Here is a 67,015-nt window from a genome sequence, read left to right on the forward strand (position 1 = left end):
AGACACTATCTGCACTTTACAGCGATATACCTGAGGACTGAATCTGATGGTTGAGGGCTCCTGCGACTATAGGAGGGAAGAAGGAAATAGCACTGCACACCCCCGCTGTACCAGGTCTAGAGCCATGTGCCTTCCCATGAAAGTCTTCTTGGAACACAAGGCTTTGGGAAGCAAGGCACATTATCTCTAATTTCTAATAAGGACACTGAGATTAGTTAAATGACTTGTCCAGGAGCAGAGCCCTCTGGACAAGGGCTAAATCCACCTGGTTTTCCCAACAGGCAGAGTGCCGTTTTGATTAGAACTACTTCTGTTACATCCCTGTAACAGAAGTCATGATTACGTATACAGACTGCAGCAAGATTATATGAGTTCAACATAGGTATGGGACTAAACCAACTGTGTGCCTAGTATTTAGCATCTCTGTGTCTCGGTTTCCTCCTCTGTTAAAAACGGAGATAGGTATTGTGCCAAGTTCAAGTTCTTGTCAGATTAAGTGAGTTAATACAAGTAAAGCCCTCAAAATGACACCTAGAGTCATTATGCGTTTGAGCAGTTGGATTTCAACCATATTTGTTTCCTGTTGATTTCTGGACATATTTGCATTTGGACTGATATTTTCATTCTTATTCTTCCCAAAAAAACCCTATGGGACAATAGAGGAAAGTGATATTAGTAAGGTAATGCTTTTGAAATGATGATTGAAATGATTGGGGAGAACATGTGTGTGTTTGTTGATGGGATGGACAGAACAAGGAAACTTCTACCAGATGCCAGAAGATTCCTCTGGGCTTGGCAGAGGGAGACAAAAAGCAAAGAGACATTAGTGGAACCCAGACAAGGTGAATGGATATGGGAGGTCACATCCACACTGAGATGAGGGGTTGGTGCTCAGACATCCCCCTCTACACCTTTCACAGGAGCTCAGGCTGCCCAGGCTCCCCTGGGAGAGCAGAGTGCACAGTCAGCACTCAGGAGCAGTGATGCTCCCTGTCCAGCGACGGCCTCCTTTCCACAGCAGCAGACAGGGCCTGTGGGTGGTCAAGCAGAGCATCCTCATCCAGTACACAGTCTTGGCTCCTCATTACCCAGTTTCTTTCCTCTCACTCCCTCTCTTCCTATTCTTCTGACCCCCTCCTTCTTCTTTGACACCAAGATGACAGGAGCAGGAAGGACCACTGTCAAGCTTATTAGGCCCAGGTGAGTCTCCTGGCCCAGCCTCAGCCAACCACTCTTTTCCATCATTTAACAGTGGCACCAGACATGAATTCTTTCTTGTCTTCAGACATCAGAGAGAAAGAAATCATTACCAATCTGTTCTGAAAGCCAAGTAATCACCTTCAACACAAAGCAGAAACGCAAATCCCAGAGGAAATAACATTCCTGATTGCTATAACCTAATGAACACCAGAATTGAATCCACATGGAGATGCTTGCTCCTTTGCTCACAATGAGTGAGATTTTGCTATATTGAAGGAGCACTAAGAACAGCATTTAAAGGAAGAGATATGCAAGGAAAGGGAAATATTTCCATGCTGTCAGGAGTGTGTGAACATTCATTTGATTGTTCCATCCTGTGATCTGTTCATAGCAACTGTTGGATCATAGAGCTGTCCAGCCAACAAGTCTCTCCCATGAATTCTACACCCCCCTTCTTGGGCCTGTTGCCAAGAATAACAGATTGAACTTTAACTCCAAGTCTGAAAAGTTTCCCTTCACTGTCTAGAGTTCAACCCTAGTCTATTATCCTAAATGAACCGATAAAACCAGCCTTTGATGCTATCCTTTGAACAAGTTGTGTAAGCTAAAACTTGGTGAGGAAAAAAAAAGCCGCATCTGAAGGAAGTTTTGGAGCTAGCAGTGATCCTAATCCTTAATTTCAGACATAGCGCAAACATTTCACACCTTAGGGTTGCAATAACAAGACCCACAAAACTTCAAAAGCTCAGGCGGATATGTCTGAGTTCCTTCCTTCATCTCACACAAAAACCTAAACAGCACATGGTACCTTATTTTTCGTGAGAGCTGTGATTTACATTCATACATTCCATTTTCCCCTGAATCTGGAAATAATTTCCCCTGAATATGAATGTGAAGGCAGAAAAGGGGGGCAGGGTGGGAAGTGCCGTGTTCACACAGAACCTTGTTTATATCCCTGTCACTTTGGATATAGTTCTATCATAGGGTGTGTCTCTTTGTATTGCAATTATTTATTCAGATCTGTTTACCTGTCTGTTGCTTCCATGAACTATGAGCAGTGATGGATTACCAACCAGGAAAATGTGCTTGGCAGGAAGAAAGGCAGCAACAACGATAAAAAAAGATTACACAGAAATATCTGGATAATTGATGTTTATTTTAACAATATCATTGGAGTTCTGCTCCTCATCCTGCCCATATTGGGGAATAGGATGCCCAGGAAGAGGACAGAATATGGGTAGTGATTGAAGACACACTGCAGGAAAAAGGTATTTACTCTGTTAGACTTCTTTATACTTATTTTACTGTTTTGGGTTGTTTGGATTTGAATTGTATTCTGGATGGAGAGAGGCCATCAATGGATTTGTCTGTACTCTCTAAGAATTTCTAGAAGGGAGGAAACCACCAAAACTCATCCTGGGCAAAGATGGCCAAGGATGGTTCCCAAGCCAGAGAAGAGCCAGGCACAAAGCAAGAGGTCAGTATATTATTAAACAAATGAACGGATGGAAATTGGCATCCCTAGTTCTGAGCACATATGCAACTCCTTGGAAAGAGTTTAATCAATGTTTGTTGACCTACAACAATGTTTAAGCTTTCTCCTAGAAAAGGAATGGAGTGAACAACTAAAAAATTGAAATATGTATAGATGTATCAGATTAGTCATGTGCACACATGCACATACTCGCACACACACACTCTCAGCAAGATATAACCAGATCCTTCTGGAACCATGTAACCAGTATCTACTGCTTTTCTTTACACCAGTAAGATGTTTCTCCTCCATGTTCTGTGTTTGCTTGTGTAAGTTGTCTCTGATGGCTTGGCCAGATTGAAGAATCTGTAATCTTGGATAATTGAAGGTGCCTCCAAGTTGAATTAGCTCTGTTCCCTGAGGTGGTGAATGAATTGGGATGGGGTTAGAGTGGATTCAGTGGTAGCATATGGCTAAGCAGAGGGGAGGTCCTAAACAAGCAGGGACAAGCATCACAGAGAGATACCAGCAAACAATTGCCACTGAGCAGGTCCAGGAAGGGATGATGGACTCTCCTGATGGGCCAAAACAGCTTGGAAATGGGGGTCTGAAAGCAAGCGATATTTAGACACTTGGGAAAGTAGCTGAAGTCTCCTGTTAGTAAAGAGTAAAACTTTATCACCAGCTAAGATTCAAGGGGGCAGGAAGAGGATGGAATATGAGCAGGATGGGGAACAAGCAAGAGCCTAGTGGGCTCCTTTCCTCAAGGACCTAGAAGTGACACACTATGAATTTAGTCACAAGAGGATTCATAATCTTTTCTCAAAGCTAGAGCTTAAGATGGAAACTCTGTGCCATAAACCGAAGAGAAGACAAATCAGAAGCAAACTGATGCTGATGTCCAGCTGAAAGTCAATTCCCCTTCACAAATCACAACCTAAAATGCCCTTGGCCAGATGTGGAGATCTAGGGCCCTCAACATACCTTCATTTATTCACTTGTTCACTTAAACTTTCTGTGATTATCAACTCTGTGCCAGGCACTGGAATGAATGGAGATTAAGACAACATAGCACGGTAAGGGAAGTGATAAGAGGACAACTTCACAAGCTCTAGGCAGTCTCCCGGGAAACACAGGGCAAGGGGAGGGGCATCCAAAAGGAGGAGCTGAGAGATGCGGAAAGAAGGAAAAGGGCCAGGTCACCTCAGAGTTATATACTACATTTTCTCCATAAGTTAGGTTTCCCTTTGCACCTGATATTCAGTAACCTGTTCTTTAATAAAAGAGAACTTACCTATTATAAGTTGTCCTTTCACTAATTATACTGTTGATTCATATCAAATTTTAATGGGCATCATTAGGGTTAAACTAACACAGCTGAAATAATATCTGTGGTTTTGATCCCCAAGCAGTTTCTCCCCACCCATGCTCCATGGTACCCACCACCCCCTATGTGGACAAACTCAAAACCTAGGAGTCATCCTTGATTTCTCTCTTCGTCTCCTTGCTTCTGTTCCCAATAGCCAACCCATTAGCACACTCTATTCAAAGGCTACTTCAAAAATATATCCTGAATCCTTTTTCTTCCCTCCATCTCTATGGCCATTCCCTAGCAAAAGACACAAATATCTCTTACCTATACACTATAATAGCCTCCTACTTTTATTCTCAACTCTCCCTCCCACTCTCTGCCAGAATGATCACCTCATTACCTGCCAAAAGACATCCAGTGGTGACCTGTCCCCCTTCAAGTCCTAGCTTGTTCCTTACTTGTTCCTATGTTCTGGTCTGTAATCCCCATAAAGAATAGTGACCTGATTGAAAACTTTTATCTTGGCAGCTGTTAAATTCCGTGGCCAAAATGAAGGCTTTTTGACTCCAGATGTCTTCAGTATGTTAATTTGAAAAATATCTGTCTGCTAGACTTGCTGTGGGGAATACATTTACTGGGAACTCTGGTAGATTTCAACAGGACCCATCTGGTAGACCCAACCTGTTATTTTTTAAGAATCAGATATCTAAAGCCTCACTTTGGAACGAAAGAGAATTCTGGAGTTTGATGTTGCCTAACATTACAGGTAGAGATATGACTTGCAATTTTCTGATTAGTAAACAAGAGCAAATTGAATATATCCAAAGAATATATCCTGGTTGTATTCCTACAACCAGGCCATAGTACCATTAGAGAATACAGGTTAAATTCCATGTACTATCAAAAGTCTTTGGTAAAGAACGTTTCTTTCCTCTTGGAAACAATTCCTGCCTCCTTAAAGAGAATGTACTTCTGGCTGACAAATCTAATTTTGAGTATCCAAAGGAGTAATTGGCATTCTCTTGGACTAGAGGCTTCATATTCATAACCTAACTCACACAACCTCAGGAAAAGTTAGCCTTGATTTTTTTTTTTTTTGCAAAGAAACCAAGGCTGGAGGACATTGCAGGGGAGTGAAGGTAGAGCTTGTTTTGGAAGAAGAGTCTGTGCTAAGAGTCTGAGCCCTGTGCTAATTCCATTCCAACACATGCCCTCCAATTTCCTTGACCAATTAGGCTAGAAGAATTTAGCCTCACCTAACAGCTTTAGAGAATAAAACAATCCTTAGACTGTGAAGGAAGTGAAAGAGAAAAGAGAACAAAAAGTAAAAGGGTGGAGAGTATAATAAAGGAGAAAATTGGCACAAACCCTTATTATTATTTGAGGTGGAGTTTATTGGATTTCTAGCAAAATCCACTTTATCTTCTCAAGTCAATCAGATTGATAAACCCTCTGAAGATTTATACCATGCTGTCATTGTTTTTCTGACCCATCTGGTGACTGTGATCATGTTCAAACATTAAATGGGAGGAAAATAAATGTGCATTCTTTCTGGAACGGCACACACATATGTTCTCAGCCTGACAAGTCAGATTCAGCTGAAGAAGATACACACGCAAAAAATGGATCCGCTTAAATAGAAATGGGCTCAAATGGGTTCCCAAGCAGCTGCTTTATTTTGAGCAAAGCTGCATGTAATACTAGATGGGATTAAATATCTCTTTTTCTGATGAGGAGCCAGGCAAATGTTTCCTAGTTTCTAACTTTGTCCCCTTGTTGGATCCCAAAGAGGAACTAGGAGAGCTTTCCAAAGGATCTTCTGTTGAATATGTCACTCAAGATTCTCCCTTGCCAGACCTTTGGTAATTGGAGAAAAATGTCCTTAGGTGAATTGTTTGAGAATAAATCATTCCAAATCACAAAGAAACCGATTCCTTATTCAAGCCCTCTCAGACTTCCGGGAAATCCTTTTTGATTTATGTATTTTTTTAAGTTAGGTGCTGATCTTTATTGGCATGCTAAAAAAAGATTTTCTCTCTCTGACTGAAGGTACTAATTCGCTGAAGATAAATCCTCTTGTTTGCACAAGAGGGTTATGAGAATATTTTAATTTGACAGGCAAAGATTTGTCTAATAATTTCAGAAGGTGAAGTTGCTATTGTCAGTTAAAGAGCAAACAGTTTTGGTGTCCCATTTCACAGATAAGAAGCTCAGCCAGGCAGGTATAAAATGACTTTATTGGATAGTATATTCCAAGACTCTGAGACTAAGCCAGACAATAAGCCACCAAGTTCTTAAAAACTGCATTTCTTTCCTAAGGTGTGTTTTACAACTGTGTTCTTTTTAAGATTACTCTTTTGTTTCAATCCCCTTTCTGACCGGAAATGACCTGGTCTCTTATTTTATTTTTGTGCTTGTTTTTGATTTCACGAGGTAAAATCCACTTTATACTTGTGATCCAGGTTTTGATTTGTGACATTTTCTGAAACTTCCTGAGGATGGAAAATGCCTGAGAGGGAGCAGGTGGGTGCCTAACTGCGTATGGGGGCAGGTGCTAACACCCTGCTGCTTTGGGGGGAGCCAGAATGCCTGGTATGCCTCTCAGCCTCTCTTATCATTCTCTTCTCTGCTAATTCATGTAATCTCATAGCCTGTGCTGCCTTTGGAACTTGGAGCTCTTGTTCCAAGTCAGCTCGCCTGAGTTTGAAAAAAATCATACGAAAGGTTCTGGAAATTGGCCATTCATTGAATGAGAGAAGAAATATGAAAAACGACTTCATTATTCCATCAAATGTCAAGTGCCTAACATGTTCATCTGTGGAAGAGGCCCAGAGACTCCTTGAAATAAATTCTTTTACCTCCTGATGATGTTTTTAAAGGGTGCTCTTTGTGAACCAGCAGGTTCTAGGAATCCACCTTTCCCAAAGTGATTCTTTTCCCAAAGTGATTGCTGAAAAACAGCTATTTTAAGAGGTAGATCATTCTATTCAAGAAAATTCCATCTTGGATTGGAAATCAGGGATTTTTTGGTTGTTGCTCAGCTGGTTACAAACCCAACTAGTATCCATGAGGACTTGGGTTCAATTCCTGGCCTCACTCAGTGGGTTAAGGATCTGGCATCACGGTGAGCTCTGGTGTAGGTCATGGACGTGGCTTGGATCCTGAGTTATTGTGGCTGTGGCATAGACTGGCAGCTGCAGCTCTGATTCAGCCTCTAACCTGGGAACTTCCATATGCCACAGGTGCAGTCCTAAAAGGAAAAAGAAAAAAGAAAAAAGAGAAGAGCAAAGCAAAGCATGGTGAGAAATGAGGAGTTCATTTTAGACATTTTTGGCCACTATGACAATGTTTTTTCCAGCCTTATTGAGGTGCAATTGACATATAACATTGTGACGTACAATGTGATGATCTGATACATGCACATGTTATGAAACGATTACCCAGTAAGGTGAGTTAACATCTCATCATCTCACATGATCACCTTTGTGTATGTGTGGTGAGACCATGTCAGCCCCGCTCTCTTAGCAACTCTCAAGTATATCATACAGTGTTGGTAACTCTAGTCGCCCTGCTGAATATCCCATCCCCAGAACTTTTTATCTTATAATTTGAAGGTGGTGCCCTTTAGTCAACATCTCCTATTTCCTCCAGCCTCCAGCCCTTGACACCTGCTGTTTTTCTCTTTGTTTCTATGACATTGGCCTTTTTTTTTTTAATTTGGCATATGAATGAGATCAATTGCATTTGTTTTCTCTGTCTGACTTATTTCATTTAGCATAATGTCCCCAGGGTCTCCAGGGTCCACCCATGTTGTCATAAATGGCAGGATTTCCATCTGGTTATGGCTGAATGATAATATGTATATGTATATCACATTTTCTGTTTCCATTCATTCCCTATTGGATGCTTACATTGTTTTCATGTCTTGGCTATCGTAATAATGCTGCTTTGAACATGGGGGTGCAGATCTCCTCAGTATAGTGGTTTCATTTCCTTTGGCTACTTACCCAGAGGTGGGATTGCTGGGTCTTGTGATGGGTCTATTTTAAAATTTTTAATGACCCTCTATAGTGTTTTCCATAGTAGATGCACCAATTTCAAGTGACAATATTCCTTTAAGCCTTAAAATATTTGAAAATATCTTTGAGGGAGTTCCCACTGTGGCTTAGCAGGTTAAGAACCTGACATAGTTTCTGTGAGGATGTGGGTCTGATCCCTGGCCTCCCTCAGTGGATTAAGTATCCAACATCGCCACAAGCTACAGCAAAGATCACAGATGCAGCTTGAACCTAGTGTTGCTATCGTTGTGGCACAGACCTGCAGCTGCAGCTCCAATTCGACCCCTAGTCCAGAAACTTCCATGTATGGCAGGTGTGGCCATAAAAATAAAAAAATTTTAAAGAGAAAATATCTTCAAGCAGAGATTGATTTGGTGGCCTGGAAATAGATGTCTTATCTTTGTTTCAGCTAGCTTACCCTTTGTTTTATTACTGTGAGAAACACACAAGCTTGCCTTTTTTAAATGTGGCTTATTAACATGTCATCTATTCTAGTTATGTTTGTAAATGGCTTTAACTAAGCCTGGCTTCTTCAAAAACTTAGGTTGATGGGAATTTTGCTGCTTGGTTGGTTGATTGATTGGTTAACATCCATCTTGTCTGCACTGCACTTACTACAGATATTAGAAAAGATTCATTATTGAACAGGACCATGCTTTTATTTCTCACACCAGTGAGGTTTTGTTTGCTTATCAACTGGAATTTATCAGCTGATTTTAATTTACTTAGCTGTTATTTCTAACATAAATAAGGGCTTTTGAAAATTGTCATCCAGACATTTAACTGAGAAGAGAAATTAAACCAAGGAGAAAGGAAGATGAAGCTGACTTTCAGCTAAAGAAGTTAGGTTGACAGAGCATGTAAAGGAAAATAGGATTAGAAGACATAATTTGGGAGTTCCCATTGTGGCTTGGCAGGTTAACAACCTGACATCTCTGTGAAGACACAGGTTCGATCCCTAGGTTCACTCAGTTGGTTGGGGATCTGGTGTTGCCACAAGCTGCAGTGAAGGTCACAGATGTGACTCAGATCTGGTGTTGCCGTGGCTGTGGTGTAGGCCTACAGCTGCAGCTCCAATTCAACCTCTATCCTGGAATCTTCCATATGCTGTATGTGTGGCCATTAAAAAAAATTAATTAAAAAAAAAGCAAAAAGAGGGAGGAGGAGGGGTGAGGGAAAAGAAGAATAGGATGAAGAAGAAGGAGGAGGAGAAGGAGAAAAAAAAGAAGAGGAAGAAGAAGAAAGAGACATACTTGATTTTTCCTCGGGGGTGGAAGAAGAATGATGGGCTTCCCAAAGTCAGACCTGGAGGAGAAATTCTCATCTTTAAGGTTGTTAAGTGAGTCAAAACATGTCAAAACCAAAACTTGTGCAAGGTATGGGGGTCCAATAAGCCAAGGAGTCCTGGAATGGAGGATCCTAACCCAAGACGTAGGGCTCTAGGAAGCAAAGTGCAGGTTGAGTGTAGCAGGAAAAGTTCAGCCTCTTAAATGGAAGTCGCTTTATAAACTATGGTTGGTTTTGATGTGCAAATGGCTACACCAGGGATGGGAAGGTGAGCTGTGTGTCAAGGCTATGGATGGTATGGATTGCAAGTTCTATGTTTTGGAATTGCAGATCTCTGCCCACCTGTGGATCATAAAAAAAAAATTATTGGATAACAAAAGGCTCTTTTAATTTTCACGAAGCAATAAAATATAATAGCATAGATGGAACAAAATAGAATGGACTACACTGCACATTTGTCTGTGTATGTGTGTGTACCATTTTATTATGTAGTTTGTACTTCTTAGTGTATTTCAAGGTGAAAAAAAGTTTGAGGGAGTTCCCACTGTGCCACAGTGGGTTAAGAATTCTACTGCAGTGGCTCAGGTCGCTGGGAAGGTGCAGTGCAATGGGTTAAAGGATCCAGTGTTGTCACAGCTGCAGCTTAACTTCAATCCCTGACCCAGGAACTTCCATACGCTGCAGGTGCAGCCATAAGGAAAAAAAAGTTTAAGATAGAAAATAGTTTTCCAGACTGGCCCTCCCTAGCTGCCCTAATTCTAATCATGGCAGGCACTGGACAGGCAAATCTCAGATAAAGGTAGCTCTGCATCCCATGTCTTGGCTCAGTACTTTCTCAGCACCAGCCTCCCTCATGCATGGGACTAGAATTGGCCTGGTGGGTTTACCTAGTCAAGGTAAGCTCTTGGGACTCCACAGCCTCCATCTTCGGCTTTTCCTGAGACTCCATCACATGCAACAGGCTCTTCAACTCAATTTCTATCCTAATAGGCACTCCAAGTCCTAACTAGTTTTGAACCTCTGCTTTTAAAATCCAGAATGCAGGGTGAGAGCTCCAACAACCTGCCTGGTTATTATTTGGCACATCTTCCCAAGGATGCAAACTCTGCCATTTTACCCCACACCTGAACTGAAGTCCAGTGTTCACCCAAATCTTTCCTCTTGGACCAGTGTCTCTTCCGTAATTCAGATCATCACCAGCGCTAGAAACTCTGGTTAATAATGTCTCCAGGGCAGCTTCAACTCCTCTCTCAGCTGAATCATGATGACTCACATGGAGCGGAGCTCTGAGATCTATCTAGGGAAGGGGTTCTCCAAGTGTGGTCCCAGAGAGCAGCATCAGCAACACATATCAACTTGCTAGAAATGCAAACTTGGGGGCCCACCACACACCTACTGAATCAGAAACTCTGGGGATGAGGCCAGACAAGATGGGTTTTAGTAAGCCTTCCTAGTGACAACGGTGCACACTAGCCTGAGGACCACAGTTCTGGGGCAAAGGGAAACGTACTCAAAAATCTATTGACACCTGACAACAGACAAAACATCTTCTTTCTCTTGCCTCAAACAGATTGCCAGGGTGTCATGCTCAAGTGAAATGTGTCCATGTATTAACTCTTTAATACACTGTAACAGAAATATTGGCACTGCAATCTTTACTCTTTGTATTTTGTTTTTACTCAACTGATGCATGAGGACATTTAAGTAGACCTGATTGAATAAAAAACTGAGAAATAATGACAGAATTATTTTGAGGTTTGCAAGTTTCCAGCATACTAAAAAAGTTTCCACTTGTTAAATATCACTTGCTACATTTCCTTCTTCCAGCTGGGACTGTCAGCAAAAGAGATATGAGTCTCAGGAGGACTTTTTGTGCCTCTCATGAAAACAGAAGCCAGCGTTTGTTTGTTTTTTTTGTTTTGTTTTATGATTTCCCTTCTTTTTACTCAAAAGTTCAGATAAAACTCCAGACATTAGGCTCCTTATCCCAACTGTGCATTTTTTCGTTTGCCCATCGGGCATCACCTTAAAGCCCAGATCACTGCTCAACTTTACAGTAATTTACATGTAACCATCTTAAGAAGATAGTATGCCTGAGTGATAAACAAAATTTCTCAATATTTTTTGGTCAATGGTCCATTTATAAACTTCTTAGTAAAGAGACCACCCCTTCTGGTCATCAGCCTATTCCTTTGTTAACCCTTAGCCTTCCAAACCCAAGCACAGATGCGTACAGCAATTTTTACAAACTTACATGGATCTCCACCATCCCTAGACTAGAAACACTAATTCAGGCAGGAAATAGAAATTAAAAATCAATCAATACAAATAAACATGGAATTGGGGCTCATGTATACCATGTTCTACTTTAACCTATCAATGACAGGTAGCAGGCATCTATTTTTCTGGGCCGGCCAGCCTCCCTTCCTTGGGGAAGTGACCCATTCGCATTCTCCCATTCTATAGATGCCTCTTTAGACCCCATAGTGCAAGTGGAATAGATACCACCATCCTGTTGAAGAAGCGGCCATGACCCAGGCTAGGTTGCCCACAGAACTGAGCCCGTTTCTCTGAGGGCAGTGATCAAGACTGGGCTCCTGTCCCAAACCAAGGCAATCCTAATGGTCTCAGAACTCTCGTCACAAGAGGCAGCTGCTCTTTCTCTATAAGCATGAACACTGAAGGCCACATGCATCTGGAACATCTGGGGGCCACCGTGCCTCCTCCTGGGGAGAGGATGAGAGGAAAGCCAGGCAGAAGAAAGTACATCTAAGAGACCAGGAGCCATCTATGCCTAAGGTCAAGTGCATTTCTTGTTAGCTGTGTCAATTAGTTTTTCTTTTTACAAAACCTAGGTTGGGTTGGGTCTTCATCATTGACAATCAAGAGCCTGATACAGTTTGCTGAATATTCCTGTAACCTGGCTTTCTAATTTATTCAATAAATGGGGAAAAAAATCATTCTCAATGGCCTTTTTCCAGATCTATGTTTCTAGAACATATTCTATTCCCTAACTTGGGCAGACTCTTTTCTAACAGAGCATGCCACTTCATCTATTCCTGGACCCATTTTCTTTTATTTAAATGAAATCAAATTTATTGTGCCTAGGTTTTCTGTGAAGATTAATTAAGTCAAAATTTATGGATACTGTGAAGAGAAAAATCTTCCTTTCTGAACTGATATGAAAGTATTCACTGGTGCTCAGCCCCTGAAGTCTGCAAATACAGGCTGTGTGAGGTTCACTGCCTTCTTGCCATTGACCTTGTTTTATAACGGGTACATCAGCCCCTTATTTGGTTCTGGTGAGAATCCAAACAAAGAACAAAAGCAAAATGCCTTGATAATATTTGCTGACGTATTGTGAACAGTTATATCGTAAGAACCAAAGTATTGGCAGCCCTGATAAACCCCAATGAACACAAGAAAAGACTGAGTTGCTCTATAAACAGGGGGGGGTTGTATATAAATGTCACATGAAAGGCAGAAGGATTAAAGATTTATGCTGTGGGGTTGCCTGGAAAACATCACCCAAGCGCTATTGTTCCTTTGGCAGAAGATGTAGGGGCACTTACAGTTTATTTAATCTGGGCCTCTCTTTTTCCGAGAACTCTACACTGTCAAAATAGTTCTTTGTTCCTCGTGTATGTGTGTAGAATTTTATTTAAAAGAACTGGGGCCATTTTATTTCTTTTATTAAAAAAACACTAGAGGCAAATACGAGAAAATATTAACAATGCATATCTCTAGGTATTAGGAACACCAGTGTTTTTCATATATTTAAAGAAAAGGGGGGGTAGGTATTTGTAGAGGTCCTGTTGTGGCTCATGCTCAGCGGTTTAAGAATCTGACTAATGTCCATGAGGATGCAGGTTTGATCTCTGGCCATGCTCAGTGGACTAAGAATCTGGCATTGCCACAAGCTGCAGGGTAGGTTGCAGATGCAGCTTCCGTCTGGTGTGGCTGTGGCTGTGGTGTGTGGCCATTGGGAAAAAAACAAAAACAAAAAAAAAAAACTTGGGATCTACTGGTTATACCAAGTCATCACTCATAAATAGCAAAACTCCAGAAGGATTCATATATTTACATTCTGACTTAATACTAACTCTTAATGATAATTAAAAAGTTCTTATTAAGTGGCATTACTTTAACCTCAGAGATGAGAAGACACTTAATAAGCCACTTTTAGAAAAGAATACTTGAAAAGAGTTCAGAACATCAAAGCTGCCAAATTTGGAATCTACGCACAAAACTTGTTTGAGTAATACAGAGCAATAACCCAACCTACCATTTGTTTAAGCAGTTTCTTCAGCTTTCAGATGGGAATTCTGGACAGAGGCTGGGAGCGAGGGTGGGGAGGGGAGTGACGTGGGAGGGGGAAGGGAGGGTCAAAATTCTCACCAAGGAAGGCTGTGGAAGGCCAATAAAGGAAATTTACATGTAGAGGAAGGTGCCATATACATGTAAACTAAGATTATTTTGTGGAATAATTTGCATTTTTATTGCTTTAGTATTTGTCATTTCCATTATTGCTTTGCCACCAAATAATGCCAAGGAATGGGATGGGGGGGTGCATGCATGCAGCATTAATGCATGAACATTTCCTTAATCAGCTCTAATGTTATTAATACAATACCTACTCTAGGAATGCAATAATTATGCATCAAAAGGTATTTTTCTGATAAACTTTATTGGTCAATTATTGGACAATATTATTCATTCATGGAATCTGGCATTACCATGACCCAAAATATTGTGTTTTAAGCAGAACCTGCTTCCAAGAAATGTTGGATTCAAATATTACAAATCTCTTATAGTGATTAGTAGACAGTCTCAAAGAAAATATCCGACCTTACATTTGAATATGAACAAATAAACATATTTAAATATTTAAGTGCTTTAAGTTAAAATAGGATATGTAAGTTCCATTTTTTGTGATTCCCCAAAGTAAGCAGATTTTTAGCCTAATGGATCAATTAACAATTACATTATTTAGTTCAACGGGGACTTTATCACAACATCACAATATTTATTTATTGTTTTTACATTTTTATAATCAACCTATGGACAGAGGTAAAGTATGCCAAACTTAATTATACTTATAGAACAGAACGCAAATGCTAAAAACCTAAATAATGTAAAAGGCAACAATCAGAGGAGAAAAGGCTGGCCTAGAGGGGGCTCAATTTCTCAACCTGTGCAGGGAGGATTCAAAGCAAAACCACCCAAAGTTAAGGAATCAAAAATATAAAAATGGAGTTCCCATCGTGTCTCAGTGGTTAACGAATCTGACTAGGAACCATGAGGTTGCAGGTTCGATCCCTGACCTTGCTCAGTGGGTTAAGGATCCAGTGTTGCCGTGAGCTGTGGTATAAGTCACAGACATGGCTCGGATCCTGAGTTGCTGTGGCTCTGGCGTAGGCTGGTGGCTGCAGCTCTGATTAGACTCCTAGCCTGGGAATCCCCACATACTGCAGGAGTGGCCCTAGAAAAGGCAAAAAGAAAAAAATTTTTTAATAAAAATAAAAATATAAGTATGCTGTAATCTGAATTTTTATGCCCTCCCCCAATTCATATTTTGGAAAACCCATTGATCAAGGTCAAAGTGTTAGGAGGCAGGGCCTTTGGAAGGAACTTAGGTTGTGAGGGTGGTAGAGCCCTCATGAATGGGATTAGTGCCCCTGGAAAAGAGACCCCAGAGAGTTCTTTAGCCCTCTTTCTACCAGATGAGGATACAAGAAGTCAGCAATCTGCAACCCAGAAGAGGGACTATATCAGAACTTAACCATGCCAGTCAGTACCCTGATCTTGGACTTTCCAGCATCTAGAACTGTGAGAAATAAATCTCTGTTGTTTATGAGGCCACCCAGTCTGTGATATGTTGTTACAGTGGCCTGCATGGACTAAGACAAATATAAGCATAGTGTGCATGGAGTTACATAGGTTATTATGAACTAAATACTATGATACAATCTCCAAAGGAGGGGTTTTTTCTTAAGTAGGTATAAGGAAACACATATTTCACCTCTAAGAGCAGAGATCAATACTGACGTATTTGATTAAAAAAGAGAAATACATATATATGTAGGTAGATAGATGATAGATTAGGTAGATAGATGATAGATAGATAGATAGATAGATAGATAGATAGATAGATAGATAGATAGATAGATGATAGCTAGCTAGATAGATAGGTAGATAGAGATAAATAGAGAGATAGAACTTTCCGTTACCAGAAAAGTATCAAAAAAATAAAGCCAGACATGGTTAACTCCTAGTCCTCCTCTTATTAATCTATGAACACCATTTGACCAGTGGATAGCCCCCACCTTAATATCCTGACTTGCTTGGCTGTCCCATCTTAGGGTTTTTCCTCCTATTTCACCTGCTCCTTCTCAGTCTTTCTTGCTCCTTCCTTCTCTCTAAACTTGTAATGTCAGGGTATCCCAGAACTGTACTCATTCCCTTGGAAATGATAGTCTCTTGGCTTAAGATCATTTTCATACTTTTCTAAGATTTTGAAAATTGCAATTAATTTTGATAATTTGAGCTGACAAATATTTATTAAGTACCTGTGATATGCAAGGTACTGTATTCTATTCCTGGGCTGCGTTGTTCTTTCAAGAACTTTCCATGTTGATAGAAATATTCTCTATACCATCTAATATGGTAGCCACTGGTCCATGTTGCTATTGAGTATCTGAAATGTGGCTAGAGTGTAACTGATTGACTAAATGTTTTGTTCTGATTCATTCTAACTTTAATGGCCACATATGGAGTGGCTACCATGTTCAACAATGTATTTCTAGGGATTCAGCTATGAAAAGGACATTTATGGTGGTGCTTGATTTTTGGATCTTACCTTTTAAGAAGGAAAGAATCCCTCTAAAGAAAATCAAAAAATTTTCAGAAACTAGATGATCAAAGTCTCTATCATTACTAAAAAGGGGCCAACTGCATTGAACTATATCATATAAAGATTTCAGAAAGCTGGTCCTAATTTTCCTGGTTAAAATAAAGAACGTCAAATCAACTTCCTTCATTGTTAAAATTATTGGGTTTTTAAATAGCATCAGCACATTCATTCCATTTTTACTTTATAAATTTTGGTGATTTGGGAAGAGAACATTACGAAATGCACTTTAAAAAAAAAAAAACATTTTAGCCAATTTTAATTTTGCCCTTCCTTGTTTTTCAGTGATGTGTCTTCAGTTTCAAAGCTCTCACTAGAAGTGTTATTTCATCTGTCTCTAATTCTGAACTTCCTGCTCTGAATATGTTTGCTGATATTTATCATATGCCTCGTGAGTGTCTCCCTGCAGCACTGATACTTGCCTTTATTACTGTAAACCCTTGTGTGTTCATAGTCCACTAATGGCAATAATAATCTCAACTTATTTCTGGCAAGGGAGGGAAATATCTGACATTTCGTTCTAATTTACATTCCATTATAATGGAATTTCTATTTATTTTGTATTGTCTCAGAGCATATTTTCCCTTGGTAGATATCTAGGTTTTAGTCACTTAGACATTTTGAGTATATAAAAGGAAAAGTTCTTTATAATTTTTAAACTCTTTTTGGAATGAATAAACATCTGTTTTACGCGTACATGATTAACTGTTGTGGTCAATCTCACATTCCAAAACCCACACCCGCCATTATTTTCGAGACATGGCTCTCTCTCCAGACTTAATTACTGGTCCTGGAATATCAATCTGCTGGAAGACCTACCCTTAAGCTTTCTAAGATCCAGTTGAAAGGATGTTCTAGTTTCGATTTGATTTTTTTTTTCCAAAGGTTCTTTTAAAGGTGTTACAGTCCAGCATTTGCTTTTGATCCTTAACCCTTGGAGCAAAGGCTAGAGTAGAAGGCCACATCTTGCTAGGACACCTGAACTTCAAGGTCATAGGCTATATCTTCACTTAAGAATCTCTCACTGAATGATACCATAGAAACAAAAAAAGGATCATAAAGCAATGAGGTCTTATTGTACAGCACAGGGAACTATATCCAATCTCTAGGGATAGAACATGATTGAAGCTAGGATGAGGAAAAGAATGTGTGTGTGTGTGTGACTGAACCACTATGCTATACAGCAGAAATTGACACAACACTGTAAAACAATTATATTTAAATAAAGAAATTTTTAAAGGATCATAAAAGATGACTGCAAGCAACTACATACTAATAAAATAAATAACTTAGAAGTAATAGACAAATTCTTAGGAAGGTATAACCTCCCAAGTCTGAACCAGAAAGATTTGGAAAATATAAACAGACAAATTACCAGTAATGAAATTGGATCAAACATTTAAAAATTCCCAACAAACAAAAGTCCGGGGCCAGATAGTTTTCCAGGTGAATTCTACCAAACATTTAGAGAAGCATTAACACCAATCCTTCTCAAACTATTACAAAAAAAAAAAAAAAAGGCAGGGAGTTCCCATCGTGGCTCAGTGGTTAACGAATCTGACTAGGAACCATGAGGTTAGGGGTTCGATCCCTGACCTTGCTCAGTGGGTTAAGGATCCGGCGTTGCCGTGAGCTGTGGTGTATGTTGCAGATGTGGCTCGAATCTCCCATTGCTGTGGCTCTGACTTAGGCCGGTGGCTACAGCTCTGATTGGACCCTTAGCCTGGGAACCTCCATGTGCCTCAAGTGTGGCCCAAGAAAATGCAAAAAGACAAAAAAAAAAAGCAAAGGAAGAAACACTTTTGAACTCATTTTATGAAGCCAGTAAAAAGATATCACAGAAAAAGAAATTTGCTAAATGTGAAGATAGTATAAGAAATTTGTTTTTCCCTAAACCAGAAAGTTCTGGGTTCTCTGCTACTCTTCAAAGTTCTATTTCAAACCAGCTAGTGCTTTTCTGAGTTCATCATATGTGGCTAAAATAAGGCAGCAAATACTTCAACATTTCTAACAGAATCCATCTTGCCAAAGTCCACACAGCTCATTGGTTGTATTTCTAGCTTCTAGTTATCGCAGAAGTTCATTATACCAAGTGCTCCATGGTTATACAACATCAACTATCATTTCTTCAGGCTCTTAGGATAGTTTCTTCAATATTTTTCCAACATATAGCCACCACCCAGTCCTATATATTTTAGGTTTTTCTTGCAGCCGGTACATCAGTTATTAATACAAATTCCTATATAGATTTGTCATTGCTAACAAAATATTGCATAACAAACAGCCAAAGAATCACAAAGATGTGCAGCAATAAACATTTATTGAGTTCACGTATCTGTGGATTGGCTGGGGATCTGCTGATCTAGGCTGGGGCAGCTCGGCTGAGTGGATCTGCACTTTGCATTTCTCATCCTTCTCCTGGAACCTATGGATGAATCTGGGAATGTTCTTTTCATGGCAACAGCAGAAGGCAAGAGCAATTCCAGCCTCTGTTGAGTCATACCTGCTAATATCTCATTAGCCCAATCAAATCCCATTTTATACCCAAGATCAAGGGGTAGGGAAATATTCCCTGCCCACTCTGAAGCCAAAGACAATCACATGGCCAAGTCCAATATTAACAGAATGAGAAAGTTTACTTCTTCCATGGAAATGTGAAAAGGGAGTACATCCGACAATAGTTAAACCTGCCACCAAAAATTACCTAGCTAGCTAGCTAGCTAGATAGAGATATTGTTTCTCTTTTTGATTTCTTTCATAAGTCCATAAGTTAGGGACTTTGGGGTGTAAATAACTAAAATCAATCTGGCAAACCTAATCAACAAAGGAATTCCTTGGAAGGGTTTGAAGAAGTTCCTAAAATCAAAGAAAGATATGAGCAAACAGGCCTCAGAAAGTATTAGGACCAGGAAGTCTTAACATTTTTTCGAATGCCTCAACCTCATCATCACAACCTTCAAAATCCTGGGACTAAATGCTGTTTTATCAACAGACACAGGCAGGTCAGAAGAACTTTTCCCCTTTATGTTAATTATTCTTTTCTTATCATACCAAGAAGATGCTCTGAATGCCGCATGCCTGAAAATTGAAGGAGGGGAGAAAGACGGGTATTCATTTTCATACCAGGCAAGCTGGGACACGGTCTTAAAGAGGCCCCAGGCTGTGATATGTTCCATCATCACAGAAGGTACCAGGTCGGAAACATAGTCAATAGTCTCCCAAGGGGAAAGGAAAGAAGCAGGCGGATAAAGAGAGAGGAACAGACAAGAAGAGGAGGAAACACTTCTTTGCATGGAAAACTCAAGCTCAGGAGTTCCCATTCTGGTGCAGGGGAAACAAATTCGACTAGGAACCATGAGGTTGCGGGTTCGATCCCTGGCCTCACTCAGTGGGTTAAGGATCCGGCATTGCTGTGGCTGTGGTGTAGGCCAGCGGCTACAGCTCCGATTCAACCCCTAGTCTGGGACCCTCCATATGCTTGCAGGTACAGCCCTAAAAAGAAAAAAAAGAAACTTCAAGCTCAGAGCTGTCCAGTGGACAGCAGTGATGGCGTATCTACAAGACAGCACATCATTTAATCCTGTTCTGAACACCTTTCACCCTTTTGGATGTTTGCCATTGGTAGAAGGTTGTGACAGGAACAGAAAACAGCAGAACCTCCAAACCTGCACGTGTTCCGCTGAGGGAGCCTATACGACCATATTGTCTCAGCCGTGCAGACCTTAAAAGACTCCCCGCCACTGGGGGAGGGTGACACAGCCCCACTTTCAACATGGTGGTTCCTGATGAGGTGACATCTGTAGGTACCAAAGGAAGAGAGGTCAGCCCCTCCAAGCCCACACAGGAGCAGTGGGCATCTTTGAATCATCCTTCAAGGCCACGGGGTGTGGGACCAGACGCGCCCACTCAGCACAGAGAAGCACTCAGATGGGGTTGGTTAAAGATGGTAACTCAGACAGCTTTTCCCTAATGAAGGACTTTCTCATTCATGTACTGCTGCACAGTCCGGCCCCAATTTAAGTCTTACTCCGTGGCTAATCTCTTTTCATTCTTCCCTTCCTGTGGTGAAATAACATTTTGGAGACACGATTTTCTTTGAATTGACCTCATGGAAATCTCGCCCTCTCCTCTCATCCAAGTGAAGAGCAGCCCAGGGGCCCTCTGCCCCAGGGAATGGTTTTAAGCAGCGGAATCTCCTGGGATTTGTGGTTCCAAGAACTTAAACCTATTAAGAGATCAAGCTGCTGCCTCTGAGGAAAATATAACAAATCAAGAGAGGGAAGGATTTCCTTGAGGGTGGAAAGGTCTCCTGAGCTGAGCTAAGAGTAAGAAAGATTAAGTGCATCATCCTCCATGGGGCTCAGAAGAAACACACACACACACACACACACACACACGTGTTTTCTCTTCACCTGTTCAACTTCTTGGGCAGAGGCTCATGGGCTGTGTCCCTCTAAATCCCCACATCCCCGTATGGCCTCAAGCTTAGGGACCTTCAGCCACTAGACTCCAAGGGACCCATAAGAAAAAAATAAATAAATAAGACTATCACTTCTGTAAGAAAATAAAAAGGGACCAATGCAGTCTATGGAAATCCCAGAGGACTCCCCAGCGGATAGTCGACTAAGGAACTGATCCTCTCTGGTCCACAAAACTTCCCATTTCACCAAGAGGGAGTGAGGGAGGCTCTGCATCGTCAGAGATGTAGCTTCCACCATGCCAGCATTTGCAGCTGCAAACAGGAATTGAACTGAGTTACAGGAAAAATAAGGTCATACATCTTGTGCCCACCAAGGAGTGTAGTCTGAGAGCCACACTAGCTACCTATGCATATTGGTAGCTCACTAGCTTCCTAAGTCAGCTGTGAGCTCCTAGAAGACCTCCAACAGATCTGGGTTCTTACGGCAGAGCTTCCCAGGTATTCCTGTTCACTTGTATCATCTGGGTCTTATGAAAACAGATTCTGATTCAGTAAAACCGTGGTGGGGCCCCCGAGTCTTCATTTCTAACAAACTCTTGGATGCTGCTGGTGGTGAGGAGCAAAGCCAGCGATGATACACTTGGGTAACAGGGGCAGGGGGCATGGGAGGCACAAATAAACAAAGAGAAAACGAGGATCGAATAACCGGGAGAATGGTGGAAGTGGGCTGACTCTAGTCGTCTTTCCGCATTTATACTTCTGGGCCCAGAAGAGGAAAGGTAGAAGGTACAACACATGATTTACCGTGTGATTTCATGGGGACATGTAAAAATTAATTATTCTTCTAGTTAATACTATTCATCCATTCAACTAACATTGAGTGTACAAGTATATATTTTGGAGAGGCAAACCAAAGGCACTCCCCTCATAGTGCCACATCCTAATTAGGTTTAACTTTTTGCTATAGTCTAGGTACAATGCTGGACACATGTTATCTCCTTGGATCCATAAAAGAACCGGACAAGTGAGAATACTGGGGGTCAGTGTGATAAAGTAACTGGCTTAAAGCCATTTAGCCAAAAAAAGGTAAGGTACGGATTTGAACTTGATTTTCTTCATGTTCTGTACTTTTCACAATATCCTAGGGAATAACGTGTACTATTAACATATTATTTGAAGTGACCATTAGGCTTTTCAGCTGGACCCACAAAACCCCACCAAAACAGCAAAAAAATTCTCACGCTCTTGGTCAAAAACATCATATTTATTTAAATATACATATACATATATTCCTTGGGTAACTGCAAATCAGGAGGCATATGATTTCCATCTGGTTAGTAGATAGCAATCTCATATATGAAACAGTTTAAAATCTTGGTGGGTTTATTTGCCTCATGAAAGACAAAGCTATGGTCTCAGTGGTTTCTGCATATCCCTGAAGACATTACAAGTCCTCCAAGAGCCAACTTCTAACAAAATGAGGACAAATATAAAGAATTAATAAGTCTAGCAGTTTGGCATCTTCTATTTGCAAAGAAATTTCTCTCCCAACTCTACAAGTACTCTAGGAGCAAAACTGATTATTATCTTACTGAGAAAATTTTTACAGCTGGCATTATGTTGCCCAGGGGCTGGAAAGAGACTGGGTACCTTGGGAAAGAAGCACAGGTGATAAAGGTGGCAGTGCCACACCTGAAGCCCTCATTCAATTATGAGTTGCATGATTAAAAAACACCATGGAATTCTCTCCTGCTTTTGTTTTGTTTTGTTTTGTTTGTGTTTGTTTTAAGGCTGCACCTGTGGCATAGGGAAGTTCCCAGGACAGGGGTTAAATCAGAACTGCAGCTGTGAGCTACTCCACAGCTATGGCAACACCAGATCTAAGCTGCATCCACAAACTATGCCACAGCTTGCAGCAGCACCAGATCATTAACCCATTGAGTGAGACCAGGGATGGAACCCGCATCCTCATGGACTCTATGTTGGATTTTTAACCCACTGAGCCACAACAGGAACTCCTCTCCTGCTACTTGGGACCTTCTCTTATTTAAGTGGTTCTCTTCAACGTAATATACTTAATTTAACCACACAGTGTCCCAATCAGATATTCAGACCGTGGTCCAGAAGTGCACTTGTTACATACATGCTGCAGAATGCATACAAAATTCAATTAACATTATATAATTGCTTCAGTATGCTAGTGTCAATGAGATTCATGGAAGGTGGCAGTCTCAAGGCAGAGATAAACTTGGTACCCAACTGCCATAGCCAGAATGACCATGGTTTGCCATGGACAGCCCTGGTTTTGCCACAATCGTTAATTGCTCCCATTTTCAGTTTTACATGCATTCCTACTTGGACAGCAAATTATGGAGACACTTTATTTCTGACTCTCCTGAGTTTCCGAACTTCACTGCTTGCCAATTTGCAGGTTGGGCTGAGAATCTGGCCACACAGAGAGACCAGTGATGAGTACAGATCTGAGCATCTTCTGATTAGGGACATCGTGGGGTCAATCAATAGTCACAGCAACCCCACCTCCGATCTCCACCATGAATATCTGAGATTTATGGATTTTTTTACACTTCTAATTAATTTCTTACAGAGAAGCAAATAGTATTGTTAGGGGACCATTGACTGAAAGTGCCCACCTTGGCCAAGCACAATAATAGCTGCTTGCCTGAGTTGTCTCACACTAGCAGGCCCTGATAACGACGGTGGGGCTGCCCTGAAGACGAACCAGGAGGAGGTGGGAGGGGCCCATAGGAGGGAGGAGACAAGACGACCAACCTCCCAGAATCCTTGGCGCTGGAATTCTTCTACTTCTTGGCTCAAGAAGGACCCTGAGTCAGATCAAATATGGACCAAGCCAAAAAAAATGGAGTTCCCGTTGTGGCTTGGTAGTAACTGGTATCCATGAGGATCTGGGTTCAAACCCTGGCCTTGCTCAGTGGGTTGAGGATCCGGCATTGCCGTGAGCTGTAGTGTAGGGCACAGCTGCAGCTGGAATCTGGTGTTGCTATGGCTGTGGTGGAGGGTGGTGGCCACAGCGTCAATTCAGTTCCTAGCCTGGGAACTTCCATAGGCCAAGTGTGGCCCTAAAAAGTCAAAAAAAAAGCACAGGCCAAGCAAGGAGATTGGCCAGGGACAGCCCAGAAATAACCCCATCCCTGTAAATGTGGCAGCGCAGTTCTCCTGGGTTCCCTTCCCAAGAAAGTCTCTTGCTTTGTCAGCACGTGTGTCTCCTCGGACAATTCATTTCCAAGTGTTAGACACGAGCCCATTCCCAGGCCCTGGAAGGGGTCTCCTTTCCTGCAACACGATCATTGGCACCGCATGACAAATGATGAAGCTGAAATGAAGAAAAGCTATTTAAAAAGGACCTGACCACTTACTTGATGATAAACATATCCTAGGTAACTGGGCATAAAAACACCTAAAAGATAAAATATATTGTTCTATCCTCAAGGTGTTTAGAATTTATTGTGGGAAAGCACAGGCTAATGGGGGAAAAGAAGCAATAAATGACAAATGTAGACTGATATTAGGCCTAAGTGTTGAAAGAGCTCTCTCAAGGTTACACAATAAATATGTGTCAGAGTTAAAAATAGAAGGAGTGGATGGAAAATAACCATTTACCGAGCACATGGTATGGGCCAGTAGGAGCTGGCTTTAGGTCTTATTCACTTAATTCTCATTCCAAGCCCTATAAAGGCAGTAAGGATTTCTTTACAGATAAGGTAACACACCTTGAGAGGTTAAGTAAGTTGCCTGGGGTCACAGAGTCCAGAACTATGGAGGGCCTGAAAAAGCCTGTCTTCTCTCTCCCCTGTACTATATGAATTGACCGAATTTCCCATAGCCCGGGGCAGAAATTGGCCCGTATCAGGAATTCTAGGAATGCCTAAACTCAGAGGCAATACATGCAAAATTGTATAAGATACAGGACAAGCACATCAAAATTATACAGGCAATTTACATTTTTAACAGTAAAGAAAGGAAAGAAGATGGCTTCTCTACATTTCTGAAAGGGAATTGGGTATGCAGTTGTGTATGATTAAGGAATGAAAACAAAAAGGGATTGTGTAAACATACAGACTGATCCAAAAAGTCTTTGTTGAACTGGTCATGCGAATTCCCTGCGAAGCCTCCCCTACGGCAGGTAGTATTAATCTCTTCTTGCTGTTAGAAGGCTGATTACAACACCCCCTCCTCTGGCATCACCATCAATGTGTGAGAGGGAAGGGCATTGCTGAGCTGCAGAGGAAAGCTTCAAAGCATTCCCAACGTGAAGGTTTTGTCCTGCTATTGATTCCACTCCCTGGCAATTTCTCAATTCCTCTGGAGTTACCTAGCAAGGTCCTGGATGGAAGAAGCAGAGCCTGGGGGAAAAAGACAGGAAAACCCCCTTCAGAACCTCGAGGCCATTACAGTCCAGTAGGAAAGTGGTCTAACAATTTACAAGATTACAAATCACAGGTGATGGGCCAGAGGGAAGTGAAAATAAAGAGCTAGAAGGGGGACGAGAGAGGGCAACAGGATGGCCTGGGAGTTTGGGGTTCAGAGATACAAACTCTTCTATTTAGACTGGGTAGAAAGTCAGGTCCTACTGTCCAGCACAGGGAAATATAACCAGCCTCCTGGGATAGACCATGATGGAAAATAAAGGAAAAAAATTTTAAAAACAGTGTATACATATATATGACTGAATCACTGTGCTCTACAGCAGAAATGGGCACAGCACTGTACCTCGACTATACTTTAATTTTAAAAATTAAAAAAAAAAAAGAGCTGGGAAAACATGACTGTGAAAAGACAATGACCTCTAACCACCAACTCTCCCCCATGGGTGAGCTTCAACTTTATCGTTAAAAAGAGGCTCATACAAACACGTTTTGGCACCACTTATATGTGGAGTCCTCAACTCATAGAGTGGTTGCCAGGGGCTCGGGGGTGGCAGAAAGAGGGACAATGATAAAAGGGTACAGACCAGCTTTATAAGGTAAGATCTGAGGCTCTAATGTATAACAGGATAAATACAGTTGATAATGCTCTGCAGTATAATTGAAATTTGCTGATAGAGAACCTACAAGTTCTCACCAAAAAAAAGAGGGGTAAATGTGGGAGGGGATAGATATGTTAATTAACTTGGTGGGGGAGGGATTCTTTCACAATGTGTGTATATATATAATCAATATGTTGCACACTTTAAATATCTTACCATTTCTTTTGTCAATCATACCTCAAGAAAGCTGGAGAAAAAAAGGAGGAGTTCAAAATACCTCCTTCGGGAGTTCCTGTCGTGGCTCAGTGGTTAACGAATCCGACTAGGAACCATGAGGTTGCAGGTTCGATCCCTGGCCTTGCTCAGTGGGTTAACGATCCGGCGTTGCTGTGAGCTGTGGTGTAGGTTGCAGACGTGGCTGGGATCCCAAGTTGCTGTGGCTGTGGTATAGGCCAGTGGCTACAGCTCCAATTAGACCCCTAGCCTGGGAACCTCCATATGCCAAGGGAGTGGCCCAAGAAATGGCAAAAAGACAAAAAGACAAAAAAGAAAAAAACCAACCAACCTCCTATGACTTCCTCGCTGGTTCATTATAGGAATGTAACTTTTAGGGAGTTTCCTTGTGTGGTAGCTGGTAGCAGGTTAGGGATCCGGTGTTTTCATTGCAGCTGCAGCGAGGGTTTGATCCCTGGCCTGGGAAATTCCACGTGCTGAGGGCATGTCCTCCCGCCCCCCAAAAAGAAAAATTTTTCCTTTAAATAAAATTGTTCAAAAAGTGTTTTGAAGGCTCTGCTTATGTTAATATACAAATGAAAGATAACATTTGAAAAGAAAAACAGGGCCGGGCTGGAGTTTAACTAGTCAATATACATCCACACTGTTCCCCTACATCCTGGGTAGGGGGGGGGTCGGGACCTCTGGAGAAAACTAGCTGCAGGGCTACTCCTGATCCTTCTGTTCCTCCCCACCTCGTCTCTCTTCCAGTCTCCTCTTTAAACCCAGCCCTGGCCCTTCAGCTGCTCAGATGAACTGTCTCTGATGAGCTCATGCACATGCACAGCTTCAATTCTCTGTTGACCCAAAGTTATGCCTCCAGCCCAGACGTCTCTGAGCTCCAGACTCATATATCTGCCTGCCTAGTGGAGATTTCCACTTGGACCTGTCGAAAGCCTGTCCAGAAGCTCACTATTTTCTTTCTCTTTCAAAGAACATGCCTGTCTCCCTTGTCCCTGCCCTCTGCTCTTTACACAATAACCCTGCTCTCTCCAAGGTCCTTGGCCCTGTCCCCCGACTCCCTCCCTCCAGCACCGCCTCCTTCTCTTTGCTACCTTAGACTATAACTTAAGAGGGAAGGAGATTGAAAGGTGATGCTTCCTTTATGCTTGTCCTGTTCCCACGTGGTTGAATGTCGTTCATTTCTCTTTTTCCTTTTCTTCTTTTTTTTTTTTTTTTTGGTTTTTTTAGGGCAGCACCTGCAGCATAAGGAAGTTCCCGGGTTAGGGGTCCCATCAGAGCTGCAGCTGTAGTCTACACCAAAGCCACCACAAAACCGTATCTGACCTACACCACAGCTTGGGGCAATGCATGGTCCCCTAACCCACGGAGCAAGGCCAGGGATGGAACCTGCATCCTCACGGAGACTGCGATGGTCTCTTAACTAAGCCGCAACGGGAACTACAAGGATGTTGTTCATTTCTGATTCACACATTCGACTGATCTCTTTTGTCTCTGTAAAGAAAATAATGTTGGGATCTATATAGACAGGTGTTTTCCTAATAAGAGTCCCTGAAATGTTATTTCCAAGATTAAGAAAAAAAGAAAAAAAAAAAACTTTTAGGCAGCCTGCCTTTCTGGGTATATATTGTTATAAACTGACAAAGTCCCTGAGGGATGTGGAATAAACTCACCAGGCGAGAGTTTCTGGGTGAGCCCTCACTGTTTCAGCTTTCAGTTGGGTCAGAACAGGTGCACCAGGAACCCCTGCACCTGTGTCACTTTGCAAGAGATGATCTGCATGCCAGCAGGTCTGAGGTTAAGACGTGGATGGAGCAGGTGCCAGAGAATCTGAAAGAAGGAAGGAGCCAGGGAGTGAGGAGGCCAGAAGAAAAGGTGTGGAATCTGCCTCCCACCCCACCCTCCGGACACCCGCCTCTGGCCCCCAGCTTGAGCCTCTGTGGAGAGAAGGCGGCTAAGGAAGCCAGGCGTGGGGGACACTGTTAAACTCTGAGCACGGGGAGGACCTGAAGCTAAGGAAGAAAACAGTTTTTCCACCCCCTCCTCGGACCCTAGTTTCTGCTACAAATGGCAGCACAATCTGGCCCCTGAGCCCAGAGAAGCAGCCTTCCCAGGGGTGGGTCCAGCTGGAGGTCCCTAGAGGAATTGTTACAGGCCCAGGAAGGACACGCACCCCTGACAAGGAAGGGCAGACTTTCTGGGGTGGGGGCTGTTAAGATTTTCTAGGAGCTTCTGATGATAGGACCGCTGTCCTTTGGGTCTTCTGGTGCCAGTAATTCCACCCAGAGGCTGGGGAGCTCCAGGCATCCTGACCCCCTTTGTATGTTAAGAAACCTTCTGGTTTCCTCTTCTTTTTTCCCCCAGGCCATATTCACCCCACCCGTCTGGTCCCTCCAGAGGAATCAGCTCTAAGAAGGGCATAGCTGGCCTGCGGGGCCTTTCATATTTTAATTCAAGAGACTCGGTGGGTGGCAAAGTCAAGGCCCCCCCACACACACACACCGGGCGGTTACTGGTTGTGAAACTAGGCCTGTAAAACGGATGGTCAGACTCGGGTTGGGGGTTTTGCTAGTCTAGGGAGTTCCCGGTGTCTTAAATCACCCAGGATTGTTTACTGCAAAAGGCAGCCGTTTAATCTAAAACACAGACAGGCATAACTGCAGCCTTGCGCGTCTCCGCAGGTCTTGGCCGAGCCCATCTCTTACATCCTAAGCACTCTGAGTACCAAGTGACCCGAATGGCTCCAAGCCAAACAGTAATGTTTCCTTTCGCTGTTGTTGAGAACGGCATTCAGGAAAAAAATTGAGCGCAATGAGGGCCTTCCTGTTCCGGCCTGTGGGCAGGCCAGCGTGTGAACCACCCAGCAAACGTGGAGTGAGTCATCCTAGCAAACCGGGAGCTTCCTTCGCCTTTGTCAGAGGCTCTCTGGAGGCCGCCGCAGGCAGGCTGCCCCACTGCCAATGCTCCAGGAGCCAAGCATCTTTAGAATCCATTCCTCATACCTCACCAGGCACCAGGGGTTTCCTTGCTAACTACAGTCGGTGCTGATGCAGGGAAATGTCCCCAACATGTTTTGCTTGGGACAGGCCTTGACCTTACGTTTCCCCACAGCCTAAAGTCAGTTCTGCAAAGGAACTTGCAGAACCCCACTGGAGTTGCTCTAAGAAGATGCAGCATGCCTAAGTTTCATGGGCTTTTCATTACGTGGGTACACAAATGGTACCTCAGCTGTGGTCTAACACATATGGAGCTAATTGCAGGCCAGCCAGTGGTAGCTGCCCACGGAGGGCCAATAGCTGATGGAACTCTAATAAAACTAGCTGTATACAGAATTAATTACAATGAAGCCACACCTTACAATATAGTATGACCTTTAATTTTCCAGGCAATGCAACTTAAATACTGAGTTGCACTGACATGTCCTGGATGCTTAAAAAATGCCTAGAGGGATTTGGGATAGCCAATAGTTGGCTGGTAGTAGTAAAGGCAATTCCCTCTCTCTCTCCATCTCCTTACTTCCCCTCTCCCTCTCCCCAACCTCTAGAATTATTCTTTCTATGAATGGAAAAAAATATTCCATTTTATTCCTCCATGAATCCAAAGTTCCAAAAGATCTTTCTGAGTACAGTCCAATAGAGATGATAAACCTGACATCATTCCCTGTTCTAGGAGTGACTCCTTAACCAAATGTCCCTTAACCAAAAGTTAAACCAATTGATGTTAAGTTTTAAAGCCTCATAGGACATGCCACCCCAAATATGCCACTTTGGTAACAGCACTTGAAAACAGCAAATGCAAAATCTCTGCACTTTTTCCTGTGTCTTGATGGTTTATTATTTTGATGCAAATGTGAGTTTGTAGTCCCATGAGAGTAAATAAATGAATTTTCTTTTTTGTTCAAAAAAAACCACAAAAAACAAACAAACAAACAAAACCCAGCACCTGAAAACAGCAAACGCAAGGTGGAGCTTTCCCTGGACTTTCCTTATCTGCCTCAAGACAGAGCTTCCAAAAGGAACTCAACTGTAAATCCCTTCCCCAGGAGTTTCATCAACCAGGAAAGATGGACTTATCACAGGAGGGGAGACTAGAAGTTGACATCACACCCAAACTTTGTCACAAACTCTCATGTCTCCCATCTATTTCTCGAAAAGCCCACTTCACTTTTTAAAAAATCACTGAGATAGTATTTAAGCCTGAATTCCAAGCCGCTTCTTTGAGATACTCACTTTTCCTTGGACATCTCCCATGTATACGTAAGGTCTACATGTTAATAATTTTTTTCTTATTAATCTGTCTTTTTTTTTTTGAGCCCTACTTATCATTTAGCCAAGGAATACCAAATCTGAGCAGACAGGGTTTTTGTTTTCATTTTTTGTTTCTCCCTCCTTGTTTATTTATTTTATTTTATTTTTTTGTCTATTCTAAGGCTGCACCCACGGTTTGTGGAGGTTCCCAGGCTAGGGGTCTAATCGGAGCTGTAGCTGCCAGCCTACACCAGAGCTGCAGCAACGCGGGACCTGAGCTGTATCTGTGACCTACACCACAGCTCACGGCAACGCTGGATCCTTAACCCACTGAGCAAGGCCAGGGATCGAACTCGCAACCTCATGGTTCCTAGTTGGATTCGTTAACCACTGCACCACGATAGGAACTCCGGTCGTGAGTTTTGAGTCTAACAAAACTATATTTAGGCCCGATCTGTTCCATTTCCTAGCTATGCCACCTGAACATTTGACTCCTCTGGGCCTCAATTTCCTCATCTGAAAATGGGGGTAATAATAGTGCCTGCTTCACAGGGTTGTTGGGAGGATTAAATGAGATGATTAATATGGATCATTTTATTTAGTGTCTTGCCCAGTTCTCATCATCATCTAATCAAATTGTCATTGGATTAATTTTTTTCACTGGAATTCTAATGAGCTGGGCTTGGCTGAGCCGAAAGCATAATGTAAACCCCTTAGGAAGGCTGAGCATCACTCTTCTGCCAAAATAAAACTAGACGTCTAAAGGCGGTGGGTGTTTCTGATGAAGGATAGGAGTGATTCGTCAATCAAAAAGCAGTATTTTTTTTCAATCATAATAGAAAATATTTTTAAAATGTGCGCATTGGGGGGAGGCGGCAAAGCCCCTGGATTTCTCCAACAAATTTGTTAATCATTTCAATTGAGTCATAGTTCCTAGAAATTTACATATTTAGTCCTCCAGAACCTTCACCTGAACAAATCAGGTAGAGAACATGGAAGTATTCACTATGTTACACTAAAATATCTGCCAGATTTGTACACTAGCAGGGTTAGGTTTATCATTAGAGGACAATCTAGGATACACGTTCTCTTTCCTCTACATGAAAGAGTCTTAAAAAAACACAAAGTTGTTCCACCAAATACATTCAAAAATCCACTCTTGTAGGGCAGGTGGCAGCCACTCGTTCACCTGGACCAGTCAATACTCTTGTTGGAAGTTCCCCTGTGGCACAGCAAAGTAAGGATCCAGTGCTGCTGTAGCTGTGGTGCAGGTCGCACCTGTGGCACGGGTTCAAGCCCTGACCCAGGAATTTCCACATGCCAAGGATATGGCCAAAAAAGAAAGAAAACTTACGTTAAAATGAGCTATTCTGAAAAATCTCGGAAGTACCTCAAGTTGGAGTGGATCTCATTTCTGAGTCATAATCTTCGTCCCTGAGACTCAGCTCTGATCTCAATAGTTTCATGAAAGAAAACATTTCTACAAAGCCAACAAACCCCAAACTTGAGCAAGATTTCAGCCTTGTGGCCAGAAAATTCAGAGCGATTCGGGTTAATAGAGCCAACATTTTTACTAATGGTCTTCTTGGTGGGCACAGTTCATTTTTGGCTCTGTCAAGTCTTTTAGAAACTGAACCACAGGAATAGCACAGATGCTGAGTAAATCAGATACTTCCTGTGGTTTGTACTTCAAAGGTAGCCACAAATTCTTAAGGTATGATTCATAGTCATCAAAATCTATGAATCTTCTCTGAAATTATTCTTTCACTTCCACTAAATACCTTATAATTCTTCAGATAAGTGACCCCACTGAGATCAAGGAAATTATGAATAGGAAATTTCAATAGGAAAAGAATGTAATTGTCACCTGCTTAGGCCACTTGACCTGTTAAAACCTGTTAAAACCTGCCGCTTGAACAAGAATAAGAAAGAAGCCAGGGCCCACGCCTTCTTAAACACTTAAGGGGTCCATGGAACACCTATTTATACAGTCATTCAAAGCCTAGTGTCTCATGTCATGTAAGTTTCTATGCTAAAATTTGAAGGTTCTACCAAACTACCAAACTCTATTCTAATACATATGTCAGTTTTGAGCATTTAGGGACTATACTCAATGAGAAATATTCTAGGTCGAAGAAACCTATTAATTTCACCAACAGAAATACCTATTTAATCCTTTGCTCCAAAACAGGAAGGGACAAAATGCTCAGCAAGTCAATATCAGTAATTCTACTCCTGGTATAAAGTGATACCTATATCTGCTAGTTTTTTCTGCATAACAAACCAGCCCAGAATTCAACAGCTTAAAACAGCAGTCATTTATTTAACTCATAATTCTGCAGCTTGGTCATTGGAGCTGTGATCAGTGATCCCCTGAGTGGCTCCTCTGGTCTCAGTTGGGTTCATTGATGTGTTTAGGGCTGGCTAGGAGGCCCACTGAGGTAGACTAGTCTAAAATGGTCTCAGTCGAAATGGCATCTCGATTCCACATAATCTCTTGTCCTTCAACAGGCTAGCCTGGCCTCGTTCATGAATTTTCTGGCCAGGGTTCCAAGAGAGAGTGTGGAAGTACACAAGCCCTCTTGGAACCGAAGGTCAGAACTAGCACACCCTTACTTCCCCTGCATTTCGTTGCCAAAGCACGTTACCAGGCCAGCCTAGATGCAAGAAGTGGGCAAAGAAACACCACTTATTGATGAGAAAAGCTTCAAAGTCAGATTGCAAACATTAAAAATTAGGACCGTTTTTTCCATCTACCAAAATCATGCCTTCACTCTTTCATGACTGTGTCACTAAACCCAGCAGGAGAGGGGTAAGTGTCGGCGTGGACTCAGTACACCTTCCTGTGTAGCATCAGTCAGAGCTCAACAAGAATGCCTGATGCTCATTTGTGGCCATCCCTCCCACCACTTGGTACTCCCGAGATGGGAGACAGTCCCTTTAATATGAGTAGCAAACAACGAAGCAGCTGCCCCAGGTAATGATGTGCACAGTTAAAGCTCAACTGAGCAAACAACAAATTCTCATGAGCCCCTTGAGCACCATTTCTTCATTTGTAAAATGTCAGCCTTTCCTATGTCACAGGGCTGTTTTGAAAAATCAAAGCAGAAAATGTATATGGAAACACTTTGCAGCCTGCTGTACAAATGAGGGACTAGTTGTAAACATACCCAGCCTACCATGTAGAACTAAGGGAGGCAGAGAGTGAAAGACATAAGACTCATTACATGCCGACTGGGTACAAGAAATGTGACTCTTCTGCATCCTCCTGACTTTCCCGAGGCAGCAAGTATTTGTCCCACATCAGAGATGAGGAAATTGAGGCACAGAGAGGCTGACCAATTTTCCAAGGGCACAGGATAGGTCTAGAGTCCAGTGTGAAACTGGTTTTATGACACCAGAATGCCGGCTGTTTGTAACACCATGCCATCGCTTTTAGAAAACCGAAGACAATCATTTCATGGGATACCATGAAATATATTCTACTTCAAAGATTTTCAAGAAATACTTTCAGTAGAGCGACTTTTCTTTGGGAGCTCCTCCTTCGAGGAGCAAAGAACCCATATTCATCAGCGTAAAAGTTGTTTCTTCTTTTCTTGTTTGTTTTTTGTTTTTTGCTTTTTAGGGCCTCACCTGCAGCATATAGAAGTTTCCAGGCTAGGGATCGAATCAGAGTCGTAGCTGCCAGCCACAGCCACAGCAACACCAAATCTGAGCCGTGATCTACACCACAGTTCTTGGCAATGCTGGATCCCCAGCCCACTGAACGAGGCCAGGGATCAAACCCACATCCTCTTGGATGCTAGTCGGATTCATTGCCACTGAGCCACAAGGGCAACTCCAAGAAGTTTTTCTTCTGATATGCTCTGAGACACAACACTTGAGACCTCAATAAAAGAGAATATCTCTTCTGCTCCTTTGCCAACTGGCAAATTTTCTTTCCTTAATTTCCAATAAAACCATTACTGCAGAAAAATGAAAGTGAAACTTCACTACCTACTTATTTGGATTCTTTCAATCATTAAATACTCAGAAAGGACACTTGACTGTGTTTGCGCCCACAGGAAAATGACTGTGGTTGGAGGTTAAAGTTATTCAACAAACAAAGGGACAATTTTGTAAATGTACCTTTTCCTCAAAAATTTAAAGCAGCCAGGATAATTTGAGGCTTAGGCCTTTCCTGGGAGTTAATGATCTACTCTGTGAAAAGTCCTCGAGACAGTTAGTTAGTGAAATGGTAAGGAGGGGCCTTCCACTGGGCCCTGGAGATCTGGGGACATTTGCTATGCACTAAAGGAACCCAAAATGAGCCAACAATATATTCATAGCAGATCAAACTTTTTTCAGATCAGTGCATCACATATAACGTTAATTCCATTCAAATTAACTTGCAAAATACAGGAAGGAGAAAAAAAAACCACAGCATTTATTAAATACTCACCAAATATTATGCTTGGCATTTTAAATCATTTTTCTCTTGGTTCTCACAAGATTTTATTTTAGTATTTATTCATTTCACTTTAATGAGGAAATGGACAGTTTGAGGGGTCACAGCCATAGCTGGTAAGAGCACAGCTGGGGTTCAAATCCAGTTCAAGCCAAAGGATTCACAATTTCTACTGTTTGTGATTCTGTAGTCTTTCATTTAAATGAGTTATAAGTTATTTTTATAATTTGTGTGTGTGTGTGTGTCTTTTTGCCCTTTCCAGGGCCACTTCCCATGGCATATGGAGGTTCCCAGGCTAGGGGTCTAATTGGAGCTGTAGCCACTGGCCTACGTCAGAGCCACAGCAACACAAGATCTGAGCCACATCTGCAACCTACACCACAGCTGACAGCAATGCTGGATCCTTAACCCACTGAGCAAGGCCAGGGATCAAACCTGCAATCTCGGGGCTCCTAGTTGGATTCATTAACCACTGTGCCACGAGAGAATTCCGTTACTTTCATAATTTAAAAGAGAGTCTTGGAGTTCCCTGATGGCTCAGTGGGTTAAGGATCCAGCATTGTCACTACTATGGCTCAGGATATTGCTGCAGTACATGTTTGATCCCTGGCCCAGGAACCTCCATAGGCCAAAATTTTTTTAAAGAGTCCTATTTTATTTTTTAATTTTTTTCTTGTTTTATGATTTAATTTTTTTGTGTTGTACAGCATGGGGACCAAGTTCCACTTACATGTACACATTTTCCCCCCACCCTTTGTTCTGTTGCAATATGAGTATCTAGGCATAGTTCTCAATGCTACTCAGCAGGATCTCCTTGTAAATCCATTCCAAGTTGTTTCCAATAACCCCAAGCTCCTGATCCCTCCCACTCCCTCCCTCCCCCATTGGGCAGCCACAAGTCTATTTTCCAAGTCCATGATTTTCTTTTCTGTGGAAAGTTTCATCTGTGCTGTATATTAGATTCCAGTTATAAGTGATATCATATGGTATTTGTCTTGTCGTTCTGACTCATTTCACTCAGTATGAGATTCTCTAGTTCCATCCATGTTGCTGCAAATGGCATTATGTCGTTCTTTTTTATGGCTGAGTAGTATTCCATTGTGTATATATACATCTTCAGAATCCAATCATCTGTCGATGGACATTTGGGTTGTTTCCATGTCTTGGCTATTGTGAACAGTGCTGCAATGAACATTCAGGTGCATGTGTCTCTTTTAAGTAGAGTTTTGTCCGGATAGATGCCAAAGAGTGGGATTGCAGGGTCATAGGGAAGTTCTATGTATAGGTTTCTAAGGTATCTCCAAACTGTTCTCCATAGTGGCTGTACAGTTTACATTCCCACCAACAGTGCAGGAGGGTTCCCTTTTCTGCACAGCCCCTCCAGCACTTGTTATGTGTGGACTTATTAATGATGGCCATTCTGACTGGTGTGAGGTGGTGTCTCATGGTAGTTTTGATTTGCATTTCTCTTATAATCAGCGATGTTGAGCATTTTCTCATGTGTTTGTTGGCCATCTGTATATCTTCCTTGGAGAACAGTCTATTCAGGTCTTTTGCCCATTTTTCCATTGGGTGATTGGCTTTTTTGCTATTGGGTTGTATAAGTTGCTTATATATTCTAGAGATTAACCCTTGTCCATTGCATCATCTGAAACTATTTTCTCCCATTCTGTAAGTTGTCTTTTTGTGTTCTTTTGGGTTTCCTTTGCTGTGCAAAAGCTTTTCAGTTTGATTAGGTCCCATTGGTTTATTTTTGCTCTTATTTCTGTTGCTTTGGGAGACTGACCTGAGAAAATATTTCATGATGTTGATGTCAGAGAGTGTTTTGCCTATGTTCTCTTCTAGGAGTTTGATGGTGTCCTGTCTTATATTTAAGTCTTTCAGCCATTTTGAGTTTATTTGTGTGCATGGAGTGAGGATGTGTTCTAATTTCATTGCTTTGCATGCAGCTGTCCAGGTTTCCCAGCAATGCTTGCTGAATAGACTTTCTTTTTCCCATTATATGTTCTTGCCTCCCTTGTCAAAGATTAATTGACCATAGGTGTCATGGTTTATTTCCGGGTTCTCTATTCTGTTCCATTTGTCTGTCTGTCTGTTTTGGTACCAGTACCACAGTTTTGATGACTGTGGCTTTGTAATATTGCTTGAAGTCTGGGAGAGTTATGCCCCCTGCTTGGTTTTTGCTTCTCAGGATTGCTTTGGCAATTCTGGGTCTTTTGCGGTTCCATATAAATTTTTGGATTGTTTGTTCTAGTTCTATGAAAAATGTCCTGGGTAATTTGATAGGGATTGCATCGAATCTGTAGATTGCTTTGGGTAGCATGGCCATTTTTACAATATTGATTTTCCCAATCCATGAATATGTAATATCTTGCCATTTCTTTACATCTTCTTTAGTTTCTTTGATTAAAGTTTTATAGTTCTCAGCATATAAGTCCTTTACCTCTTTGGTCAGGTGTATTCCGAGGTATTTGATTTTGTGAGGTGCAATTTTAAAAGGTATTGTCTTTCTGTATTCCTTTTCTAATGTTTCATTGTTGGTATACAGAAATGCTACTGACTTCTGAATGTTAATCTTATATCCTGCTACTTTGCTGAATTTATTAATCAGTTCAAGCAGTTTTTGGGTTGAGTCCTTAGGGTTTTCTATGTATAGTATCATGTCATCTGCATACAGTGACAGTTTTATCTCTTCTCTTCCTATTTGAATGCCTTTTATTTCTTTTGTTTGTCTAATTGCTGTGGCTAGGACTTCTAACACTATGTTGAAGAGCAGTGGTGAGAGTGGGCATCCCTGTCTTGTTCCAGATTTGAGTGAGAAGGCTTTCAGTTTTTCTCCATTGAGTATTATATTTGCTGTGGGTTTGTCATAAATGGCTTTGATTATGTTCCCTAAAGAGTCCTATTTTAATAAATAAGTTAAAGGCTTCAATCTTACCACCTTGACTCAAAACCAAAATTGAGCCCAATGTACCAAAATTCCATCAGCACTGGTTAAATCTTTGTGAAGCTCATTAATCAGAGTTTAAACTCTCATTAATTCTTAGATAGGGGCCAGAGAGGGTTAATTCTTTCTCATTCCATGAGCTTCTCCACGTGCAACCCCGACCTTGTCTTACCCGCTTATTGTATATTGGATATAACTTGGTACTTAGCGCACAGAGGGTGCCAGCAGATTAATAAACACTCAGTCATTATTTGTGATGGAATGCTATCTTGCACAAACTCAGTGCTTTAAAACTTACCACCACTCTCCCTTAACCTGTTGCTTGGGATCACAACAACCCTATGCATGAGTTGCGGCTGATGATCATTAGCCCCACTTTACAGATAAGGAAACTGAAACTCATGATAAATTGAGCAATTGGCTCTGTCACAAAGCTAGTAATGTCAGGTGTTGGATGTGATCACAACCAAATTTCCTGAGTACCAAGATCAAAGTTTTTGTTCTACTCTGAATACTCCCTCATTAAGTACTATCAATGTTTGTTAATGTTTGAACAAACGATGACTCCTAGTTAAATAAAGCTCTGAAGTGAAAAGACCAGGAGGATACCAACCTATCAGTTAGAGCTTGAGGTCAGCAAGTTTATTTAAGTGTTGGAATGTGGTCTTTTCGCACTGACTGTCTTATAAATCAGACCAGCGTCTATTTGTCATCCGTGATGTTGGGTCATCCATGGATTGAGGGGTCTGAGAATAACACTCGAGGGAAAAGAGCAGTAGCATCTGTGTGGCACCCAAGGGTGCAGGGCGTTGCCATTACCTACAGGAAGGTGAGGCCTGAGCCAAGTCAGTGGGAAAACAACAGTGGGGAGCCAGTGCCCTAGAATGAGTATGAAAAGGCCAAAACAAGCAAACAAATAAAGGCCAGAATGGTAAAGATCAGATCTATTTGGTCAGCTCTGTATTGACACAGCCTTTTTTGAGACTTTTATATTTAGATTATAAATGGGATAATTTTTAAGAAAAACTCTCATGTGCTTATATAACGTGGGTCTTAGAGCACTGTGTCCCAAGCAGAAGCAACACAAGCCAAAAATTAAATAAATAGGTGAGTCTGTGTGTGTGTGTGTGTGTGTGTGTGTGTGTCTTTTAATATGAAGTTAATCAAAGTTAAAAGGTTTTAAGGGACTTTATTTCCATTTGAGCTGCCCCAGTGTGTGAAAAGCCACACATTTTATTCCCAATTACCCACAGTCTTCTTTGCTCTCCACAAATACTTGAAGGACAGGACTAAGCCAAGTTATGCATGACTCAACACTTTTTAGCAGTATCTCTTAAACTTTTTTACCTCTGTCTAATCCCTGGTCATAGCCTCTGGGAAATTCAACACTATGTAGAAAAGGCTTTTTGCTTTATGGTCATATATAAAAGAACCTCTCACCCAAAAGTCATGGGATATGCTGCTGACTCAACGTAAAGAAGGATTTCAGGTTGGGTCAGCAACATAGCCCTGGAGTGGAGGCCGCCAAAGTTCCCCTTAAGGCCAGGTCACAGCAAGTTTACTGAGGAGACTAGATGGATACCTGTGATGACGGCTGGAACTCACTCCAAAACCAACATCTATAAAAAGAAACTTCTCTTCAACCTTCCCTTCCAATCAGGAAACCTGTGTGTTTTCTTAGCAGGAAAAAGAGACAAAACCCCTTTTCTTCTTCCCTCTGGCTTCTCTGGGGAAAGGATACAACTTCCAGATATTCTGCAAGATGCTGTGCCTTTTGTTTTTGTCCATTAAGTGCCAGGTATGTTCATCTGGCAATGAGAGCACCTCTTGAAGTGCTCCAAGAGGTGGGAAATGGATGTGTAATTGTCCCTGGTTCCCAGGCATCAGTTTTGTTACCTCTGAATCAGGTTATAAACAGTGAGTCTGCTCTGATCTGTGCACCATTTTGAGACCACCAGGCAACAAGTTACACCTCAGGAGAGGTAGTTCATCTATATCTGCATTCCCAGTTCCCCCACACTAGCCTGGGAGTTAAAACACCATCATAAAAGAGCAGTTGTTGTATTTCCTCTACTGTCACTTCCTCTGACATCGTCGCCAACCTTCCTCAAAGCCCTGCCTGCCCATTAGTAAAAGTACCCCGCCAAGGGGTGACCTCCTGGGCACCATGGACAAGTCCTCTGCCCCACCTCTATGTGACTATCTTTTACCAGCTCTCTGTGACCCTCTGTTACCACCGTGCTTGCCTGCTCTGGCCCCACCACAAAAACCTGCCCTCCCTGACAAAGCATCTGTTCTCTATGTTCATCTCAAAGCTCTTAGTTGGGTTCTAACCACTCATCCTGTTGCTCCCAGCCCCCAACCCCACCTCCCCAGGCAGTGGCACTGATAAGACACTGGATCCCATGAGTATGTGCAATGGTGTAGCCTGCAGAGTCGAAAATCTGCAGGGCAAGTCCATGAGCTTGGAGACCCAGGGAAGAGTTGATGTTGCAGATCAAGTCCAAAGGCAGCTGGGAGAAAGGTCAGCCTTTCTTCTCTTAAGATCTTCAGCTGATTGGATGTGGCCCATGCATGTTAGGGAGGGTAATATACTTTATTCAAGGCTAATCATTTAAATATTAACCTTGTCAAAAAAAATACCTTCACAGAAACACCCAGGATAGCATTTGACCAAATATTTGGGTACCACAGCCCAGCCAGTAGACACACGCCCTTCTCTTTCACTTCACATCCTGGTGGCCCTCCTTAATGTTCCACTTCCCTTTTGGTTCTTAACCCCCAGACACATATAGCAATGTCTAGAGACATTTTTGGCTGTCACAACTGTGGGGTGGGTGGGAGGATACTACTGGCATCTAGTGGGTAGAGGCCAGGGATGCTGCAAAATATCTTACAATGCACGGGATAACCTCCAACAACAGAGAATTTTCCGGTCCCGAAAGACAATAATAGCACTGTGGCTGAGAAACTCTGCTCCAAATGACCACTTCACTTCCTGTCTCCCCAACCCTGGTCATTATGCTTCAGTCACTCTGGCCTCCTTTCAAGTTACGGAACATGCCGATTGCTTCTCTCCTCAGGGCCTCTGCAACTGTTCTTCCCACTGTTGGAAATGCTCCTTGATGGCTGGTTCCTTGCCATCTTTCAGGTTTAACTATAAAATCCTGCCCCTCCAAGCCCCTAATTTCTCTCCATTTCATTATTTCCTTATCACCAGCTGACATCATTTGGTTTGCCGTATTCAACCACCTTGAATTCATCCAGGGCAGAATCCATCACTATACTCCAGGGAAAAGCGACCCTACTAGTACAGAGCAAGTGTTCAACAAATACTTATTGGGTCAAAGGAGGAAGGAATGTCCTAGACATTTTTTTAAAGTTGTTGGCTGTGTCCATCACATGTAGAAGTTCCTGGGCCAGGGATTGAATTTATGCCACAGCAGTGCCAATGCTGAATCTTTAACCACTAGGCCATCAGGAAAATCCTGCCGTGGACATTTTTAGTGAATGCCATTTTCCCCGTGGTTTTGGTTTTACATCCTCCATCCACTCAAATGTGCATTTATAAGGTCTGTCACCAAGGCAAATATTTCCATAGGCTAACCTTGTCCTCAAGAACACTGAGTCATCTTCTATTGGAACTAGAATGTGAGCCCAGATCTTTTCTCCAGGGCATCCTTCTCCCTGGACACAGCTTAGTCTCTCATGACAAGACATCTGAGCCCTACAGTATTAGTCTTCCTAATATGCAAAGACATCAGCTCAGATTCTAAGTAGGACCCCCTAATATAGAAAAAGATATCTGATTAGGATCCTTAAGAAGGACTTGCCCCAAAACAGATTAATCTGAGGAAAATTAGCATACGTAATTAAAGAATTCACTTTGAAAATACACCCATATTATTTGTGACCAGAAATCTCTTCTCAGAGAAATAAAGGTCACCTAGTCAAGATCAGCTAAGTCTGCATCTCAAAACTGTCTGTCCTGATTCTTTTTCCCCCTTTCCCCCTTCTGTTACATTCCGACATGTTCTTATGGAGGTGACTGAGAACTTTTGGATACCTCCAAGTGACTCAGCATATAGTTATTACTGTTTATTCTTGTCCTTTTCCATTTTCCCTGTAAAATCTTATAAATGCCACCTATCACTGCCTTGCCCCCTGCTCCTGGAAATGCTTGCTTTGCTTCAGTATTTTCTCGCTAGATCCTTTCTGTTCTCAATTCTGCCCGTGTGGCCTCTGCACATGGTTGCCAGCCTTGGATATGACCTGCCTCTGCCATTTTTAAATCTGTATTCAATGCCCTTTTTGACTAATTGTCTATCAAGTGGGCAGGACAAGTATTTCCCTCACCATACTCTCTGCTTAGGAAGAAAAATTCAGATCGATGAGACAGGACCACCAGGGAGACTAACCTGTCCCTAGAACTTCCTCGCATCCTTCTTTCAAAACATTCCTGCCCAAGCATGAAACACATTGGCAGGTAGCCTGCACCTGTGTGTGTAGAACTAGTGGGAAAGCTGCCTGTGTGTTCCTTCTTCACTGCATGAAAGTAACCTACACCTTCTGGACCCACAACATACAAGGCTCTCACTTAGATCATCAACATAGTTAAAGGAAGTGCCAGGAATGAGTGGCAGCAGCCCATGATTCCCACGGCACCTATGAAAATGAGGAAGCAGAAGGAGGACCTCTACAGTGTCACTCAATCCACATCGAAAAGAGTAGAACCTCTCCAGCTTAATTTCTTATCATTTGATTGCCAAAATACTCTCAAAGCTGAAAGAAGCATTAGAAAACATCTCATCCCATTTTTTTTTTTTTGGTCTTTTCAGGGCCCTACCCATGGCATATGGAGGTTCCCAGGCTAGGGGTCTAATTGGAGCTGTAGTGGCCGGCCTACACCACAGCCCACAGCAAAGCCTGATCCTTAACCCACTGAGCAAGGCCAGGGATTGAACCCGCAACCTCATGATTCCTAGTTGGATTCATTTCTGCGGCACCACAACAGGAACTCCCCATCCCACTCTTGCATTGTACCAAGGAAGCAACCAAGCCCTAGAATAGGTAAGCCATATGCCCAAGGTTGCACACAAGTTATGGTAAATCCAAGCCTAGAACATGATGCTGCTGTTTGATCCTGTAACTACTGCCACGGCATCTTTTTTTTTTTTTTCCTGTCTCTTCTGTCTTCACTTTACAAATGATTTGGTCCCATTCCATCTGTTTCTGGAGGGGAATCAATTGTTTCCACTTGCTCCTCACCTCATGGAAACTTCCATTAGTCCAGTATGTTGTCAAATAGCTGGAGTTGGAGTTCCCATCATGGCTCAGCAGAAATGAACCCAACTAGTATCCATGAGGACACGAGTTCTATGCATGGCCTCACTCAGTGGGTTAGGGATTGAGCACTGCCATGAGCTGTATTGTAGGCTGTAGATGTGGCTTGGATCTGGTGTTGCTATGGCTGTGGCTTAGGCCAGCAGCTGCAGCTCTGATTCAACCCCTGGTCTTGGAACTTCCATATGCTGTGGCTGCATCCCTAAAAAGCAGAAAAAAAAAAAAAAAAAAAAAAAGCCCTTGTTGAGATCATGAGAAGTCTTTCTAGAATTGGTGAAGACACATGGATTATGAGAGGGTATAAAGGGAGGATAACTACTGCAGCAAAAAAAAAAAAAAAAAACACACCAAAATTTCAGTAGGTTAAAACACAACAGAAGTGTTCTTCCTAACACTCCAGGGTGGGTGCATGATAGGTGACCTTCTATGCAGTGACTTGGAAACCCAGGTTCGCTCCATCCCCGGGCCATGGAGTTCTCACTGGATCCCCTGCAGCCTACTGGCAGCTGGAGAAAGAAAGACAGCAAATGTTCCTGAGGGATGGTGGCAGGCATCACTCTGCCCACTTTCCATGAGCCGGAGCCCATCACGTGGTCACGTCTAATCACAGGCAAGGCTGGGAAAAATTGTCTGCTTGTGTGCTGAGAGCAAGGGAAGAGGAAGACAGGTGAACGAGTGAAAGCTACCATGGTTCATTTTTCCTACCACGTGGAAAAAGAGCCCACTGGAAAAGGAAACCAAAGGACAGCAGAGTAGGGCCAAAGTTGAGAAAAACAGAGATTTTAGAAACATTAATTTGAGCCCCTGGATAGAGCTATATCGGATGATAGACCAACTCTGATACCTATCGCTCACAGAAAGCATCCCTATATTTTCCAATATTCAACAGAATAATAGTGATTCCACCAGCTGGCAGATAACAAGAATATTTAAAGCTTCAACGGGTGTCTGGATTGGCCAGCACTTGTATGCACATCACTTCCTCCAGCCACTGACCGTGGAGTCCAATTCCATGAGGTTTAAACCAGGTTGACACAGGTGCCAGTTAAGTGGTGCCTCACTTTGGTCCACTGCCTAGAGCCTCTCATTTCCCACCTCAGAGCGGCTCTGACCCTGCAGCCCAATTATCTCATGGAAACTGCCCAGCTATCACGTATGTGTACCCCAAGGTGTGGTGAGTTGTTCAAGAGTTCAGGGACACAGTGGTTGTCCTTGACCAAGGCAGTTCAGGAGCCAGTGGATCAATGTTCTCTTTTTTATCCTCTAGGTAGACAATTTTGAGACACACTTGGTAGGACTCCACTCATCAGCTGAAACGATGCTCCCAAGATTTCTTTCTCAACTTCTCACCCAACTTTCCCATGATTTGCTTTCATTTTCCAGCAGAAAGCCCTACATGGTTGAGCTCCAGGTGGCCTTTGTGGTGGAAACTCAGACAGTAACACACACTTGGCTTCCTCTCCTTCCTTCCAGCCTCACTCCCCTTTGCCCTTTGCTGGGTTCACACTCAATAATAAGCTCCCCACACACAGCCTAGGCAGCTCCAGCCCTGAGGAAACCTGGGCTGGACAGTTCCTTTAGTGTAAGAGGGAAGCTTAATACAAGAACACACAGTGATCCTCCTAGAAGCAACAGGTCCCAGAACTTCCCAAGGATATTTAATTAGGCCACTCTTTTTTTGCTTTTCTCTCTCTCTCTTCTCAAAAGCCTGTGCAGCTAAAACAAACTACCTTTCTATCAGTTTTCTTTCTTGATTGTAAGCTGTCTAATTTCCTAATTGTTTTAAATCCCCAGTGAGACCACAGGCACTAAGGGAGCAGACATTGAGCCATTGATAAGCCCAACCTGTCACCCCGGCACCTGGCAAATTCAGACACACAGCAAATACTCAATAAACACTTGCAGTTAGGTTAATAAGATGCCTCCAGACTGGGGGAGAAAACCACTCAAATTTTATAGGGTATTTTCAAGGATGTCTGAATCATCAGAATATTTTCAACTTTCACTTCACTCAGTTGGAACAACGTAAAATATATTTTAGCTCTAACTCTCTGTAACAGCACACTGACTTCTTTCCCCACCTCTTTCCTTTTCTTTCCCTCTCATTTTTTTTTTCCTCTTTGTTTTCCCTCTTGGCCTTGCATTTCTTCCACCACTCTTTATCTCTCTCCCACCCCCTTTTTTTTTTCTTGGTTTAAAATTCAGAGGAAAAGACTCCAGAGACAATGAGTCAGTAAGTCCAAACTGTGTTGACTCTCATGGTAGAGAAAGTCGTAAATTCCTGAGAATTCCAACATGGATGTATTTCTTATGGGAAAATCATCACCGTGCCTTCTCCTTCTGTAGATTGTGATGCTAATTTTCCTGCATCACTTCTCTAGTGTTTATAATGATCTCGGGCAAAGGGTGTCCCTCCTGTCTTCCAACCTCCATCTCCCATGAACTCTGCTTTTTATGGATGGTACTTGCACAACTCAAAGACCAAAACCTCAGTGATGACAGTACAAAAGTGTTTAGAAGCAGCAATAGATGGTGTGCCCATCTTAGATTCAGGGATGTAGTCAAAGGCAGAGGCTTTGTAAATCCTTCTAATCTTCTCATTTACTAATAATTATCAATTGGTGATGATCAGTCATCATCAAAACATGTGTGTTGTCTCTTTGAGCCCTGAGGGGTAGGAGTTTTCCACAGTCCCTCAACCCCTCTGATTATTCACACAGATAATATTCACACACGTGTTTTACTATGTGTAACATGCAATATTTTATATCATTACTAAGAGCTACCATCTATCGTGAGGACTATTTGACTTCACATCTAGTGTTTTACATATACCCATATACCATTGCATTTAACTTTAGTTTCTCAAAAATCCTACGAAATAGAGACTGCAATCGTCACTTTGCAGAGAGGTTAAGTAACCGGCCCAATATCACACAGCCAGTTAAGTGGTCAAGGTGGGATTCACACCACATTCGTATGATTTTAAAGTCTGCACTCCTGAAGAAAACAGAAACATCCTACACCATTGGTGGAAATGTAAATTTGTGCAGCAACTCTGGAAAACGGTATGGAGGTTTCTTAGCAACCAAAGGTAGAGCTATCATACGGTCCAGCAATCTGACTCTTGGGCATCTATCCAGACAAAGCTCTAATTCAAAAAGATACATGCACCCCAATGTTCGTAGCAGCACTATTTACAATAGTCACGGCATGGAAACAACCTAAATGTCTATTAACAGACAAATGGATACAGATGTGGTACATTGAAGTTCCCGTTGTGGCTCAGCAGTAATGAACCTGACTGGTATCCACGAGAATTTGGATTCAATCCCTGGCTTCATTCAGTGGGTTAAGGATCTGACCTTGCTGTGGCTGTGGCATAGGCTGGCTATGGCTCCGATACGACCCCTAGCCTGGGAACTTCCATATGTTGTGGGTGCAGCCCTAAAAAAAAAAAAAAAAGAAGAAGAAGTGCTACATATATACAATGGAATGCTACTCAGCCATAAAAAAGAATGAAATAATGCCATTTATGGCACAATGGATGGGCCTAGAGATTCTCATACTAGATGAAGAAAGTCAGAGAGAGAAAAGATAGATATCACAAGATATCACTTATATATGGAATCCAAAAGATGAATGAACCTACCTGCAAAACAGAAACAGACTCACAGACATAGAGAATAGACTTGTGGTTACCAAAGGGGAGAGGGACTGAGGAGGGAAGAATTGGGAGTTTGGGATTCGCAGATGCAAACTATTTAAAAACAAAAACAAAAAAAACCCTTGTATTCCCTAAATCCATAAATAAACCTCATGAGAAGAATCAGAGACTTGAAAAACTTAAAGGGAAGAATAGTACTATCTATAGCACATAGTAAATTCTCAAAAATGGATGTTTCTAGGTTTTTTATGATTATTATTATTAGTACTTCTGCTGTTGCTGCTATTATCATGATTCAAATACTCTGACCCTTCAAACCTAATTTCTAGGACTTAGAAATACTGAAGTTATGGCACAGTGGTTAACAAATCCGACTAGGAACCATGAGGTCTCCAGTTCGATCCCTGGCCTCACTCAGTGTGTTAAAGATCTGGCATTGCCATGAGCTGTGGTATAGGTCGCAGACACGGCTCGGATCCCACATTGCTGTGGCTGTGGTGTAGGCTGACAGCTGTAGCTCCAATTGGACCCCTAGCCTGGGAACCTCCATATGCCGTGGATGCGGTCCTAAAAAGACAAAAGACAAAAAGAAAAGAAATACCTATGACAAAATTTTAAGTAAAACATTAAATGCCTTAAACTAATGACAGTAGGTGAGATGTCAATAAACACATTATCAAAATGCAGAATAAATGAGTGAATTTAAATAACAACTATCTATAAAGAGCTCTCAGTATATTTACTCCCACTGAACAGAAAGTGTTGAAGTTGAATAATTGAGTGACCAAGCCGTGGTAAAGGCATGCTGATAAAAGTTTACGGAACACAGGGGACAAGTGCTTCTTACTGTACAAATCAAAGGTCCCATGCCAGCTTCATGATCAACATCCTAAGTTGGTGTTTAGCTCCAAATGGAAAGAAGATTGGTAAAGAAGGAAGTCACATCTCTGCAAGCTATTAAACGTTGAGTCGCAGTACCTGGGAAGACTGAATTTTTCCTTCCTTGAAAGTGCAGACAATTTCCAACTTACCATCTGCTTCCCAAAAACGGGGCAGGTGCTTGGTGTGTGTCTGTCGCCTCAAATGCTCTTTCCCACATTTGCGTGGTTCCGTCAGGTCCTGGGGCCTGTCACATCCTCAACATAAGATGTGAGCTCTGGTGGAGAAAAGATCAGAGGGAAGGTCCAGGGCTCAATGAGGTTGCAATTACAAACAGTTCTCACTGAGAAGGTGATGTTTGTGTGAAAACCCAAAGGCGCGCGCGCGCGGTGGCGGGGTGGGGGGGGGGAGGTTGCAGGGGGGGCAGGCCATGAGACCATGAGACCCTCAAAGAAAAGGAATGAAAAGGTCTGAGTGGAAGTGAGCCCAGCAAGGTCAAAGATAAGCAAAGAGGCTCATGCAGCTGGCGTAGAGCGTTCAGCAAGTGAGCGGAGCCTGGTAGGAAGAGGCTGGGGCTATGGGGGGCAAAGAATGCATAGAGCTTTGTGGGCCCTGAGAAGTACCTTGGCTTCTCTTCTGAGCCTGTCTCGATTAGCTATTGCGTGGAAAGAAACAACCACAGATTTTCTGTGGCATGCTATAAGCATTTCTTTTTTTAAAAAAAATTATATTTTTTATGAGAGCATGGTTGATTTACAATGTTGTGCCAATTTCTGCTATACAGCAAAGTGACTCAGTCATACATACACACATTCTTTTTTTATATTATTTTCCATCACAGTCTGTCCCGGGAGATTGGATACAGTCCCTGTGCTATACAGTAGGACCTTGTTGTTTATCCATTCTCGAAGTAATAGTTTGCATCCACTCACCCCACACTCCCCATCCCTCCCACTTCCTCCCTGCTCCCCCTTGGCAACCATGGTCTGCATGCCTGTGAGTCTGTTTCTGTTCTGTAGGGAGGTTCATTTGTACCATATTATAGATCCCACATATAAGGATATCATATGATATTTGTCTTTCTATTTCTGACTTACTTTACTTCGTATGAGAGTCTCTACTTGCATCCATATTGCTGTGAATGGCATTATGTCCTTTTTTTTATTGCTGAATAGTTTGTACATATGTCCCACATCTTCATCCATTCATCTGTCGATGGACATTTAGGTTGTTTCCATGTCTTGACTATTGGGAATAGTGCTGCTATGAATGCATCTTTCTGAATTATAGTTTTGTCCAGATATATGGCCAGGAGTGGGATTGCTGGATAACATTGCAGTTCGATATTTAGTTTTCTGAGGAATCTCCATACTGTTTTCCATAGCGTTGTTCCAATTTACACCCCTACCAACAGCGTAGGAGGGTTCCCTTTCTCCACACCCTCTCCAGCCTTTGTTATATGTAGACTTATATATGGCATTCTGACCAGCCTAAGGTGGTACCTCACTGTAGTTCTGATTCACATTTCTCTAATAATTAGCAACCTTGAGCATGCTATAAGCATTTCCTTTGCCCACATGCCTACTGGTTGGCATAGAACCAACCATATCTATCTGGGCTCACCTGGAGAGCATGAAGTGGCAGGTTGGGCCCCTCTCTGCTCCAAGTGTCTCTCATCCTCCTTGAACAATTGGACCAGCCAAGCATGTTCTCACAGTGACAGCAGGGTGCAGAGGGAAAGTGGAAACACACGACAACTCAGGCCTTTTAAGGACTGAGACTTGTCACTTCTGCACACCTCTCTCCACTTCTATCTACCAGCCCAAAGCAAGTTCATGGCCAAACATAAATCAGAGAATGGGGCAACCTACTTCCCCTCTAGGGAGAGGGACTGCAAAGTCATATGGCAAAGGAAGAGATGGAGAATTGGGACTAATGACTTGGTCTACCAGAGAGACATCGAAGGTTCTAAGCAGATGAGTGACTGAGCTTTCATGTAACAACCTCACTCTGGTTGGTATATTAAAAATAGACTGTAAGAGAGCCAGGATAAAATCCGGGAGGCCAGTTGGAAGCTATTTGCACTAGTCCATGTGAAATACACCGATGGCATAGATCAAAGTGATAGCAAAGGCATTAGTGAGAAGAGGTTAATTCTGGAAGTATTTTGAAAGTAGAGTCAAAGTTTCAAACCAATGGACAGACCATGAAACATGAGTCAAAGCTTTTGAGTTAAGCAGCTGGAAGTACAGAGTTGTCATTTTTTATGTAAAACGGCTGTAGGAAAAGTGAGTTAGGAGAAAGGGAAGATGGGGAGCCCCATGGGGAGAGCCCATGTTCAGTCGGCAACGTCTACTAGACATGGAAGTAGAGACGTTAAGTAGATGGTTGGATATTATACTAAAGCTCAGGAGAGAGGCCTGGACTGGAAATACAAATTTTAGAGTTATCAGCAAATTGATGGCATATATTTATTTTCTATTGCTCTGTAAAAAATTACCACAAACTGGACAGCATAAAACAATATCCGTTAATTATCTCAACAGTTCTGTAGGTTAGAATTCCAGACCTTGTGTGGCTGAATTCTCTCCTTGGGCTCTCATGGGCCAAACTCAAGGAGTCCACTGGGGCTGCAATAAGGCTTTGGTCCTCTTCCAAGCTAGCTTGATTTCAGAATTCAGCTCCTTGCAGCTACAGGACTGAGGTCCCACCTTCTGGCTGGCTATTGCTTAAGGTCCCTCTCAGCTCTTGGAGGTCCCCATAGCTCCCTGCCACATGGCCTTGTCCACGGTGGTTTTCAGCTTCAAGGTCACCAAGAGAAGCTTTTTCTTATAGACTCTCTCACCCCAGGAAAAGCTTAGCCCTCTTTTTAGAGCTCAGCTGATTAGATCAGACAAACCTAGGATAATCCCCTCTTTGGATGAACGCAAAGACAACAGCTTAGTAACCTGATCTTGCCAGTAATATTCCATCATATTCATAATCTCACCCTACGTGTGGGGGAAGGGAGTATATGGGATGTGTACACCAGGATGTGATGGCAAATTTTACGTGTCAACTTGACCGTGCTAAAGCGTACCCAGGAAGCTGATAAAACATCATTTGTGCTTGTATCTATGAGAAGGTTTGCAGAGGAGTTAAGTAATTGAATGGTAGACTTGTTTACTCTCATCATGGCAAGCAGGCATTACCCAACCTGTTGAGGGCCTGAACAGAACAGAAAGGCTGAGGAAGGGGGAATCTGCTCTCTCTTGACCTAGGACATGGTGCTTCTGGCTCTTGAAGCTTCGGGTTTGGACTGAAAGTACAGCACGGGCTTTCCTTGACCCTCAGCTTTGAAACATCAGATGGTGCAATTTCTCTGCTTCCTAATCATGTGGACCAAACTCTTATAATAAATCCTTTGTGTGTCTGTCTGTCTGTGTGTGTATGTGTGGATACACATTCAGGTTCTAGATACTTTTCCTGGGAATATCTTTGCCACAAGCGTTTTCGCCACAAATATTTTCACCACATAAGTGATGGCCTGTTAAGACAATTTTGCCCTCAAAGATAAAATAACAGTAAGCGAAAAAGAGGGGCATTAAAAAGGACATAACGAAGCATGAAAAAGAAATAACAACGTTTAAAAGACTTTACAGTTTTACCACGTAACTAATTGTCCATAAGGCAATTTTTCCAAGAAACATAAAACCACAAAAAAATTGAAAGGGACATGCACATGGACATAAACATGAAACATGAGAAAGGAATAACAACGCTAAAAAGATTTTCTTGCAAAATATAAAATATTTGAATACATTTAAAATGTGTGTAGATCTGCGGCAAGACTGTGCAAGTAATTAATTTTACCTTGTGGGGGTTCCCAAGCGTTCGTCCTCCAAGTCTTTCATTCATGGTATTTATACTGGTTTGTGTTTGGTTTGTTTGGGGCTTGCTAATTTGTCTCCTGGCTCAGCGTGACACTTTTTCTTTTTTTGCTAAAATTTCTTCCTTCATTAAGTGGGGCATCAGTTTCCAAATGCTAGGACGCTTATTTGTGAGTGGAAGACCCCTACACTCTCCTTTGTCGTTGGCACGTTGTCTCATGTCCCTTGCTAGACTTTCCAAACGCTATGGGAAATATGGGCTCCCCTCTGGGCCTTCACATCACCAAAGCATTTGCAAACTGATCCGTTATTTTCTAATGGTGTGCAATCAAACTTGGCAGTCTCCTAGTTCACATTTCCAGTAAGGTTTATCGCTGTATTTTCTGTCAAGTCCTTATGCAGAGTGGCTGTCACCCACTGTTTTAAGACTGCCGTGTCCTCTCATCTCTGTAAGACCAGTATGAGGACTAAGATTTATGTGATTTACAAATGCGAGTATTGCATCCACGGAGAAATGAAACCAAACGGTCAACCCGTTGTTTTATCTTTTACGGCAAAATTGTCTGACAAATTAATTATGCCATGAAGATGTTTGTGGCAAAAAGGCTCACGGCAAAATGTCTATGGCAGAAATACAAGACAAAATATATACTATATATATTTACATATATATATGTCATATACACATTATCAATATATATATATGGCCTATCAATTCTATTTCTCTAGAGAACACTAGTATACAGGGGGTGGGACTCTTAAGGCCCATCTTAGAATTCTGACTACTATACCTAGGTTATTTTTATATCTTAGGATTTAAAGACAAGGTAAATTTAAAACACAGTCTTGAGGGTAGAGGGGAAAAAGTCAGTTCCTCCTCCTTATACCCCTGGAGCTGCCTGTCTCTCTCCTTTTTCTGTCCCTGTTCTCTAGCTTCCCTCTGGTTCTGAAAGCTGCCTAAATCCTTGTTGTTTACAGTAGCCAGAAAAGAGTTCTGTTACTTGCAAGCAAAGAACACCAACTGCTTCACCCTTGGATGAGGGTTATTCATGCCAAGGTTTGAAAATCACTGGATCAGACCAACAGAGAGAGACTGAGATGCAAATAAAAGATAATGGGTCTTTCGTACCCCCCAGTTTTGAATTAAAATCTATCTACGTATCACAGGAAATCCCATCTAAATGATTTCTTGATAACTTGCTCGATGGACAAAGCTGAGCCTCTGAGTTCAGAATGCGGAAACATGGAAGAATTGCACTCTGAAATTTATAAGACTAGCTGCTTGGAGTTCCCTGGTAGCCTAGCAGATAAAGATCCAGCTTTGCCACTGCTGTGGCATAGGTTCAATCCCTAGTCTGGGAAATTCTGAATGCCATGAGCCAAAAAAAGAAAAAAAAAAAAAAAAAACTAGCTTCTTTTACTTCTAAATCAGTGACAACCAGTATCTCTTTTGGTTCCACTCCATTGCTTCTGCTTGAGTGTAGAGGATGGAGAAGCAAGAAGAAGATGTACATGAGCGAGAATGTGACAAATGTAGAAAGACTCACATAACCAGTGGCCACCTTGTCCTCTACCTTCTCAAAACCTTGCTTTCCAAAAAGCAGCGGAGTAGAGTAACCAAAGCACAGGCTTTAGCAGGAGATAAATCTGGATTTAAACTCAACACTTTCATTCACCAGCTGTGCAAGTGTGAGCTCATTACCTAAATTTTCTGCATCTCCTTTCCCTCACCCATCAAATACAATAATATTGCCTTTCTCCTAGTTATTGAAAGGATTCAAGGAGATTATTGGGTATAAAAGCATTACTGCTGTGTGCTAAATAACAGTGACCCTGTCCTGCAGCTCTTGTGCATATTACTCTCCCTGAAATCGGAACTGGAACGACGGCCTCCTTTTGTCTCTCATCCTTGCCAAACACACACCAATCAGAAAGCTTAAGAGAAAAAAGCTGTAAATAGCATGAAGCTGCAACAAGGCTTGCTCATATATTCCTTGACCTACCCATGACTCCCTAATATTCTCCGGCCCTCATCCCTCATCTCAGTTCCACTTTGGAAAGGATGGAAAGTAGAAAAAGAAAAGAGAAGAAAAGAAAAGAAAAACCCCTGGACAACTGAGCTATGCTGTGTAAATGCATACCAAAACTGTGAGGTCGGAATCCTTGTGAAGTCTAGAGAAAGTAAGAGCAAACAAGACATTAAAAGTCTTCGTTAAGTCAATGCAAATTCGGAATGATTGGTAACTGATTCTCCAGTTACCAAGTTCCCCTCTATCGACTCGGAGGAACACCGCCCAGGACGAGCATGCCATGGTGTCTGTTCTCTTGGACATTTTTGACTACACAAAAATACTGATAGGACAACTTTAAAAAGTTATATGGATAAACCTTGCAGATATTTTCCCACCCTCAACTACACTGTAACTCTCCCCTCCAGCATATCTACAATCTCTCCTTATGTTAACTTCTGCATTCAACAATGAAGCTTTGTGCCAAATCCAAATTTTAATTATTCTCAAGAAATCTCACGGTCCGGAGTTCCCGTTGTGGTGCAGTGATTGACGAATCCGACTAGGAACCATGAGGTTGCGGGTTCGATCCCTGCCCTTGCTCAGTGGGTTATCGATCCAGCGTTGCCGTGAGCTGTGGTGTAGGTTGCAGACGCGGCTCGGATCCCGCGTTGCTGTGGCTCTGGCGTAGGCTGGCAGCTACAGCTCTGATTAGACCCCTAGCCTGGGAACCTCCACATGCCGCTGGAGCGGCCCAAGAAATGGCAAAAAGACAAAAAAGAAAAAAAAAAAAAGAAGAAATCTCACGGTCCTCCTAATGAAGCTAAGCAAATGAATCCACCGTTAGGTGGCTTATTGTCATCTTCCTGGATTCCAAGGATGATTGTCATCCTCCAAGTAAAGATAAGGATGAGTCAAATGTTCCCTCTCAGAGCTCCTCTTTTTCGTCAGTGCTTAAAATAAAGTGACGGCCGCTTGGTTATAAAAGACAAAGTTTAAGTGCATAGAAACTCATCCTATCAGTTTCTTGAGTACACACACCCCAGTACCCAAATCTCCCATGTTAGGGAATTCAAAGACATCACAAGCCGCCAAAAGGATGGAAGTCGGGGACAAAATGATTGAAAGTCCTAAGAGTCCCTGATTGGCAGCTTCTGACCCTCTTAAAGTCTCACTTTAGCTAAAGCATGATATTTATAAGACAGAGTGAGGAGCTCCTGATGTGGCACAGTGGGCTCGGCGGCGTTCCTGAAGCACCATGGCAAATTTCAATCCCCAACCAGACACAGTGGGTTAAGGATCCCGCATTGCCCCAGCTGTGGCATAGGGTGCAAATGTGGCTCGGATCTGATCCCTGGCCCAGGAACTCCATATGCCGCAGGGTAGCCAAAAAAAAAAAAAAAAAAAAAAAGACAGAATGAAACAATTAACCACTGCATGCCTCATTAAAGCAGGGAGGGAGGGATTTGGGCCATCAAAAATGCAACTGTGCCCTGGGAAACATGACTAAAACAAAATTTGACCTATTAATTCCTAAGCTTTACTTCCCATTTTAATTCGTACGGGCTTACTGGGAGAAGGAAAAGTAAACTATAGGAAATGATCAATACCATTTTGTAATTTATCTATACTCTGTACAGGAGATTAACAAATAAACACAATCGGCACTGGGAGTGCAAATCAACTGCTTTGTGAGCCAGTGGGTTATTGATTACATCTGCCATTTTGTCAGCTGCTAACTCCATCAGCCCATCACTTAAATTACTGATTTAATGCATTCGGGGGTGCGCAAGAGCCTCTGTAGAATGGCTAATTGTGCCAACCAAGCAATGCTTAATTTAACTCAAAAATGAGAGAAAAATTTTAGAGGTTAGAAAATTATTGCCTCTGTACACTCTTTGACGCCCAATGTTTGTGTAGATATTTGCTTCTCCTTCTCTCGCTTCATTTTTTTCCTTCTTTTTTCTTTCTTACGTATCTGTGGTGAGACACCAATCATCTCATGGGTGTCACTAAAAACCAAAGAGCTTATTCACCCTCCGCTCACAGTAAGGGTAACTTTTCTATCATTTCATCACCTTTCCTGGGACCTGCTTAAGCGGTAATGATCCAGTCAATTTACCATTTCGTAGAATTCTTTCCATGGATTCTCCTTAGAATCAAAGGCAGAAATTGACTCCCGTTGTCAACCCAGGGTGTTCATAACTCAAGACCAACAGGAAGCCCAGTGAAATCTTGGAGAAGAGGGAGTAGATAAGGAAGGGGATTAGATGCCAAGAAATAAAGCCCTTTTCATGGTAAGAGAATTCTAGCAACCACAAACCGATAAGGAAAGCCCTGGGGCTGCCTTCCCTAAGAGATGCCAACAGGGAAAGCTGATTCTAAATCTAGAGGAAGCGGCTGCCTGCCAGGGAATGCAGAGGCCACGTGGAATGGCAGAGCAGCAGTGTGGGGTGGTGGAAGCACTGAAACCCCTAAGTCAGAATGCTAGCGTTTCATCCTGGATTCCCTGCACCAGCCAGGTGGTCCTGTGCCCTTGAATTCATCTCCCTGAGTCTTCGTTGTCTCATCTGTACAATGTGGATGATAAAAATCCACTCCAGGGAATTGGTCTCAGGTTCCTATGAAATCAAGTAGTAGCAGCCCTTTGCACAGTGGAATGTGGTTTATAAATGTTAATATTAGCTCTTATTATTGTTTGCTGGACCTGTGGCTGCAACCTTATGATCTTTGCCCAGAAACACTAGGCAGATCTCTCCTTCAGTGTAGCATGATCTAGAGGGCGTCAAGGAAAATCACAGAAAAAGAGTCTTTATCCCTGATTAATGAGAAAAAGTAATCACATCTCCAGACAACACAGATAGAGCTCCAGCACATTGCAAAGTATGAAAAGTTTCTTTTCATACTTTTTTTCCCTTTCTCTATATTCCACCCTCTCCAGTTCCTCTTCTGGGAACTATTTTCCTTTTACTTTCTTCCCAGCTCTATTTATTCTCCTGGACTCAAAACCTGATCCCAGAAAAGAACACTCGCAAACCCATTGTATTAGTTACATTAGCTGTTTTAAATCTAAGGGTTTTAACACAGAATGTATGTCTTACTTCTCTGGAGGTCTTGATAAGGATTGGATGATCCTTGGACTGGACAGTGTCATGAAACACTCAAGTTCTTTCTATCTCTCTTTTCTGCTCAATGCAGTGTCAGCTCCATCTGAAGGTTGTTTTCCCCTGAGGTTATAGGATGGCTACACGAATCAGTTAGGGCCCTATGCTTCCATGTTTGCATCCAATGAGGGGCAATGAGGGATGCAGAGAAAGATGCTCTCCCCAGCCCTTGAATCAAAAGACTTCTTTTCTCTCTGTTTGGAAGGGCATATGCCATTTACCCCTGAGCTGTCATTCACAGAATGCTGCAATCTGAGTTTCTGAACCAACAGCTGATCAGAGGGAAAAGATTGCCCCGATTGGCTGAGACACATCAGTCTCCCTGCCTCCCTGGAGCTGGCTTAACCCCACCCGAGTCCCCATTGCTGCTACACACCAGGGAGACAGTGGAATGGACACAACATTCAGCATGATGAGACTTCTTGTGTTATTCTCGCAGAGATACTATTTTATCCAAGGAGGAAAGAGACAAAGGAATGAATCTCTAAGATTTTAGCCTTCAGAAGCCGGAGTAGGGAAGGCTCCCTTAATGACTCTAAAGACATGGCCTAGAAATGACAGGCAGGATGTGAGAGGCAGGGCAACTTCTCAAAGTCAGTGTGAGAGAAGGAAGCATCCCAGAGGGCAGGTCAATCCAGGAAGAGTTTTACCTAAGGAACTGTTACTGACCATGCCCAGCCCAGAAGCACGATGGCTTGGGGGTGGCAGTAAGGGGGACTCACACACTAGATCAGGGCTGAGAAACGACAGAATGAAGACAAGATGAAGGTGCGAATGTTAATCAAGCCTAGAAGGTGAAGGTCAGCCAGTGAGATCAGAAAATTTGGGGATTAAATCAGAAAGAGCTGGGCACGGGTTCTTTGTTTCAAGCCCAGCAGCAGTAATACATCCTCAGAAGAGAACGGAGACAAGATTCAGCCAATTTGGAGGCAGTATTTATAACCACCAAGTAGGAAAGGGGGCTGCTCTCGTTTGCTTTTATTGTGCAGTGTGCTTCCCCCCCCATATCACTTTATGCATAACTCAACAAACCAAGTGAATCTCTCATCAAGAGGATGCCCTCCATAAAAATACAGTGTTTACTGAAGCAGAAGTTATGTGGAAATGTAGTATAAAATGGTTTTTGGAGATTCTAACAATAACTATCAATATATTTTGTTGAATTTTACAGGACTGTTTTATCCAAACTGTATCTTCCACTGAGTAGATGTGATCCCTGTTTTGGTGGGATTTGTTGCTAATTTTACTTAGGCTTTGACATCAAGGTGCATCTGTTTTGGATGTTGCCTAATCCAACAGGTAACCTTCTGTATTAATCATGACTCTCTGTGTTTCAAGTTCCAAAAACTCAAAACTAGCCCTTGCAAAAAGGGCAATCCCATATTTCTGGAAAGCCTAGAAGAATCACTGATTTCAGGCACACCTGGCTTCGGGACCTAAATAATGTCTTGAGGATTCCATTTTGCCATACCTCACCTCTTCTGATCAAGCTTGGCTTCCTTCTTCAACCTGTGTCCCTCCCAGGTGACTTCCATGGCTGCCAGCCCCATCCTCTCTGTGTAGCAACTCCAGAAGAAAATGGCCAACTCCAACCAAAACATTTCAGAGGAGGCCGTCAGGGTTTGGCTGAAACTGGTCCATGTGCCCGTTTCTGAACCAATCCTTGTAGCCATGCCAAGGGATACTCTGAGTCATGTGCCTGGCTGCTGCAGCAAGGAGAGGCCAGCCCACTGTGACCTTCAGCCCCACCAAGTTCCTGTGGAAAGGGCAGGATTCGCACTGAAAGGAAAACAAAGGGCCTGTTATCAGAAAGACACTGGAACAGCCTGCAGGGCAGCTAGAGGCCACAGTCCCTGCAGTCTTACCTCCTCTCTGGGTCTTCATCTTGGATTGTGGCTTCCTGAAAGATAATCTAAGTATGTTCAATCTCCCACCTTGAATAGAAAATCATGGTAATTCTCATCCATACAAATCAGGGTGATGTTTTAAAATCACCTAATAGATTAAGAGTTCAGCAAATCGAATGGAAGAAAATGTTTAATAATAATAAACATCATAAGGAAGCCAAGAGCTCTACGGTGATGAAAGTATTTACCAACTTCAAGCGAAGTTTAGCCTAATTAGATGGTAATCGCACCGGGCCAGAGTACGCAATGTTCTTACATGAGAAACAGGCACAATCAACATTTGATCCGAGCTCTGATAATCCTGGCTGGGTCCTCCTTTCCGACACCTCCATCTTCAAAGGAGGAAACTTTTCACCTAAATGTTTTTTTTGATTGGGCTCTGCTCCTTTATGCATAGCTTTGAAGGATCAAAAAAAAAAAAAAAATCACCAAATCATATCATACAAGCCAAGACGTGTTCCAGCAAGCCTAAATATCTTTTAAATAATTCCCCATTAAAATTCTGCTTTCAGCCATCCAACAAGTGAGCAGAGCTGGTGAGGCATAGCGATATTGGTTTTATTGACAGATTTTACTGCTGTCTGTTATCCAGATGTGGGTTTCACTCGCTTATCACAGGGCAATTAAAGAAGTTGCTCCTTAGACACATAGCTAAATTGTTTATTTGAAAGTCATTTTTACAAATTAGGAATTACTATATTTACTATGCATAATTCTTTGTAAAAATCTTCATCCAAAGGCTAATTTCCCATTAGCATCTCTGGGAAACTTCCTCAATCAAAAGTGTATGTGGATAGAAAGACATATAGAATACATCATACAGAGCTGGTCATATATAGCGGTTACATTACTCTCATTTAAGAAAAAAAAAAAAAAAACTGCTGGGAGTTCCCATTGCAGCTCAGAGGAAACGAATCTGACAAGTATCCATAAGGATGCAGGTTCCATCCCTGGCCTCACTCAGAAGGTTAAGGATCCGCTGTTGCCGTGAGCTGTGGTGTAGGTCACAGACATGGCTCGAGTCTAGCGTTACTGTGGCTGTGGCATAGGCCAGTAGGTATAGCTCTGATTCGACTTTGGAAACCTCCATATGCCACAGGAAAAATAAACAAACAAAAAAAAAGAACTGCTTTCTTGGAGTTCCCCGTTTGGCTCAGCAGTTTATCCAGGAGGATGTGGATCCTTGGCCTCCCTCAGTGGGTTAAGGGTCCAGCTTTGCTGTGTTATAGGTCGAAGACATGGCTCGGATTCTGAGTTGCTCTGACTGTCTCGAAGGCCTGCTGCCGCAACTCTGATTCAACCCCTAGCCCGGGAACTTCCATAGGCTGCAGGTGCAGCCCTAAAAAGGAAAAAACAAAAAAAAAAAAACCAAAAAACAAAAAACAAACAAAAAAAAAACCTGCTTGGAGTTCTCTTGTGGCACAGTGGGAACTAATGATCCAGTGTTGTCACTGCAACGGCTCCTCTTGGATCACTGCTATAGCACAGGTTCAATTCCTGGCCTGGAAACTTCCACATGCTGCAAGTGTGGCCCAAAAAAGAGAGAGAGAGAAGAAGAACTGCTTACTTATAGGCAACAGTGAATCACACAAAAAAATAGACTTCACAGAATGGTTGCAAAAACAAGCAAAAGACCAACAATTTTTTTAAAAACCCACTTACCTTAAAAGGGACAAATGAGGCCCCAGAGCAGTAAAATTCAAAATGTTTTGCATGAAAAAGACACTTATCCTCACTAAAAAATAAGCCCTAGCTCTTTTTTTTTTCTTTTTTTGGCAAATGAATATTACAATATAATTCTCCCTGAAACACATTGGCCCTGAGCCCAAAAGAAAGCAAGAAGCAAATGGCAACCTATTTGCGGGGCCGCCTTGAGCTGCCTTTTGTGTAATTGCCCCAGCCCCAGGGCCGCCTGACCTTGCTTATCTGAGCGTGAGCCCGCCGCTGAGTTCAGTCTGGACTCTCCGTATCTGCACATGCTGCCTGGTAAATAAAGCAGGCTTCTCCACACAGGTGGCCTGGCTTGTGTATGCACCACCTTGGTAGCCCGGTGCCAAATGCTTGGCGTTATCGTGGGTATTACACACCCACATCCACAGAGACCTGGGAGACGTCCATCGGTCTTCGGTCACAAGGGAAAAGAGGCACATTTACCCTGGGCTCTTTTCATTTCTGTTTGTTTCTGTGTTTCTTGTATTTTACCCTGGACTATATCAGGGTCAAGGTGGAAGAGTAGTGATTACAATTCTTTATTTGGAGAAGGAAGGGATTTGACAGTGAAGCAAATATATCTAGTTCTCAGTCCATATGTATGCGTGTTTTCACGTGACCTTACAAAAAGAGAGAGAGCGGTTAGCGAACAACCTCCCTAGAAGCCAAGCCTCATGAATGGAAAGAAAGATCCAGATCGGAAGGGGGGCTGAGGAATAGTGTCTCTTTGAGAATAGAGACTCTGTCCTGCTTCTCATTCTACCTCCAGTGCCTAGGACATGCCTGGCACATCAATATTTGCCCTACGAATGATTGGATAGCTCTCAGGAATATCTGATTCAAAACATGGGCTCAAAGAGTGTTTATCTCCGTCAGTCCTCTTCCCCTGATGGGTTCAGTCTTTGGAAGGAGGAAGTTTTTATTTTTACCTTTTTTTGTTTTTATTTTTTTCATATTTTAACCTTTTTTTAAATTGAAGTATAGTTGATTTATAAGGTTGTGCTAGTTTCAGGTGTATAGCAAAGGGATTTGGGCATATATTATATATATATATGCATGTGTGTATATATATTTTCTTTTTCAGATTCTCTCCCTATATAGGTTATTGCAAAATCTGAAGAAGGAAGTTCTAATCTGCATAATACCCAGTGAACACAGCCTGTATGCAGCTTTGATGTGATCCAGGAGCCATCAGGGTGTAGAACCAGCCTTGTGAGGCTCTGAGAAGGACATGGCTTTGGGGCTGGGTTACATCTCAACAGTGAATGGTGGAAGGAAAGCTACTTCAGGAAAGGAAGGAGTCCTAAACACACAGAGGTTAAAAAAAAAAATAAAATCACATGTGACCATCTGTTGGAGAAGGGACTAGGAAACAGAGGCCAAACCTAGGGTTCCTGGAAAGCCAGAAACATTATTCTGTTGTGATCTGCTCCCCACAAGTTGGTTCAGATGTCAGCCTGGTTGTGTAAATGAGATGACTTACACTTGCCAGAAAGAAACACTCTCACCCAATCCTCAGCTTCAGTCTGTTTCTTCCTACCAGGCACTGCAATGGCACACCCCAGGACCCTGTCCTCAGCCCCTGGGCATAGAAAGCCAGCTACCTGCTGATAAACCTTTGAGGAACCTGAGCTTAATCAATCCTCCCACTAAGCTTTTCCCAAGAGAACGAGACACTAAGTCTTGCATGTCTGAGATCTGAGATAATTAGACTTGGGCAGTATAGAGGTTCAAGATATGTCGCAAATGCCTTGATGTTTCAAAGTAAACAGTTAGAAGCCTTGAGTCCTTTTTTTTATTTTTTCTTAAAGTCATTGCTTAGGAAACCTGAAGTCAAGGGCCTTACACATCTCGACATCCAACCCAAGTGGTCAGATGCTCAGTGAATAATAGACTTTTAGTAACTACATGGGCACTGGACAGCCACAATGGATGTCAGCTGCACACCACTGCAAGATCCTGGACACCCTGCTGCTAGAGAGATCGAGGGAGCTTTGGGGACTGGGAGTCCATGTCAGGTTAAATCACATGAAATTACTATTATTTAAACATTTGGGGACTCCAAAACTGGCGATTTTGTGTACCTTACTATTGTAATAACTAACACTAAGAGTTCCCTGGGTGGCTCAGAAGGTTAAGGATCCAGGATTGTCACTGCGGTGGCGAAAGTTCAATCCCTGGCCCAGGAACTTCTCCATGCCATGGATGCAAGGGAAAAACAAAAACAAAAACAAAAAACTAGCACAGCTATCTCAGAATTTATACAGGGATTGTCTCCACAAAATAGGCAAACTTTGGTAGTATTTCCCCAGCACAAGTAGGTACAATCTGACAGGTGTCTAGCTAACATCATCCATCCAAACAACCAGATATTTGAGATCCCAAGTTCAGGTTGCTGGGGCTGGGGGCTCAATCAACAGCCCACATGTCCCCATGTCCCATTCAGCACTGTGAAAATCAGCAGTTCCTGAATGTGCCCCCCCCCACCGCCCGCCCCAACTCCCAATGTCATTCTAAGACCCTCATGTGAACTGGCTCCTTAAATTCAGAGGCTGGATGAAGGCCCAAGAGAAGCTGAGCTGCACGGGCTGATCTCTTCCCAAATCACCAGACAGATAACCTTGCCTCCTCCTGCGGCGAAGCGTGGCCAGGGCCTCTTAACAAGGGGTCCCTGGAGAGGATTCCGGGGGGCTATGAAACTGGAAAGGGGAAAAATTACTTCTTTACTGTCATCGACCTCTCTCTGACCTATTAACCCCTAGCTGAAAGTTAGCCTTTCCTTTCAGTTATGAGATGAGGCAATAAGCCAAGCTCATATGAGCAGGACGTGTGACTCTGATGCTTTCATACAGGTTTCTCCTCTGGAGAGATCTGGAGTCTCACTCATGAGTATCAGTACTTCAAAATCATGGTAGTTCAGACCTGCTGCTCCATCTCGCTATTTAGCGCATTAAGAAACACATATTTGGAGTTCCTGTCGAGGCTCAGAGTTGACGAACCCAACTAGCATCCACGAGGAGGTGGGTTTGATCCCTGGCCACACTCAGTGGGTTAAGGATCCAGCATTGCTGTGAGCTGTGGTGTAGGTCACAGACCTGGCTTGGATCTGGTGTTGCTGTGGCTGGGGGATAGGCCAGAGGCTATAGTTCTGATTGGACCCCTAGCCTGGGAACCCACATATACCGCAGGTGTGGCCCTAACAAAACAAAACAAAAGAAACACATATACATTAGCCACAACTTTCAATCTGGGGGGGGGAGTATTTTGAAAACAGCATGTAGCTGTAATTAATTTCCTCTATCCTCCTATATATGGTATTGCATACACTTAAAAACATTATTCTGAGAAGGGGTTCACAGGCTTCAACAGAACTCCAAAGATTCCCCCCCAAAATATAGGGGGAATTGAAGTCCCTCCATATAGAAACATGAGGCAATAGAAATGGAGCTCCTCCCCCTTAGAGATGTTAATAAGCCATAAATAATCTTCTTTCTCCAGGCTTGATGTCTCCTTTTTCCTTTCCATGAATTCAGTCATATTTCTCCATCACAGCCCTCAACAACAAGGCTGTATAACACAAATCTCTGATATGAGACTAGTAGCTTGGAGGTTTTTTTCTCTTTCTAGTCTCTTTCTCTGACCACAAATTGCTTAAACTGTGCAAAAGTGTTAAATGCATTTTTTTATTTCCATTTTATGTCCTTATGCCCTGACTTACTCCAGAAATATGTTTAGGGATTATTAGAATGCACGCCTTTCAGCATCGAGTCAATCTTACTAATTATAGTGACTGGCAATTCTGCAGCTCACAGCAGGCTTGCCCTAGACTTCCCATGCAAGCTCTGCTTTCAGTGAAGGTACAAGTGAAGTTCTTCCCAGGGCAACGGCTGAGAAAAGGGAGGCACCAACTATGAGGGACACGTCGCCTCTAATTGATAATGAATAGATTTAGAAATTCTTGCTCCACTTATCACTTTTATTTGAAGTGCAAGGTGACATAAGGAAAATTCTTTCCATTAAGCTCAGCATTCATGTCTCACCCTGAAGACGGCCCACCTTGCTGTAGACGTCTTAGTGGGATCAAACTCAGCTTTACCCTGAGTGTCCATGGCCAAGCAGAGTTCCCACTTTGTTCCATCACTGTAATTTCTCATGTCCAAGTAGGAAACTGAACTTAAGAGAGAGAGAGAAAGAGGAAAAAAAAAAAAAAACTGATAATTTAATGCTGACCTTACCTTAAAGGCTTCATCTGTATTTGACTGGTCTTCTACTAGCCTCTTTTTTTGCAAATTTCTTTTTTCGTTTTTCTTTTTTTCTTTATATGGTGGCACCTGGAGCATATGGAGGTTCCCAGGCTAGGGGTAGAATTAGAGCTACAACTGCTGGCCTATGACACAGCCACGGCAATGCCAGATCCAAAAGCTGCATCTGGAATCTACCCCACGGCTTGTGGCAACGCCAGGTCCTTAACCCGCTGAGCAAGGCCAGGGATTGAACCCGCATCCTCATGGACACTATGTCAGGTTCTTAACCCACTAAGCTACAACAGGAACTCCAAATTTCTTTTTTCTTTTCAATTTAAGTAACAGTCAAAATATTTTCTCATAAGATTCAAGTCTTTGTCCCTTTTTCAATCATATCATGACATCCAATTCTAAATTATCCAAGCCATACCTGACATCCAAATCATTTATATAGCTTATTTGAAAGCCTTTAGAACTTGATTCTCCCTCTCCCGAAACTCTGATTTGAGAAAAAAGAATATGTAGATAGGTTTCCTTCCCTAACTCTGCCAAATATAAGCAGTGAGTATGTGACTACGAGCAGGGAGCTGTTGTCCTAGCCTATCAAGGGCCACACCCAGGCTGCACAGTCTGGAAGGGTCACTCTGCGTAGTCAGCCTCCTGGGAGAATCCGAATCCCCTAAGAACTCAGTGGATCCCACCTGGTATAGATATGTCTCTACAAAAACCTGAGCAGACTCTTTAACTTAAGACATTATAAAGAGTCCATTAAGGGAGTTCCCATTGTGGCTCAGTGGTTTAATGACTCTGACTAGGAACCATGAGGTTGCAGGTTCAATCCCTGGCCTCGCTCAGTGGGCTTAGGATCGGGCATTGCCCTGAGATGTGGTGTAGGTCGCAGATGCAGCTCAGATCTGGCGTTGCTACGCCTCTGGTGTAGGCAGGCAGCTTCAGCTCCGATTGGACCCCTAGCCTGGGAACCTCCATATGCATGAATGCAGCCCTAGAAAAAGACCAAAAAAAAAAAAAAAAAAGGAGTCCATTGAAAGTGATGAAACTCACACTATGAGGTTAAAAAGAAAAAGCATGTACACACACACCCGCAGGACCACAGCCACCACCACCACACCCAGAAAGCAAACCACAGACTCCATTCTGTAAAGTTCTGGTGTTCACTTCCAAGGCTTCCTCACCAAGGAGCTGGCGAACATTCTTAGGCAGATAAGCGTAAGGGGTCTGTCCCTGGCCTAGCCCATCTGTATCCTTTCCTGCTGCCATAGTCCCAATTTTGTCACCTGAAGACCTATTCCCAGGAGCGGTCCTGGGGGTGTTTCTCTGTAGCAGGTCATTTCACATCTGCTACGAATGATGCTCAGTCTGCAGTTGCTTTAACTGGCAATTTTAGTTCTTCAGTCTTTACCAAGCAGAGCCCTACAGCATTTACTTTCATTGCAGCCTCTGAGATACCAGCACCTGTTTGACAAGACTCGTGGCTGGGCTTTCTTGCAGACACCCTAGCTCTGTCTTTAGTCTTCGATCTCACCCCTGAGGTTCTGTCCAGCCTCCTCCAAGGGACTGCAGCCTTTGGAAGGGTTTTTAAAGCTACTGAATTTAACTTGCAGTCTGAATCCAGATTGAAAGAGGTTTCCCAGATATGTGGACTTCTTAATGTTCCCCAAAGCCCAGAGTTTAACCCTTTTGTTCCCGCAGACTCTTAGGCAACACCATGGATTCTCATCCATAGGGTCAGGACACCATGGATATTAGGTTTCAGAAGTCTTGGAAATAATTCATTGCTGACATTGGAAAATGATTGACCTTAATAAAAGCCAATCTCAAGTTGCTCCTGTAACAATGAGAGTTCTAGTCACCTTTTTTTTTTTTTTTTTTTTTTTTTTTTTGTGGGAGAGAGCTGTGGATTGCACTGGGAATAAAAGGTAGCTTAAGGCCTATTTCTCTAGGCCCCAGGCTCTTAATTCTTGTGATGGTAAAACTTACAGGAGTTCCCTTCATGGCTCAGCAGAAACAAATCTGACTAGTATCCATGAGGGTGCGGGTTGGATTCCTGGCCTCAATCTGTGGGTTAAGGATCCGGTGTTGCCATGAGCTGTGGTGTAGGTCGCAGGTGAGGCTTGGCTCTGGTGTTGTTGTGGCTGTAGCATAGGCTGGCAGCTACAGCTCCAATTTGACCCCTAGCCTGGGAACCTTTTGGTGTTCTAGTACAGTCTGAGTGCATCCACGGAAAGTGTAGCACGTGGAAATGTCCATTAATCATACGAGTAGACGAAGGAATGGGGAGAAGAGAACATTTAAAATGCCATCTACTCTTGATCAGTTTTATAATCAACCTGTGCAACATAAATCTAGAACTATTCATTCTAAGCATGACTATAAGAAATGGGCAATATTTGGTCATTTCTGACCTGCAAAAGTGGCAGTTTCCTTCGGTTCACGTTCAGATTATGCACATTGCATAAAACAAGCTGGGGAAGAGAGCAACAAAAATCAGCCAATCCTACCTCATGAGTCGGCAACAGGGGAAGGAGACTGCCCGAAATGTTTTTGTTTTGTTTTGGTTTGTTTTGTTTCGTCCCATTTTTAACCAAAAGGACTTCAACAATACACAGTGCTATAAATGCTTCCTTGTTTTTACCCATGTTTGGGTATATACATCTGAGAATA

At 42.5% G+C, this 67,015-nt stretch overlaps 1 long non-coding RNA gene across 1 annotated transcript; it reads right to left on the minus strand.

Annotated features, from left to right (window-relative positions):
* Positions 1–23,897: 23,897 nt before the first annotated feature.
* On the minus strand, positions 23,898–47,703 carry LOC125122289 (uncharacterized). Its single transcript, XR_007133757.1, has 3 exons — positions 47,583–47,703; positions 27,574–27,730; positions 23,898–25,043 (listed from the first exon to the last, which is right to left on the minus strand). It is a non-coding gene; the product is annotated as an uncharacterized LOC125122289 (long non-coding RNA).
* Between the last annotated feature and the right edge of the window lie 19,312 nt (positions 47,704–67,015).

The sequence above is a fragment of the Phacochoerus africanus genome, chromosome 3 (genome assembly GCF_016906955.1).
Source record: "Phacochoerus africanus isolate WHEZ1 chromosome 3, ROS_Pafr_v1, whole genome shotgun sequence".
Classification (NCBI taxonomy): Eukaryota; Metazoa; Chordata; class Mammalia; order Artiodactyla; family Suidae; genus Phacochoerus; species Phacochoerus africanus.